The 72,089-nt window shown below is 41.7% G+C and overlaps 2 protein-coding genes across 2 annotated transcripts; both read right to left on the bottom strand.

Annotated features, from left to right (window-relative positions):
• Positions 1–5,965: 5,965 nt before the first annotated feature.
• Positions 5,966–29,361, bottom strand: LOC125300815 (5-hydroxytryptamine receptor 3A-like). Its single transcript, XM_048252945.1, has 9 exons — positions 29,278–29,361; positions 27,216–27,322; positions 17,533–17,702; positions 11,883–12,046; positions 10,870–11,080; positions 9,019–9,201; positions 8,610–8,824; positions 6,159–6,176; positions 5,966–5,974 (listed from the first exon to the last, which is right to left on the bottom strand). The coding sequence occupies exons 1-9, from the start codon at positions 29,359–29,361 to the stop codon at positions 5,966–5,968; spliced, it is 1,161 nt and encodes a 386-aa protein (XP_048108902.1).
• Positions 29,362–32,200: 2,839 nt separating this feature from the next.
• Positions 32,201–64,413, bottom strand: LOC125300814 (5-hydroxytryptamine receptor 3C-like). Its single transcript, XM_048252944.1, is given in 13 exon segments — positions 32,201–32,479; positions 33,924–34,121; positions 35,856–36,066; positions 37,230–37,387; positions 53,632–53,801; positions 54,306–54,412; positions 54,521–54,565; positions 54,606–54,859; positions 54,941–54,955; positions 55,074–55,088; positions 55,144–55,158; positions 55,240–55,254; positions 64,305–64,413. Coding segments are annotated over 13 exon segments (1,572 nt in total). The 3' UTR covers positions 32,201–32,219.
• Between the last annotated feature and the right edge of the window lie 7,676 nt (positions 64,414–72,089).

The following is a 72,089-nucleotide window of genomic DNA, read 5'->3' as shown; positions in this document are numbered from 1 at the left end:
CAAAGGAAACTTAGATCATCCAATTCTAATCTTTTAATCGTACCCAAAGTGTTCCACAAACAAAGTGGAGAAGCTGCTTTTATCCATTATGCCCCCAAACTATGGAACACCCTGCCTCTGTACATCAAGCAGGCGAGTTCAGTAAATATTTTTAAAAAAGATCTGAAAACATACCTGTACAGGAAAGCTTTTAGTTAACTCATCTTATCCTGTAGACTACTTTTTTTCAGATTATTCTACATCTGCTACTATTGGAGGGCGCAGCCAGCCAGAAGCAGATGGGCTCCCCCTATTAAGTCAGGTTCTGCTCAAGGTTTCTTCCTGGAATATGGGAGTTTTTCCTTGCCACAGTTGCCATATGGCGTGCTTGTGGGGAGTAAGAGGGTTAAGGCTGCCAGTCTTATGACGTCATTTTCTATATTTTTGATATGTTGCTGAGTAGATCATAAACAGCCCCAGCAATGAAGAAAAGTGATTGATAATGACTGACTGACTATTATTGTGTTACATGCTTCAAATGTAAAGCACTTTGAGCTGCATTCTGTGTATGAAAGGTGCTATACAAATAAAGCTTATTATTATTATTATTATTACTAGGTTTCAGTATTACACTTGATGTACACTTCATGACGCACTCTACTCAGCTCTACTACAAGCAGCCTACTGTGCATGCTCTGTTAAACTCATAGCTATTCAGCTGAACTGGTAGTAACTAAATAATTACTTGTTCATATCATTACATCCACCATGTCCCCCTCCACACACACACACACAACCTTCACTGCAGCAATCCCCTTTCCCAAGGTAAGTAAAGTTGCCAACTTTAAAGTGGCCATGCAATTTCCTATTGTCAACGCAATCAAGTAGGCTTTCCAACTGGTTAACTATGCTAACAAATTAACAACTATTTTTGTCAAATTAACTTCATAACTACATAACATCCCACCATCCATATTTACAATCTCTCCAACTTTCCTCCACGCTTCATTTCTCATTAAGTTGTCCCTGTAGGATTCTAGCCACACATCATATAAACAGGGAAATGTAGATACTGTTTATTAATTTTTCATCTGCCATGTTTCTGTAGCCCACGTTGGCGGTAACCACACTACCGGAAAATTAGGTTTTGTTTAAGCTACGTGATGATGGACTTCCCCTGCGTATTGCTCTGCTATTGGATACTCGCCTCGCGATGGATGGATTCATTTGCATAAAGTTGGGGATTGCTGAACTTTTCGACGCGCCTCAACCACAGCACTCGTCACACCGCATACCCAGAATCCTATGCGGGTGCGGAATTCGCTTCTCATGGAAATTAATAGGGATACTGTGTCGTGGAGTTCGTATCGCGTGCTAGTGGATCACCGGCGTTGTGCGTTGATGCGTAGCAAAATGTGTCATCCCAGTTTTTGATACGCGACGCACCGACGCATGCAATACTACAGTATGTGTTGTTGGTGGGGGCGACACTGCAAGTATTGTACATTATGTCAAGTATATGTTATATTTACAGAAGAAGGTTTGAATACAATGGCCAGTGAACAGGAAAAATTATGCAAGCTTATCTTTCTTTTACGGTCTATGGAGCTCCGCATTGTAGGTTACATGCTATTCATTGTGTATAACATGATTGTCACTTGGAGGAGACTTCGGACTTGTAGATAACTTACGTTAGTATGGTTAGCTAACCGCTGCTAACATGCTAGCATCGTCACATCAGAAAACCATGAGGCTGTGCACAGTTTGTCACCCAACAAAGCTAGATATTACTTTTTATACGTGTCTCCATGTCATACTGGAGTCTTTTTGAGAATTCTAAATTAAATCTGATCCGTGGCTCTCCAAAAGAGCCTCTTGGGATGTAACTTTTACAGACAGAATATCACTCAGAATGTCAGTCACCAGTGACTGCTACCCCCTGTTGCGTGAGCAATGTATTCATTCATTCATTCAACCTTTATTTATTCTCGGAGGGTCATTGAGGGAAGCCCTCATTTTCAATGAAGCCGAGATTACAGAAACAATGAAGTAACAAGATGTAAAAAGAGAGAGAGAGAAAAAGTATAGGTATAGGTCTAGGTCTATACATAAAATAAAACAAAGTAAAATAAATAAATAATAAGATAACATACATTACATTATAGAGGAGGGAGGGGAAAAATACACAAAATCGCGCTCCACAAACAAGACACATAACAAAAAGACAAAAGATGCCGGACGGAGCGGCGTAGTCGCCAGCGTTACGGTGACATCAAAACAAACAAACAAATTTACAACATAACAATTGACACACAAAACAAAAGTTGCCTGATGGAGCGGCGTAATCGCCAGCGTACCCGAGACACCTAACGGTAGACATACAAGACAGACAACAAACAAAAATGAACAAGTAATAAAGAAAAGTCCGTGTTAGCTTAGTCCAACTCAGTCCAACGACATGGCGCACAGCTGCGTCTTCAGACCAACCCGGAGGATCCAACGTTACAACATAGGCCTTTTGGAAGTGACGTTATAGGCCTACTTCAGTCTAGAGATCACTAGAAGCATAGAAGCTAACCGTCTGAAGTCATTGGCGATCCTGCAGATCAGCAACTCGGTGGACCCCCGACAGACAGCCTGATGCTCCGAGAGACTGCAGAGCTCCCCAATGTCAACGGTAGTTACGAACATTAGTAGCTGCTAGCTAGAAGCTAGTCTGCTCAATCCAGACACAGTTAACGTTAGTCTGCACCAAAAACTTTGGTCTGCACAGTCCAGACTCCAGGCAAGGCAGATGGCAGCTCAGAGGTCAGCAGCAGCTCGGCGGCCACGGCAGATCCCTTGCAGAGTAGGCCCAGGTCCAGCTGTCCCGATAAAGCTCCTCGACCAGACAGTGAAGTGCAGCACCGCTCACGGATGGATGGATGGAAGGATGTCCAGGGCAAAGGTTCTAGCCATAGCAAGCTCCCAATGCACCAACGACATCAGCAGACTTGGAAGCAGTAAAAGGGACTAAGAATAACACTATTGAAACTAACATAAATGAAGAGATAATATATTTAACTAGACAAAATGCCTGACGGAGCGGCGTGTCTCACCAGCGTCCCCGTAACCTAGCAACTTGTATTGCATTTCACCTATCGGCCGCGTTGCTTGTGTCCACCGTGTAGACTATGAAAGAGAGCACGTCGCTTGCGTCGCTAGCGTCGCTTGCTCGCGTTGACTCTGTAAGAGCCCTAACACTCCTATTTTACAACGCAAATAGGCAACACTAGTAGTGCTATTTTATAACTGTGTGGTGTTAAAATAACACCAACACTCTTTATTCAACACCGTCCCTGACATGTATTATAAAAAGTATTCAGTCCGATACACTCAAAAAACACTTACTGAGTAATGTGCTGTATATCATTTATATACCCTATCATGTATACGTAAGGGATAACGTATGCAACTCTGGTCATTATCAGAAAATAAGTCCCAACAGGGCAAACTGGACCACGACGCGCCGGCGGAGGTCAAGTCAAGTCAAGTCAAGTAAAGTCAAGTCAAGTTTATTTATATAGCACATTTCATAGACAGAGGTCATTCAATGTGCTTTACATAAACAAAACCAAACAATAATAACAAATAAAATCATAGAAGGGCAATATAGTCAAAGAATAGTTAAAAGGTAAAGATCATAATAAAAAGAAAACATAAAACACAAGGTAAAAATCATTTAAAAATAAAGAATAATTAGTAAGCAAAAACAAAGGCAAAAGTAGTAAAAAAAAAGTAATAAAAGACAAAGTAGAATAATTATCGAGGCAGATTCAGAATTTGTAACTCGGTACAGTTAGCAGAAAGCATCTGAGAACAGTTTGGTCTTAAGTCTAGATTTAAAACTGGCTACAGTTGGGGCCTTTTTAATGTCATCCGAAAGTTGGTTCCACAGCTGAGCCGCATAGCAGCTAAAAGCTGCTTCACCATGTTTAGTTCTAACTGTAGGTTTTACTAGCAGGTTTTTCACCTGGGACCTGAGAGGACGAGAAGGTGTGTACTGCTGAAGCATGTCTGACAAGTATTAAGGTCCTGCTCCATTTACTGATTTATAAACAAGCAATAGTGCTTTAAAGTCAATTCTGTGACTTACTGGAAGCCAGTGCAAGGACTTAAGAATTGGAGTAATGTGGTCAGTTCTTTTAGTTTTGTTAGAGTCCTAGCTGCTGCATTTTGTATCACCTGAAGCTGTTTAATAGTCTTTTGAGGAAGGCCTGTGAACAGTCCATTGCAGTAATCAACCCTGCTGGAGATAAATGCATGAATGAGTTTTTCTAAGTCATGTTTTGACATCAGCCCTCTGAGTTTGACAATATTTTGAGGTGGTAAAAAGCTGATTTAGTTATCGCCATGTGTGGCTGTTGAAATTTAGATCACTGTCAATTAATACACCAAGATTTTTAACAGTATCCTTTGCCTTCAACCCTTTTGTGTCAATGAGAGTGGGCAACCCTAAGTCTTTCCTCATTTTTACCAAATATAATTACTTCAGTTTTTTTCTTTGTTCAGCTGAAGAAAATTTTGAGACATCCAGGTGTTGATTTGTTCTATACACTGACACATAGATTCAAGAGGACCATAGTCGTTTGGTGATAGAGCTAAGTAAATTTGTGTGTCATCTGCATAGCTATGATATGAAATCAAATTATTTTGAATGATTTGTCCAAGTGGGAGCATATAGAGGTTGAATAATAGTGGCCCCAAGATCGACCCCTGGGAAACACCACAGGTCAAGGACGTTGGTGTTGAGGTACAGTTTCCGATGGCAACAAAGAAGCTCCTTTCTTGTAGATATGATTTTAGCCAGCTGATAACTATGCCTGTAAATCCAACCCAGTGTTCTAGTCTGTGTAGTAAAATATTGAGATCAACAGTGTCAAATGCTGCACTAAGGTCCAGTAGCACTAGGACTGATGTTTTACCTGAATCTGTGTTGAGGCGTATGTCATTGGAAACTTTAATGAGAGCTGTTTCAGTGCTGTGATTTGCCCGAAAACCAGACTGAAAGTAATCAAAATACCCATTTGATGTTAGGAAGGTGGCATATTTCAGAGTTATATGTACGGAGCATCTCTTTATGGATTTCATAGTGGATCTGAAGTTTGTATTTACGCCATTTTCTTTCAGTCTTCTTACACTCTCTTTTTAGAAGTTTGTGGCGGTAGTGGGGTAGCTTAACGGTTGGGCGCCAGGTGGATTTATCCACCACCACTCAGACAGAGTGAAGATAAACTAAAGTTAAGAAATAATAACTAAATGGCTTTATAAAGCACCACAAAACATTAAATGATTTTAACTCTAACTAAAAGACTTCAAGAAATGCAAACAAGTGTGTTCAAAAATGGAATATATTGTTCAGGACACACATGAACACCACACAAGCAAACAAATCACCACAACAGCAGTAGCAGTCCATTGAGCCTATTTTTAGGTCCGGCCACTAGGAGGCGGTAGGCGGTAGCCTCGACAAAAATGCAAAAAGGCAAGACGCAAAAAGGTCCAAAAAAAAGAAAAGTATCTTCGGTCAAAAGACCTCTTCGCCTAAGGCCACAATAAATTCGAACAGGTTAAACAAATTATGCTGCTTTTACAAGCTACTCAAGTGCAACACAAACAAGACCTTTTAGTTAGGCTATAACTAATTGGCTACTATAACATAGCCGACTGCTTCAAAGCTCCCAGTGTGGATAAACCAATAAACAAAATAACATTAAATAGCAAAATCACTTAACAAAAAGAAGAGCTCTCCAAAACTAGAGCACAAACGTGATTGCTTTCAGTTTACAGTTTAGATTAGATTACAATAAAAAGGCAGGCCGGCCCGGAGGAAAGGAAAAATGTAGAAATAAAAATATCCCCAAAAGACAAAAATAATAATCCCCAGGAAAACCCCCAAGGAAACCCTCCCCAGTAGCCTATGTAATCTATATTCAACTTAAAGTCGCTACCACGACTAAAACAACAAGAGCTTTTAAAGAGCACAGGACAACACAGAGAAGTGGGCCAGCTGCTACAACCTCGCATTGTCGCGTGTCTCCTGCAAACAATGGTAAAACAGTTCTAATGCAAGGAGATCACGGAGCCAAATGGAGTGCACACCAAAGGGCCAAACAACTCGCGACAAAAAACTAGCTTACCCACGCTTGGCGCGACTCCTGCAAACAATGATAAGACAGTTACAGCGCAAGGAGATCACGGAACTAATGGGGCAAGACAGGCCGACAGGCCAGGAACAACAACTTTGCTGCCGCGGATCGCTTGCTGAACAATGATAAAACAGTTCGCTATTGCAAAGTGATCACGGAGCCTCGGTTTGACTAGACCAAACACGACAAAACTCTGAACAACTCGGTGGAGTTATCAACCCGCCGAACAATGGAAAGACAGTTCTTTGAGGCTAGGCAATACTCACGGAGCGTCCGAGACAAGGACCAAACCAGGCCGCTCTCACAAGGCAAGACACTCTACCTATCGTCCACGCTCAGCCTACGCAGGGCAACACCCAGCGAACCAAACACACAGCAGACAAAACACCGTAGAGGGAAACGAGAGGCGGAGACAGCTACCTGGGCTGTTATTTATAGACGCTGACCATCTTCCGTATGTAGCCGCCATGTTTTCATTAAATTACTTTATTATAGGGGTCAGGGTTTGATCGCCACAAGTTTAACTGCTGGATTTTGCCTCCATGGTGCTTTCTGTTTGTCCTTAACTTTCTTGAATTGTAATGGAGCAATGTCATCCATAATGTTTGGCATTTTGCATTAAAGTGATCAAATAAGTCTTCAGAGTCTGACAGTTGACTTGACTTTAGTGAAAGTGCTTGCTCAAAGAGAGCACTTGTCTGATCATTTATGATTCTCCTTTTACCATCATAGCTGTGTTTTGAGTGTGGGGACATGGACACATCAAAGAACACGCAAAAATGATCAGATAAGGCCAGGGTCTTTAACAGCTGTAGAGACATCGAGACCCTTTGTGATAACAAGGTCGAGGGTATGGCCGAGAGAGTGTGTTGGCCCCGTACATGCTGTGTTAGGGAGAAAGTATCGATTAGTGCAATGAATTCCTTGGCATAATTGTTTTCAGGATTATCCACATGCAAGTTTAGATCCCCTGATATAATAAGACAGTCAAACTCTATGCAAACAACTGATAGCAGTTCACCTAGCTCTTCAAGAAAAACTTTAGCTGAATGTTTTGGAGGCCTGTAAATTGTCAGTAATAAAATCTGAGGAGAAGACTTAATGCATGCACACAGATATTCAAATGAAGTAAAGTCACCGAATGATGACTGATTGCACTGAAAAGACGCCTTGAAAATTGTGGCTATCCCCCACCTCTTTATTTGCTCTGGTAGCACTCAAGAAACTGAAGTTTGGGGAGCTGATTCGATGAGAGTAGCAGCACTGTTTGCTTTGATCTAACCATGTCTCAGTTAAAAGTAAAAAATCAAGGTTGTGTGTGCAAATTAGATCATAAATTAAGAATGATTTGTTTGAAAGAGATCTGATATTTAGGAGTGCTAGTTTTGCTGTAAGTGTTGGGGAAATATGATCCATGGGGGAAATCTGAGGTTGATGTGGTACGGGTAGGAGATTGGACTGGTTTACCCTATAAGCTCGATGCATTTGTGTTCTATTTCTTGTCAATACAGGAATAGAGAATGTCATGGGCTTTCTCCTGAAGGGACTTATTTTCCCGATAATGACGGTGTTCTATACATTATCCTGCTTATTATACTTATTACGCTTATGATTCTCACTGCAAGGCATTTGTTACTCAATTTGGCCATTGAGACAAATACAAATAATAACAGAAGGTGAAACAGAGGAGCTCTTACTGTGATTACCAAACACTTATGGCTTAATTTTTAAATGTTTTCTGTGAAGACAGGATTACATGTGAGTGAAATACTCTAGCTTTTATTTTTCCTTCATGCACATAGCACACATAAAACGTTCATTAGGCACTTGACCTATGATGTCAAGACAATTAATAGTCACAATGAACAAGTGATTTGTGGTATTATCTGTGTGGATACAATTATCATTGAAATTACAAAAACTACAGTTGCATGTTATCATCATGACTTGATATCTTGGATCATTAGCCTGGTAAACCAGAGCCTGGAATCTTTCAGATGAAGGGTCTGGCCACGAGTAATGAAAATGGCCCAATTCAAGGGGCGGCACCAAGCATGCATTTGAAACTCTCACTGCACGCAGTTGGATAACGCTACGACCAATCACAACAATTCATCAGTGTCAGTCATCAGTGTAGTTCGCCTTTGTCCCGCCTACACCGATTTGATTGGTCCCTCTCGCTCGAGAGATAGAAGAAATTTGGATCATTGCTCGTGGCCAGAGTATCTTGCGGGCACAATTCAAATTGTGCTCTCGCGAGAACTCTGGATTTCCAGGGTATTGGATCATAACATTATAACATCATATGGGCTAGGCTAGAGCCCCCTCACTGACAGATTAAACTCAGTGCCCCTCAACATGGCCGACAGAGTAGAAGGAAATCCATATAACCAATATACCAATGGAACTGCAGAAGAAAAAGATGAAATAGATGCCAAATACGATGCGGTCTATGACCAGCCCAATGTAAAACCAGTCCTCTTCGGTTTGGTTTGTTGTGTCGGATTTCTCCAGCTGTCTTTGAATGGCTCGTAGGTCGTCTCTCAGGCGCTTTAGCTCCAGCAGGCTGGCGTCTGTAGTCTGGGGCTCTTTAGCCTCTCCTGTCCCCTGCTGTTTCTCCCCCTCATAAGGCACAAAAGGGTTCCCACCGCGGCCTGCTGCTGACACAGTTGGTAAAGCTTATGAAACATTACAGATGTACAAATGCGTGAAGCTATGAAATATCATAGTTAGTGAAGCTTATGAAATATTACAGTATTACTTCATAAACCCCACACCCCAGAAATAATAGTAATAATAATAATTATAATAATAAACATTTCGTAACACCTCCATACGTAAATCAACATACTCTGATTTTCAACGCGTTTGCTCTTTCCCATGCAGACTAGTCGTGCGAGGTATTTGAGGAAAAGCACTCTTATCCAGTTGGGCATTGGGAGGTCACGGATGGAGCCACATAGCATGTTAGTGATGAGGATGGTCTCCAGCAGACTGCCCACCATCAGCGCGAGACACAAGGAGAACAACACATCTGGAGAGACACAAGGAGAAAAACACATCTGGAGAGACACAAGGAGAAAAACACATCTGTAGACACAAGGAGAAAAACACATCTGGAGAGACACATCTGGAGAGACACAAGGAGAAAAACACATCTGGAGAGACACATCTGTAGAGACACAAGGAGAAAAACACATCTGGAGAGACACAAGGAGAAAAACACATCTGGAAAGGGGAGGAGTCCAAGATTAGGACAGCGAAACAAAGGACAGTTATGGAATCAGGGGCGCAGCTACCCATTTTTGAGGGGTATGCAACAACAATAATGGCTACCAAAAAAAAAAAAAAAAAAACAAAACAACTAAAGCAAAACAAAATGCCAATAATTTACACTATTACTGTGCATTAGTGTCTATTGAATATGTTTTAAAAAAAATGCTGCCAATTTGATGTTTAACTTGATGTTATACTTGATAAGTATTGATAAATGGTGCATTGCCACTTTAAGAGAGTCTAAACGGTTTTCATAACGTCCTTTTGCCAGCTATTGCTCACAATGGATAAGGCTGATAGGCACTGTAGCCTTGTTTGTTTGCACCACATTGACAACACAATATTAAGTTATTACAAGGAGCCTTCATTGTTAGGATATGGAAACATGTAATGTGTTGCTGCTAGCATGACATTTCTGTTTGCAGTTGGCCATTAAAAGTGCAGTATGAGCATGGTAGCCACCTAGCTATCTGAATGGAATAGGCTATGTTTCAATCGGCATTATGCTTAACAAACGCTAGTTAGTCTGTTAACATTCATATTTGCAAGCCTCCAAGTACAGACGCCATCACTTTAAATCCTACCTGTTGCCTTTCAATCATTCCACTTTTATTTAACTGCTGTTGCATCCCTTGACATGCCATCTCCTTTTCCCTCTTTCTTTTTATTTGTAGTCGCCAACAGCTTTTTTTTGCTGTATCCATCTTTTTTTCCATAGACGGCAACTCACTACTGTAGGCCTATCTGTTCGCCTTCAGCCACGGCTCTTAATTCCTCTTCTATGTCAAAATTCTATGATGGAATCTTATGAGATAGGGCGCCTCTAGCCTGTTAGTCCTCTAAAATGTTATAGAACATTGAGAAAATGTTGAAATTATTCAGAAACGGACAGCAGTAGCTACATATAGAAAATACCAAATATACTATTTTAATTTTTTTACCATCGCTTTATGGAGTTGGGCGCTCTCATGTGTGATATAGATATAGCATACCCATTTTTTTAAGGCCACTGTATGGAATCTTTCCTCCAATGAGAGGATCATTCTGGAATTCAAGGACAAAAATGTTCTTGATTGTCTTTACATTTCAGGTGCAATTTTCCTCTAGTCAAAAGAGAACTGTTTTTAAAAAAGCATGTGCCATAGGCCAGGCACTGGTGGACCCTGTTGGTCTTACTGATGAGTGGAATGGTGTTTTATTACTGATTACACCGGTGTACCCTGTAGAGTCTTGCTAGAGACCCTGTTGATCTTACGGATGAGTGGAATGGTGTTTTATTACTGATTACACTGGTGGACCCTGTTGGTCTTACTGATGAGTGGAATGGTGTTTCATTACTGATTACACTGGTGGACCCTGTTGGTCTTACTGATGAGTGGAATGGTGTTTTATTACTGATTACACTGGTGGACCCTGTTGGTCTTACTGATGAGTGGAATGGAGTTTCCAGTGACGGGCAGCAGATCGTTCATGAGGAGCAGGAAGACGGTGTAGCCCAGAATGAGGGTCATCTTGAAGGCGGATCGGTCCACGCTCTGTGGGGGCAGGATGAAGCTGAACAGGTCCAGTGTGATGAGGAAACAGCTGGGGATGATCAGGTTCACCACATACATGGTTGGCTGCCGTCTGAGGGCAATCTGGAAAGAAGCAAACAAACAAAACAAATACGCTTGTATTTATTTAAGATACTATATGATACTATACTATATTATACTATACTATATACTATACTATATTATACTATACTATATACTATACTATATTATATACTATACTATATTATACTATACTATACTATATTATACTATACTATATTATATACTATATTATACTATACTATATACTATAATATACTATACTATATACTAAACTATATACTATACTATATACTATACACTATAGTATACTATACTATACTATACTATATTATACTATATACTATACTATATACTATATTATACTATACTATACTATATTATACTATACTATATACTATATTATACTATATACTATATTATACTATACTATATACTATATTATACTATACTATATATTATACTATACTATATACTATACTATATACTATACTATATACTATATTATACTATACTATATACTATATTATACTATACTATATACTATAAAATACTATATACTATACTATATTATACTATACTATATACTATACTATATTATACTATACTATATACTATATTATACTATACTATACTATATTATACTATACTATATACTATATTATACTATACTATATACTATATTATACTATACTATATACTATACTATATACTATATTATACTATACTATATTATACTATACTATATACTATATCTAACGAAACTAAATATTGAATGCATGTGTTTTAGTAGACAATAAGATACTATATCTAATGCATGTGTTTTAGTAGACAATGGGCTCACAAAGTAGGTGATCTGATCACGTGTGCTCTCATCAAAGTTGGTTAATGTATGCGTGTAGGCCGTCATGCCTAAGAATTCCCATTCCCCCTCTGTGGTCATGACTGCTTTGGACAGGTTGACCATTTCCTCCACCTGCTTTTCATATGATAACTGGATTTCATCAGCTACAAGCACACACAAACAAAATGAATCACAAGAGTTAAAATCATTTCATTTTCAGCCCCTCAAATCCAAATCACCCCCTTTATTTGCTATATTGCATATTGTTTCACTTGCAAATATACATTTGATCAATAAACTAAGTTTTGGCCTTTCAACCTTCATCAGATAATTGTCGGTGTGATGAAGGTCGATGGACTGAAACAGATGGAGTGAAACAGAGCAGTAGAAGGGGGTCACTTGCGCATTAGCCTGGTTGGTGCTCACGTAACAGGACGCAGAAGTCAAAAGAGGAGACCCAAGGTCTAACTAGGAGGGAGGTGGATGGGAGCACACAAAGCTTTAAGGGTGAATCTCACCAAGCCTGTCAGACTGACATCAAAGTGACTAAATAGAATGTGAACTTTTATTTTCTGATTAAAGTATTATAGTGAAACAATGTAATATAACTTTATTTCAATGTTATGGTAGCATGATCCAGAATAATTCTCATTACCAATACTGGAAATGAAAAAATTGCAGATTTTTTTTTTCATTTACACAAATAAGTACATTAAATGAACAGTGCAGTGCATCAAAATTAATGTTTTAGATATTTTTAATTCCATTTTGAATGAATTAACTCTCATTACCGAAACACCACAGCTTATTGGTAATGACAGTCCACAGTGTAAGATTCTATGACATTAACACAAATACCATGATGTGAGAGAAGAGAAAACTGAACTTGATTCCATGTTAATGGAAACCTGTTAATGTTAAACCTTTTGTCCCGAGTGATGCTGCTTGTTAATTTAAAGGAACAGTGTAGATTTTATAGGCAGGCAAAGTCGCATTACGGTAATGAGGAACATTTGTTGTAACACAATAGTTTTACAATAAATGTAGGGTGACCACCTGCTAATAATCCCAAGGGGGGACAAGGGGTATGTTTCTGAGGGACAATGTGGGACATTGCCTGGCGCGGCGGTGCCCCCACCTCACGGACAGACTCACTGATAGTGGTTTACCCATTTCTAGCACATACCACCTTTACATGGTATATTAATAATGCCCTTCCCCTAAACATGTGTAATTGCTGATGCATCATGAATAGGCACAACCAATGTGTATTTTATTTTCTAAATAAAGATTCATAATACTTTGAACATTCAATGAATTGACAGATGCACTTCCACTTCCACTTACGATTTACTTTAGCTATTTCATTTTATTTATTTTTCATTATTTATTCACTTTAAATAAATTATAATGTAAAACTGTAGGATGAACAGGAATTGTAGTTGTGGAGTAACACGCTCTGAAAATTCACAATTTCGTCACCTTTTTTTTTTAACATAGTCCAGTGTACAGTATTTCTTTCGAAATTGAAATGAAGTTGTATGGACTGGACTATGTTTTTTTTTTTTTTTTTTAAAACGCGACGAAATTGTGAATTTCCAGAGCGTGTTACTCCACACTCAGCAATCAACTCCTACTGACTTTCCCCTGAAGATAGCAGCAAAGATGGCAACATTTCCGGAAAGGTACTGGCTTGATGTAATTCATTCTGGACTCTCTATCCGACCACATAAAGACCTCGGGATACTTCGGTTGAAATTAAAAATGAGGATAGGGGGGCTCACTCTTTATTACGACATCCCGTTATTACGATATGCCTCTATTTAGACATGCCCCTACTATTTTTTTTAGTACCGCTATTCCGACATTACCAATCCTCATTATCAATTTATCTCTGCAGTTCCTGTATCCTATCAAATTCCAACATCCTAGATGCATGGATGAGCTGTAGGCCTAGTCATGTCATCTGCACCTGCAGCTACATCAACAATCCACCCGCCATCCACTCCAAACAATGTTTTCCCCAATAGTTGATATCGGCACACATTTCAGTCAAAACCCTATAGGTGATTTTGAACTGGCCATGTGAATAAATGTTAGCCTACATTATGTAAAACACAGGTAGCTCTCCTCATTTTATTCTCTAAGCTCTCAGGGGAAAACAGTCGGAAACTCCATGCATCAAATTCTGTGCGTGCAGGCCATCTTTATTAATTAATTAATGGCCGTCAATCAATGGCCAATTGCGCAAAGATGGGCGGAATTCTTACGCTCCAGTAGCCTAAACCAGGGGTTCCCAAACTTTTCTACGACAAGGCCCCCCAAATACCACTAGGTTCTGGCCAAGGACCCCCTTGATGTGTTATTAAACCCATCGACAACACTACGGCAAAAACACATTAAGCTAATCCTAATAATTATTTTAGCCACAAGCACTTCGCAATGGAGCGTAAAGTCTGAAAAAACTGCATTTGGGGCTTTCTGCTATATGAGAGCTAGCCTGGTCCTTACCGCCTGTGACTACGTTTCTCTTCGTCATACAGTCTGGAACAAAGTAATAATAATCTGTCTCCGTAGTGGGCGGATGCTTATTTTGAGGTTTAAAATCATTGGAGTTCCCCTAACCAATCAGCAACGTTTGGTAATGACGTATGCTGTGCGCCGGAGTTCAGGCTCTTACGCTTCCCACTTCTGCTCTCAGTAGTAAACAGACCGCTGGCTAATGACCGCCAGGGCAGTCTCTTCGTAGTGGATATATCTGTAACTTGCGCCAGCCACAGACCGAGAGTTGTATACCAAAAGCGTCACGTTGCCGAGATTATATCAGCTCTTGTCACACGCCAGTTTCCCCCTCATATCTCTTCTCGCTGCTTATCAGACGATTTTTACAGTTTTACTAACAGTTCGGCATAAAACAACGCAGCCTACTTTGAGCTACGCTCAGTGACTGGCTAACGTTACTGTCCACAAGCACGGTAGCCTCGCCTGGAGCCCAGCTCGGCCACAGGCCAGGCTAATTGAAAACATGATAAGTAGTGATGCATGTAGTACGCGTTTAGGATTAGCTATCACCATCTGATAAATCAAACTTTTCCCAAAGCCAGTTGGAAGGAGAGTTATAAGACGTCCTTGCCATTAATAAAATTGACAAGACAAGCCTCTTGTTCCTGCTTTAATTGCGTGATGCTTCTAGCGTCTCTTCCTCCGTCGCCATTGTTGCTATGCTGTTGAACTACAAGCTTCGCTGGACTACAAGCAACTCGGCAGGCAAGTTCCGCGTCATCACTCAACTGTTCGCTGATTGGCGCGGTCGTACGCGAACCGCATACTGTGGGTTGGGCCAGACTACGTGCGAGGCTGAAATCAAATTTTGCCCGGAAGTACGTAGGATGGTAACACCAGGCTATATGAGAGCTATCACTCTACTATTATTCTCAGTCATTATCATGGAAAATATAATGTTCAGATATGCGAGACATTATTATAATAGCATTGTATAACAACCCTCATAGTAATATTTAAACAATTTCAAATGTATTTATTTGTTCCTTTTAATTTTCCTTCCAACTTGCTGAGGCCCCACTGGCACCCCCTCGCGGCCCCGGCCCCCACTTTGAAAACCACTGGCCTAAACCACTTCAGTGAACGTTCAAATAACCCCCAGAGTTCAGTGCCCATCAGGGTGTTCAAACTGGATGTGCGATATATTCAAGTTGCTTATATTGCATTTTAGAGGACAATGATAAAGCCATGTGCAACGCATTTTGGCTTGCCAGCAGGTTGGATAAACTCAATTTACTACACAATAATGTAGGCTAGGCCTATATCTTTTATATGTCATGCGTGCAGTTGTTGAATTGCACATAACATGTCTGCATATTTATTTAATCTTCTTTCTCTCGACTTTAGGCTAGCGCATGCATTATCATGGCCCTATAATTGTGCAAAGACAGGCGGGATATCCGACGCTCCTTTTACAGTAAACCACTTCACAACGAACGTTCACATAACAAAACATAACAGAAACATAATTGAAAAGTTCAAGCGTGAATTGGGTGTGTTTTGATTTTGAGAGAGACTGGAGAAGGCCCGTATGTCTCACAGCAACTGCGATAACCTTGTTTCTTAAAGGCTATCCTTATAAGGATATATACCTCCAAATATCCACATCTAATGAGGGTCGGCGACTATCCAATACCCAATACTATTTGCAAGACCCTCGATATACATATTGTTGGAAAGCTTAGTTGGCCGTTCGTGTGAGTAGGCTACAATAACTTAATTTTGTAAATTTTACCAAAACGACTGGTTTTGCCTTGCAGGGTCACATTTAATTTGTTGTCTTATCGTTTTTGTTTCAAAACAATTCATAGCTATCCATACTCAAGTCTAATTACCACCAGACACAAATAATCATCACCTACGGTAGGTTAAATCCTATCTCTCTCTCCAAAATCTCTTCCTCTGAGATGCACGCGCTAGGCTATAATTTAGGCTACCCGACATTTCAAATGTGACTCTCTAATCAACTTTTTTAGCTCTTAAACACGAAAGTGGGTCAGTGTTTATACTGGATCTGTGTTTGCATATTTAATACGTTTCATACACGTGTTTCAACACTGCATTTCGGTCGTTGCTTTTACCTTACCATTACCTTACGCAGGCCAGTTATGTATCCACCCTGCCTGCAGCCTACTTCCAAAGCTACTTGCTGTCAGATTTGGTTCCGAGGGCACAAGTTCAGTGTATCAACAACACTCAATAACAGTTTATGTGAGGTGTTAATCAATTAAATTCCCAACAATTTCACAACAGCTAGTTCTGGAGTAGGCCATTCAACTAGCCCGCTTGCTTACGACGAGACTCAGGCTGCGCAGTCGGCACCCGCTTCCTTAGTTGGGTTTTGGGTTGCCAGGTTTTAGCCTATGACAAAACGGTTGAAATTGAAACTAAGTGATTGTGTATGTGTAGGGTGTATTTCATACACAATCTGGCAACCTGAATGGATCAATGATTTTAAAATGAAGTTTGATGGCCATGCAAATTACGGGAGTTTTCCGGGAGTAATATCAAAACGGGAGGGTGCTGGGAGATGACCTTGAAATACGGGAGAAACCCGGGAAAAACGGGAGTGTTGACAGGTATGGTTGGAATGGCAGGACGTTTGAAAAAAAAGTAAAGTGTCGCTACTCTGACAATGGAAAAAAAATTGTCGCAGTAGTGGGATGCTTGAAAATTAATGTTAATGCCGCCACTTCGACAATTAGACGCCAATGTCTAAGTAGCGGCATGTCGGAATATCTGCATGTAGTCGAGGATAGGTCAAGTCGCAATAGCGGTACTAAAAAAAATCGGAGTAGGGGCATGTCTAAATAAAGGCATGTCGTAATAACGGTATGTTGTAATAGAGGGTTGTCGTAATAACGGGATGTCGTAATAACGGGTGAACCCCGGTTCTGCTCCTTGGTCCTAGTTAGACCTTGGGTGTCCTCTTTTTAGTTTATAAACCAAGCAAAACAGTGTGTGGGAGTCTTTAAGTTCCATTGAATATCATTGTTTGTGGCCAGGCCGATAGCTAAAACTACTGGTCTTCTCTCACCATTGTGTATCCAGGAGTCAGGCCGATAGCTAAAAATACTGGTCCTCTCACCATGGTGTATCCAGGAGTTGAAGGTGTAGGAGCAGTTCTGTATGTCGAAGGGGAACTTTAAGATGTCCAGATTGCAGGAACTGATGACTTCCACTGGCAAAGAATCCTGCACCTCCCCCGTGTGACTCACAGTCACATAGTATGTCTCCGGGGCGTTGTTCTCATCCACACTGAGGAGAAGGAGTCAGTGTGTGTGTTATCATTAACAGGAAAAGCCGCGATTTTAGATCGTTTTCGGGTCTAAATATTCAAACTTTTGATTTTAGAAACACAACTGACCCCTAGCACCAGGTCTTGTGAAGCTGTGTGCAAAAGTAGATCAATATAGAATTAAAAATGAGTACTTTAGACCATTATTTGCCAAGGTATACTCATGCGTTTTGTAATGCCATGTGGAAACTCCCCATAGGACTTTTGGTTACCCAAAATGCATACTGACAATAAAAGTATGCATTTCTGAGGTTTCTTGTAGACTTTTTTGGATTATATGTCAGGTTCTAATATAGAATGACTACACAAAATAGAATAATTACACAAAAGTCTCTATTTTTGCGTTTTCTTTGTTGGCTTCATGGGTGTGTATAAGATGGACTATACATCTGCACAACTAATATGGGATAAAACAACATGAATATTTAATTCCTATGGATTCCTGTGAATATTTCAAGACCAGGAATGTAGTGGTAAAATAAGAGGTGGGTGAACTATGAATTCTGTGATCATGAGGTGGACTGCTCTATGCGGTATCAGATTTTTAGAAAAGGCATTCAGAACATGTTTGATGATGGTGGAGGTTATTTATTGTCCAATGTTTATAACAAAAGTGGCATTAAGTGGTTCATAGAGTGTTGATGAGTGTACATATTGTTATTGTGGATAATACAGTGTGATTTTTAAATATTAACAGTTGTAATTGGTGAACAAACTTTTAAGAGGTGGATAAACTCTAATAATAGGTGGATAAATTATTTCTGAAATTTCAGAGGTGGGTAAACTGTGTTTAAGCCTACTTGCGTTTAGCCTCCACTACATCCCTGTTCAAGCCCCAATGCTGCATCTACTCATTGCTAAGGACAGCGGCGCTGGAGCGAGTTTGAAAGTGGGGGTGCAAAAAAAAAAAAGAAGCTGGTTTCGGCCTTTTGAAAATTCCCGAGGCCAACTATTCACGCACGTTTTCACGTGGGATATTACGATATAAGATAGTCTAATAATCATTTTTAAAAAGTCTAACAAAAAAACTGTTATTATGTTAGGAGCGTGGTTAGGTGCTGTGTAGTGGTTTCGGGTGGTTAGGAGCGTGGTTAGGTGCTGTGTAGTGGTTTCGGGTGGTTAGGAGCGTGGTTAGGTGCTTTGTAGTGGTTTCGGGTGGTTAGGAGCGTGGTTAGGTGCTGTGTAGTGGTTTCGGGTGGTTAGGAGCGTGGTTAGGTGCTGTGTAGTGGTTTCAGGTGGTTAGGAGCGTGGTTAGGTGCTGTGTAGTGGTTTCAGGTGGTTAGGAGCGTGGTTAGGTGCTGTGTAGTGATTTCGGGTGGTTAGGAGCGTGGTTAGGTGTTGTGTAGTGGTTTCGGGTGGTTAGGAGCGTGGTTAGGTGTTGTGTAGTGGTTTCGGGTGGTTAGGTGCGTGGTTAGGTGCTGTGTAGTGATTTCGGGTGGTTAGGTGTTGTGTAGTGGTTTCGGGTGGTTTCATTCAAGCTGATTGGACTGCAATAGCGTCTTTTTACGCACAGAGTGATTTAGTCTAGGCTACAAGTTCTAAATGAATAATCTGCTAAAATAAACTGTGCCTGATATTGACAGACACAGACACACCAGCATAACCGGAATTTCCATTCAAGGAATAAAGGAGGTAGTCTATAGCCTACATTAATAATGATCACAATCTCCATTTTCTGTCCCATGCACGCAGCCAAGGTCATTCCCATTCTCAACGCAGTGCCAAGATGCACCCGCATCTTTTGGCCTGTGGATCACTGACATACACGGACATGTATTATAATTTCATTGCATTTTACAAGAGCCCTATAATTTCGAAACAATTAAAAACATTGAAACAATCTTGTGCTTCACCGCATCCATAAACAGCAATAGAGCATCACAGTCCCGCCCCTCCTCCGAGAGAGCTTAGTTTCTGGAAGTAAGTTTCCCATTCATTTCTCCCATAGACGTTTTGGAAAAATCCGTAACTAAAGAGTTTTAGAGCATGTCTTTGGCTAACCAGCTACGGCATAACTCATAAGCATACACATACGCGGCTCTTAGTGAACTGTACCAGGCTGTCAGTGAACAACAGACAGCACACCCAGACGGTTTCACCATCTTCACTGGAGATTTTAACCATGCTGATCTCAAAACTGTACTTCCAAAGCTACACCAGCATGTTGATTTTCCAACAAGAGGAGATAACATCCTGGACCTGGTCTACACTGCACACAAAGGAGCATACAAAGCCACCCCCCTCCCCCACATTGGACTTTCAGACCATATCACTGTTATGCTAATGCCCGCATACAGACAAAGGGTAAAAAAGCCGAACAAACCGTTTGTAAGCAGGTAAAAGTGTGGCCTGAGGGAGCCTCCGATGCTCTTCAAGACTGCTTTGACACAACAGACTGGGAAATGTTTAAGCAGGCAGCCACTTACAACAACCCGGACAGACATAGAGGGAGTATACAGACACTGTAACCTCTTACATCACCAAGTGCATCGATGATGTGACCCACACAAAAGACATCATCACTTTCGGGCTAACTGGAAGCCATGGCTGACAGGGGATGTCCTCAGGCTGCTGAGGGCCAGAGACAAAGCCTACAGAGCTGGGGATGAAGCTGGCATGAAAACAGCGAGAGCCAACCTGTCCCGTGGCATCAAGGAAGCAAAAAAAGGAATACACTCACAAGATAACCACCCACTTCAAAGACAGCAGGAACGCACAAAGCCTATGGCAGGGCATTCAGGCCCTCACGGACTACAAGCCAGCCCACAGAGCTGTGAGAGCAACATCCCTCTGCTCAACAACCTGAACCGCTTCTTTGCTGCGCTTTGAAGCACAAAACAGCACCTGCCCACAGAAGACCCATCCCCTCTACATGAGCACCCTGTGCCTCTCTGCCGACAGCGTGAAGAGGACACTTGCTGCCATCAACACCCGTGAAGGCAACAGGTCCAGACAACATCCCAGGTCGTGCGCTGAAGGACTGTGCAGGGGGGAGCTTAAGGATGTCTTCACAGACATCTTTAACACTTCCCTGAAGCAAGCCATCGTCCCATCATGTTTCAAAGCTGCCACCATCATACCTGTGCGAAGAAAACTGCTCCATCCTGCTTCAATGACTACCGCCCTGTGGCACTGACACCCATCATCATGAAGTGCTTTGAGCGGCTTGTCATGTCACATATCAAAGCCATTCTCCCCCCCACCCTGGACCCCTTCCAGTTTGCATACCGAGCCAAGCGGTCTACAGAGGATGCAATCTGCTCTGCCCTCCACCCAGCCCTCACCCACCTGGAAAAAAGAGACTCATATGTGAGATTGCTGTTTATAGACTTCAGTTCTGCATTCAACACCATAATACCACAACAACTCATCTGCAAACTTGACAAACTGGGACTCAGTACCTACCTCTGCAACTGGCTACTGGACTTCCTCTGTCAGAGGCCCCAAGTAGTATGTGTTGGCAACAATACCTCAAGCAGCATCACATTGAGCACAGGGGCCCCCCAAGGCTGCGTGCTCAGTCCGCTGCTCTTCACCCTGCTGACGCATGACTGCACTGCAACCTACAGCAACAATCACATAGTGAAATTTGCTGACGACACACAACTCTGGTGGGTCTCATCACCAAGGGCTTAATGAGACTCAATACAGGTTGGAGGTCGACCATCTGACCACGTGGTGCAGGGACAACAACCTCCTGCTGAACGTCAGCAAGACCAAAGAGATTGTTGTTGACTTCTGGAGAGGTCACACCCAACACCTGCCACTGACCATCGACGGTGCTGTGGTGGAGAGAGCGAGCAGCACCAAATTCCTGGGGGTGCACATCAGTGAAGACCTCTCCTGGACCACCAACACTGCATCACTGGCGAAGAGAGCTCAGCGCCGCCTGTACTTCCTGCGGAAACTCAGGCGAGCAAGTGCTCCACCAGCCATCATGACCACATTCTACCGAGGCACCATCGAGAGCATCCTCTCCAGCTGTATCGCTGTGTGGGGCGGAAGCTGCACTGAATACAACAGGAAAGCCCTGCAGCATAGTGAACACAGCTGGAAGGATTATTGGTGCTTCACTCCCCTCCCTGAAGGACATTTACACCACCCACCTCACCCGCAAGGCGACCAAAATTGTGAGTGATGCAAGTCACCCCGCTCACAATCTGTTTGATCTACTGCCCTCTGGGAAGAGGTACAGAAGCCTGCGCTCCCACACTACCAGACTCACCAACAGCTTCATACACCAAGCTGTAAGGATGCTGAACTCTCTCCCTCCTCTCCCCCTCCACCCCTCAGCTACATAACATCCTGGACATTGGACCCAAAAATGGCCGCCTGCACTACTCCACTTGCACACTTGCACACTTGTACACTTTACAACTGGTGTTGTTGTCCTGAAACACAACACTTCTGCTGCTCTTACATAACTTGCACCACTATGCCACTTTCTTCTTACTTAGGTCAAACAGAACTACCCAAGCCTTTTATTGGCCTGAATTTGCACTAGTATTTTTATTGACTGTCTATGCACAATTTCAACCACATTTTGCTGCTCTTATTTTTTCATTATTATATGTGCCCTCTTATTTACTTATTTACTTACTTTTTTGTTTACTTGAATGTTATGTTTGTCTGTGGACCTAAATTGGTAAAATATGTCTTGTCTTCACCGTGGGATAGTGAGAAACGTAATTTCGATCTCTTTGTATGTCTGGAACATGTGAAGAAATTGACAATAAAGCTGACTTTGACTTTGACTTGACTTTGACATATCATTTTGAGTGAAAAAACGAAGAGAAAGTCCAAAAAAAGTCAAAGGTACAAGACTGTGTACATATTTTCATTTCCAAGCGAAGGAACTACTCATCCCATAAACCACCGCGCCTCACTGAATAATATAGGCAAAACCGGCGCGATTTTGCCATTTAACTTCCAACCAACGACAGCACACAAACCTTTTCCTCCAAACAGTGGTTTTTATATAGTGAATGTGCAGTTAATAGCAGTTATTTCAGGAGTAATCATATAAATAATAGTGTTTTGGTATTGAATGTTATATTTACCATCGAGTATTTTATATTGTGTGTGTGAAAGCGGTTAACGTTAACAACATGGTGCAGTGCTTCGTATCTGACTGCCATCCCGATGCATGGACCGGTGCATGGTCTGCTCTTGGACCACCATATTCAGTTTATTAACTTGCTGTGAATTATTACACAAAATGTTCATTAAATGTACAAAGTATTTCTAGGTTAATGATTGGTGATACGACTCCTACAGTATGAAGGCTACAGTAGCCTAGCTAATGTTAACTAGCGTTACCAACCTCCCTAACTCACCACACAACTGTGTAGGTCTTGTCCCTCATGCTGACCCTTACAAAACCCATAAGCTGACCCTCGGACACACAGCAGTCAATAATGTGACCCGATTTAAAGTTTTCACCCCTTTGGACACTCTTGATTTCGTCCTTAAAACAGTGAAATATTCACGCGGGCATGGACGGTTTGCTAACCATTATACTGCAGCATCCAGCTTGGGCTATCAGTATCAGCTAGCTAGTTCAAAAGTTTAAGTACTTCATGAGGATATACAGGGCTCTTTATGGCTCGACTAAGCTGATGTTGCCTATAAACAACAATTCATGTTCATAGAAACAACAAGGTCACTAAAACATAATATATGTCATACCTGTGTTGCAGCATGTAGGCTAATGTTAGCAGCATTATAATGACATTCTAATGTCTGAAAGGCTAATGATTAGCATATCGGCTACCTGAAAAGTTTGTTTAAACTAGCATTTACAGTGTTCTATTTGATGGTGTATTGGCCCTGACTAAGTTCGTGTGATATATAAACCACAATCCTTGTTGATAGAAGTACCAATGTTTGTCTAGAAAGTTTTTATTCACATTAAGATTTTCGCCATAGGCAGTAAAAGACTCCGCCATCTTGGTCAGGGATTTTAGCTGAGAAAGTTTACACACTTTCAACCAATCAGAGGCATCACTGTGGGATTTTTCAGGATTATGGGTAATGAAGTACTTATCCAAGACATCGCGAATAAAAGACATTTATCTCAAAACAAGGTTGGTGCCCCTTGAATTTTCGCCCTCTATATGAGCATATACAATCGCTTAGTACAGCTGTAGCTGGTTTTAAGTCTACCATGTATGGTTACGTTTTTATGCCTTATACCCCAATTGTCAATGGAGAAATTGTATTGAATTCTTACTTCCGGAATCGGCTGTGGGCGGGACTGTGATGCTCTATAGATCTAGCATACTTCAAGGATGCTCATAGATAGAGGAGGCCAGCGGCTCATGAACTCTTGTTGACCTCCTCAGAAAAATAAAATAAAGCACGACTCACCTCAACATTGGTCTGACTGTATTTGGAACCTCACACCTGATAGCCTAATAAGAGATAGCCTATTAATAACATATAAGCACACAGTGATATGACAACATTGTTTTTATTAAATCGATTAAAAATTACATCTCATTCTCTCAAACTGTATATTCTAACATGTACCTTAGCTTGTCAGATCATTGTTTACACATTTGTCCAAGTAGAAGTTTTCTGTAGCCCTACGAACGCACCTAGCATTTAGATTGACAGCTATGGTAGCAACTGCTTTCCGCGTTGATCAACATTGACCGTCACCGTAGTGTAGCGATGTAAATGTATCCAAGATCTCTGTAGTCCTCCACACACAAGTTTCAAGAACAAATACAACTGAAGGTAGCGTAGAGCAGTAATGCTTAGACTAGAGCAGAAGTAATTAAAGCTAGAGCGCTGTAAATATATCTAGTTCATGCTCTAATCAATGCGATGCCGTGTCGGTGTTGTGGTCCCCCCCCACCCCGAAAAGTGCACCCCCTGCTCCGGTGCTTCCGGCGCGCCTGGCTAAGGATATAGGCTACACTGCAGCTAGAAGCTAGAGGAGAGGAGGAGGGCATTTTTGACTAAATTTAATTGAGACATACTACTACGTTAATGTTACTGCCATCAAGCTGCAATGATTTGCCGCAAATGAATCCCAAATCTGTCGAGTCATCTTAGGTGCGTCAAGTGCAACGTATATTCCCATCTGCTATTGATGACCATTATGAACTTTCGGGCCCCTGGGCCCAGATGTATTAAGGGCCCCCCACTAATTGTCGCATATGTGGGAGGGGGGGTTTGGGGGTCCTCCCGCAGAATTTGTAAAATTTGTTTGATGTGATTTCCTGTATTCTGGTGCATTTTGGGGATGGCCAATACTAAATTTAATCAGATTCATAGCCTACATCCTAATTTGTTGATATTGAGGCAATGATTCCATGCAAAACCTTGGGCTTCAGGGCCCCCTGACCCCATGGGCCCGGTAGGCCTGTGCAGTAATCCATCCCTGTTGATGACGCAAACAATAATAACGGTAACTCCACCGAAATTATTTGAAACTAAAGTAACGAGTCAGTTTTGTAAAATGTAAGTAGTGGAAAGTACTGATATTCGTGTTAAAATGTAAGGAGTAAAAGTATGTCTAAGTATAAGTATATATACTCTTTTGATCCCGTGAGAGAAATTTGGTCTCTGCATTTATCCCAATCCGTATTAGTGAAACACACTCAGCACACACAGTGAGGTGAAGCACACACTAATCCCGGCGCAGTGAGCTGCCTGCAACAACAGTGGCGCTCGGGGAGCAGTGAGGAGTTAGGTGCCTTGCTCAAGGGCACTTCAGCCGTTGCTACTGGTCGGGGTTCTCCAGTTACAAGTCCGAGGCGCTAACCAGTAGGCCACGGCCACCCCAAAAAAACTAAAAAAAGTAAAAAGTCACCACAAAAATAAATAGTAAAGTAAAGTAAAAATATCTGAAAAATACACTACACAAGTATTTGTACTTCGTTACTCGTTACTTCCCATCTCTGCTGCTCCCCGAGCGCCGCTGTTGTAGCAGGCAGCTCACTGCGCCGGGATTAGTGTGTGCTTCACCTCACTGTGTGTTCACTGTGTGCTGAGTGTGTTTCACTAATTCACGGATTGGGATAAATGCGACCAAATTTCCCTCACGGGATCAAAAGGGTATACATACTGAAGGTATGTTTTCGCAGTTGTTTTGCTGGTCACAAGCTGGTCAACCAGCAAACCATCTTTTTTTTTTATTTTAATTTTTTTTAAACCTTTTATTTTACCAGGAAGGTCCCATTGAGACACAATGTCTCTTCTGCCTGTTTTTTTTTTCAGCAGGGATGTTTAATGTCTAACCATGATGGTGGGATACTCTATATTACAAAAATGTATTTACTGACATACACAGTTTATATTAGAATACATTATAATTAATTCTCTCACAAACCATTTACCACAGCAACTTGGCGCTAATGTTATATTATTGGAAAGCTTAGATTTGATATGCTGTGTGATATCTGTGTAATGAGTACTCCAAGATTAGAGTAAAACTGGGCTAGTGACGCCCTTGCTAAGGTAGAACAAAATCCCGGTCGATTTTTAAATTCCGGCCGGGCACATTTTTTAGGGATGTCCGGCATAAAGAGGACGTCTGGTCACTAGATTTGAGGTGTGAGAGAGGGAGCTAGCGTTTTAGCTATTGGATTGTAGCTCATGCTTGAGGCTACTTTAGCAAGAAGCAAGTTCACTAGGATACATGTGTTAGCTATTGGATTGTAGCTCATGCTTGAGGCTACTTTAGCAAGAAGCAAGTTCACTAGGATACATGTGTTTTCGTCTTGGCAAGTAAGCTGTAACCTAGGTACTTTAGTGACCCATTCATCACTACTCACCTCCACACAAGCCAAGAAACACCACAATTGGGCTGGTCACTGAGAGGGTGTGCCTAACATGAAGCCGGCTATGACTGCATGCTCAGCATTGGACAAGAGAGATGGAGGGAGGGAGGTAGACAGGCCACCGAACGCAACAAGTCTAATCTTATATTTAGGGTTTTAGTTGAATCAATATTTTTGACAGGGAAGCTGTGTGCAAACAGGAATATGTAAAGTCACATTTTTTTAAGCACTCCACAAAAAAGGACAGGTGCTCAATCCCCCTTTGACGTCTATGTGTGCACATGCCTGGCTAGCAGTTTTAACGTTCTAACTCCAATGACCAATTCCCTCTGTTTATGTCCATAGTGAAAATGTAGACTCAAAAACAATCTAAAAATACGGCTTAGATTTCATATAAATCTGATCTGAATGCAATGCAGTATTTTCAAGTGCATTAAACTACTCTAATGTATATCTCATTTATAGCATGCCTATAACTTTCTTACGGCTAATATGATAACAGGCCTTAAAAACATAGTGTTTTACAGTGTGAGCGCTGAATGCACATTTCTGCAGTCTCTCAGGGATGCTGTCGTGCGTCTTACCTAAACCCAGTCTATGCCTAAACAACTATTGTCAATTTTAATGTTAAATATAACAATCTTTAGTATTTAATTCATATAAATAACAGCAAACACTCACAATTCATCAATGACGATATCAGGCACCCAGAACTTCGACCTTGGTAGGGTGATGAATGAGGTCCCACACTCGACTGGGTCCCAACTCAAAAACTCTATTTTCCATTTCTGCGTCATAAAAGGACAATTTAGCATTTAACACAGAGGAAACCCTCTACCAGATGGCACATTGTGGCTGATGTTATATGCAGTCATTAGCAGTCATGGTTGTGGATGTCCAGTGGTGTAATAATGTCATGGGTCAGTACTCCAGCGGTCATGATCGTGGATGTCCAGTGGTCTAATAATGTCATGTGTCAGTACTCCAGCGGTCATGGTCGTGGATGTCCAGTGGTGTAATAATGTCATGTGTCATTACTCCATAGCAACTCTCATTGTGTTTGTTGTCAGCGCTGGTCTATCTCATGATGGTTGTAATTGCCGGCTCTGTAACAACCATTGACAGTAAAAGATATGGACACAGCTATCAAGATGAGTGAAGCCGATTTGAACCCATTTCCTGTTGGTCGACTTCGGTTCTCACGCATCCTCAGTCCAGATGAGTGAGAAACGTGTGACGTTAAGCAACGGACTGAAACTCAGTAACTCGTCTGGCTGAAACACAGTAACGCGTCTGGCTGAAACACAGTAACGCGTCTGGCTGAAACACAGTAATTGATAATGTGCAGAGTGCTGCGAGTTTGAGAGCAGCTTTTGGTGGGGATTTGTTCTGACGTCGTGCCAACCCATCAAAACATCATTTCATTGTTTTTTCCCCCTTGCTTTCCTAAATATCTAACCCTGGACTTTCCCCCAGACTGCCTTTGAGATTCTTATCCAGAGAATATGGTTACTTCGCTCTTGTGCGACGCTAAGTCTCATGCTCATTACATCATGATAGCATTGTTTTCGGAATAAAATTTTATTACTCAGCCATAAAGTGAGTTACGAGGTTATGATGCCAGTCATACAACGTTGTATTTCTCCGAAAATAGAAAAGGTTCCTATAAAGGCTTAAAACGCTTCAGATGTAACGTTATTTGATGTCAAAGTGACGCCAAAATGAATGGGGGTCAATGGAATGCTAGCTCGAAGTGGTCGACTTCTAGCCTCAAAGCCGCCCATATTGTCTACACTTTCCGAACATTCGCCTACGCCCTTGATAACAACTCTCATGATGTTTGTTGCTATGGAAGCCGACTCTATGACAACTCTCATGATGTTTGTTGCTATGGCAGCTGACTCTAAAACAACTCTCATGACGTTTCTTGCCATGGCAGCCTATGTGAGAGTTGTATAGGCAGTCAGTGTCAAATATCATGAGCACCTCCAAAGAACAGCCCACAATAATTTAACATAATACATAGAAAACATGAATAAAAAATACGCAAATCACACTATGAAGTTTTGCATCCGCTTCAACATGTCTGCATTAGTTTTATTTCCTTCTGGATAAATAAAGTATCTCTATCTATCTATTTATCTATCTATCTATCTATTTGTCTCGTGTTGAGGCTTCAATAGTGATACCAAACTGGCAAATGACAATGGAAAGACCAATAAAATAGTAATAATACTAAAAAGACTAAGTGTTAGGGTTAGTGTTAGGGTTAGACTAAGTGGATACTGATGTTCATTCGTGTACATACTTAAGTATTTAGGTTGAACATGCACGCACCATATCAAACCAGATTAAACATGCACACACCATATCAAACCAGATTAAACATGCACGCACCATATCAAACTAGATCATATCAAACCAGATTAAACATGCACGCACCATATCAAACCATATTATATCAAACCAGATTAAAGTTTAAATTGAACATGCACACACCATATCAAACCAGATTAAACATGCACGCACCATATCAAACCAGATTAAAGTTTTCAGCATCTGCGCCTTTTCATCCTGAAAATACACACACATGTGCAAACAAGTGTGGAGTTAAACATCATTGGCTAACACAATGACGTTCTTAAGTCATAACCACCCCACATATATTTACACGGTTCACGAGGAGGTGAGAAAATCAGATTTTTTTTTCTAAAGTGGTATGAGAATGCGGCTGATGACCCACCACTCCTAGAATGCCGTAGAGAGTGAAGGAGATGCTGACATTAGTGGGGGTGTTCAGGTTGTTGACAGGACGCACAGGTGACATGTTGAATATGCTTGTATTGAATGCAACCAGAAGGGACTCAGTAGTTGGCTCAGAGCAGTTTAATGTCACCCCAGACTCAAAAAACAGAGCTGCAAGATATGAGACAAAGATTACTGATGCTGCGTTGAGTTTGATAGCATGTAGATTGTGAGAAGCTTACATAGGCCTATCTTATGCCTTACCTTGAATAACTAAGCCATAGACCACGACTTTGATAGAAATAGTTGTCCATTGCTTTTTGTCCTGTGATGTATAATTTAAACAAATATGCAACAATGTGGATTACATTATCATTAATTTTTCATATGGTGAATGTACAGTGTAAATTAAGTACATATGTGCATATGATTCAACATTGTCATATGGTGAATGTACACTGTAAATGAAGTATGTATGTACATTGATATACGTCATATGATTCAACATTTACTTCCTCACTTAAGGGAAGAGGAGAGATAGACTTCTCTGCATAGTCTGTCTGCCTCTTCACCCCCTCCATGTTTGGTACTGTCTGTCCACTAGCCACTTGTACCACTGTCTTTATGCCTCACTGTTTGCGTGCTATATTAGCACATTAGCACATATGCATAACCCCTCCATGCCACAGCCGAACTGTGGCCACACTTTTACATTACATACATTTTCTTAAATAGTTAAATATATAGATATATAGACTTTACTTTACTTTATCTCTGCATTGTTGCACTGTTGACTTACTCATTTGCACTATCACCATTGCACTACCACCATGACACTCATTCACACAAAGCAGTCCCTGCCTCAGTCATTGCAAGCGCCTCTGATTTATTAATCACCACTATGTGGATACTGTTTTTAGAATTTATTTAGATTAAGTGTTAGTATAATTTGTATTTTAGTATATTTTTATATATTGTATTAAGTGTTAGTATAATTTGTATTTTAGTATATTTAGCATATTCTTTATCTTCTACTGTCCTTACTGCTTAGTTGTGTTTTTATATTATATACTTTAATTACTCTTTCTGCTGTTAAAGAATGTGTTTGTGTTGTATGCATGCTGCTGCTGAGACCTTGAATTTCCCCTGGGGATCAATAAAGTATCTATCTATCTGTCTCTCTATCTATCTCTATCTCTCTATCTATCTATCTCTCTATCTACATTGCGATTGGAATGTATCTTACTTCTTTGCTGTGTAGATGAAATGCAGCCATTGGACCTCAGAGTGGTGGACACAGAGACCGTGTTATGAGAAAGTCGCCGGATTGACTATAAATACGATTTCCTATCTTTGCATAGACAAATCAGAGGCTCATTTGTTATGGTTTCTGGAAGGACCATGACATGTTGTCCATCACATTAGCCAAATGAGCCTTCATTTTTGAGACAATATTGTATTGCTGACACTTCTCTTATTATACATTATAAATTATATATACATTTTAAATCCATTGTCAAACATATATTATCAATAGGTCTATTATCAATAGGTATATTTTGATAGACCTTTGCCTCAACTTAAAGGTGCAGTCAGCGATCGTACACGATTCAAGCCCATAACATTGTTGTCACATTCAGCAATCATTTCCTCACAAATGCTAGCTGTCCATTCCGTGAGTACACTGTAAAAATATATAAAATGGAAATAAAGAAAGTGGGAGCAGCGTGTCCTCCAAACAAAAACGAAAGCCTGCATGGAATTTCTTTGGGAATACTGAAGGCCTGCATGGAATTTCTTTGGGAATGCTGAAGGAGGGGTGGAATTTCTTTGGGAATGCTGAAGGGAGGGCTGGAATGAAGGGAGGGGTGGAATTTCTTTGGGAATGCTGAAGGAGGGGTGGAATTTCTTTGGGAATGCTGAAGGGAGGGGTGAGTTATCTCCCTGTTGTGTCCCGTTTGGTTCTTGGATAAAATATAATAATGTTCGTTATTTTGGAAAAGCGTCTGCTGATACATTTAAATATAAACATAAATATAAACAAACATGCAATTCTGCACAGGTTATGTTCGATATTACAAGTTTTGAACTTCCATTTGCTATGTATGGCCTGCTGAACTCATAAAACTCTATTCTATTGGGAAAAGTTCCCGTAGAAGCAAAGAGGGGGAGAGGGTGTGTTACTGTGTGAATACGACCATATACACAAGCACACATACTATCCATCTGATCAACAAGTATGTGTCTGGACTTCTTCCATCATTGTTTTACTTAATATGCAATGATATGACAATATAAATGAATACAGAATATTAAACAGTATCCCATATGTCAAGGGCAGGGTGAAAAATGTACAGAACATTGCTTATTGTGAGTATGAAATTGCCTTTAATTTCTAAGTAGTTTGTTGTTCAATACATTCTTTTTCATAACGTAATCAGTGCATATTGTGATATTGTGATTCTGCAATTCTGATCTAACACAATCATCCTACTAAACACATTATAATATACCAACAGATAAAGATATATAATGAGATTCTGTGACATTTAAAAGCACACATTCTCATATTGTCACTATATGCTGATAAAAAATAGCATTGTAAAATTACAAAAGATCGAGAGATAGATAGATACTTTATTAGATCGAGAGATAGATATATACTTTATTAGATTGAGAGATAGATACTTTATTCATCCTGAAGGATTCTCTGCAGGGCCCAGAGGGTCCATGGTGTTGAATCTGCATATTGATTTTGCCTAGTTATTAAATTAGCTTTAGCTAGCATTTTAAATGAGCTTTAATCTGCATATTGATTTTGCCTAGTTATTAAATTAGCTTTAGTCTGCATATTGATTTTGCCAAGTTATTAAATTAGCTTTAGCTAGACAAATTAAGACTTTACACACTTTGTCCATCGTTCAGATCATGCTGCTGCTTTTAGAGCTTGTACCAGTGAGTCCATATGACTAAAATAGTAATGAAGCTGATGGTGATGAAGAGCATGTAGACACAGAATAAGAACCGATCGGCAACTCGGCCAATATGCATCCAGTCCTCTGTGTTCTGGTTAACTGCCACGTTCTTCTCCATCTGTTGTCGTATGGCTTGCAGCTCCTTCTCCACCTTTTGAAACATCTGCAGATGCAGGTGACTATCAGCTGCTTCATCTGCATCTGGACCCCGAGTCACAGTCCCCACTACAACAAGGACACAGAGTTTGGTTCCTAAAATTCTAGTTCCATGTAGAATGTTCAAAATTCATACCAAAAGTCATATTCATACCTTCACATACTGCACCTCTAAGGCTTCACATATAAGGCTTTACATACTGCACCTCTAAGGCTAGTGGTGGTCAGACTACTGAATGGGTGTTTGATACTTATAGTTTAGTCTTAGTTTTGAACTATGTACATGAAAGGAGAAAAGACATTGTTGTTCACTCATTAATTCAGTCAAAAAGAGGATTGTCTAGATATGCAAACAACATAACAAGACTAGATTGGAGTCGTTGATATGTGATGAGTGTGTGGGCCAGACTTTTGTTCATGCTTCACCACAGCAATCAGCATGTTGGAAGAGGACATGGTCTAGTCACTGACTTTGGGGAATTCCATGCAAAAGTACTGCTCCATGGATAGCTAGTTTGCATGTTGTGTAAGAGGCCCTGTCCATTCAAAGCAGGTGGTCCAGACACAGCAGACTTATTTTTCCATTTCTCTTAATACACTAGCCAGCATACAAAACCACCTCCAGTATGAAAGGCACTTCATTTACTTCATGTGTACTTATATGTATTTCCCATCATACAGTAAGAGCAGCATATAATGTAATATATTACAAGGATACAAGGAAGTTTATTGTCACATGCATATAGTTACTGGATGTAAGAAATGCAGTGAAATGGTGTCTGGTGTCAGCCTATTTGTGCATTTATGAGGGGGGTGCAGTAGAAGAGGGGTTTAGTAGATTAAGTGGCAAGGGCTGCATAAGAAAGGTGGGGGAGGATTGGGATTGGGGGGGCACCAACAAGGAGCACCCAAGAGCAACAGGGGCAAGGAAAAACTCCCTTACTAAGGAAGAAACCTTGGGCAGATCCACGGCTCAAGGGGCTAACCCAACTGCTAGGGGTCTTGGTGTGTGTGTTGGGGGGATGACAAGGGAGATGGGATGGTGTGCTGTATATGTGGGGAGAGGGCAGTGTGCAATATGTGTGTTGGAGAAGCTTCCTCATGAGACAATGTGCTGTGTATGTAGGGAGGGGGGGCAGTGTGCAGCAAGTATGTAGAGGAGGCTTACTGTAGCAAGCAGTGTGCTGTATGTATGTGAGGTGATGACAGTGATGATGTAAGTGTGTGTGTTTTGTGTGTGTGTGTTTGGGATAGGGGTGGGGGGGCAGAAAGGCTAGGCAATCAAGGACATGGGTAGATAGATGGAGGAGAAATATATATTATATGTAATATTATATACCTAATGTAATATCTTATATGTAATATTATATACCTAATGTAATATATTATATGTAAAATGATATACCTAATGTTTTCAAAACTTGTTTTACTGACAAATTTAGGGGCAAGGTTGTGCAGTCGACTGACTGCTCTTGTTTCAAGTGAAACACATAAGCAACACACACATACTAACTTTGATTCTGCATCACTACGACCTGGTCCTCTGCTTTCTTCTGGACCAGACAGACGAGGTGTGCCATGAACTCTAAGACGAGAGCTCGGAGCCAGCGAGGCACTGCTCTGTCCCTGGCGCTGTGGAGGATGTTGGTGATGATGATGGTCTCCAGGAGACTAGCCACCATCAGAGCCAGGCAAATAGAGAAAAACACGTCTATGGAAGAAGATGAATCATCAGCTATACACAATCTCAGTGTTACAGCCGCAAACGATTATTGAGATTCTGCATCCCCTGTGTTAATGGGGTACAGTGCAACCTCAGTCTTTAAAAAAGTCTAAAAACGTAATCATATAAGGCCTTAAAAAGTATTTAGAGTACATTAACATATTACATATTAGGATTTAGTTTTCCTTCATATTTTCTTGCCAGTATGGGCGTGGAATCGTCTTAAAGTTGGTCTTAAACAGTCTTAAAATGAAACTTGTTGAAATCTGCAAAAGCCCTGTAACAGTATGAGTGGTAACTGATACTTTTATTTATTTTTATTTGACCTTTATTTAACCAGGTGAAACTCATTGAGACCTTCAGCCTCTTTTACAAGGGAGCCTTGACATAGAGACATATAGACATATAGACATTGCACAAAAATAAGATAAAACATAGAGAATAAGCTCAGGAAAGACAGGTTCAACAAAAACATACATAACACTGGGAAGATTACATTGCAAGACAAGTACAGCAAAGCAAGACAGATAGCCCACAACACAAAATAACTGAATGGTTAGTTAGTGAAAGCATTTACAACTGTCAGATACAGTATAAGATGCTTGAGTAATTGTTTAAAATGGTTAAGAGGAATAACAACAGATAACTTAAGTTCTTTTTGAAGGGGATTCCAGCACCAGGGAGCCGCAAAGTTAAAAGATGTCTTACAGCTCAATCAGAGTTCCTAAAAGTATGTTATTTGAACGCAAACTATAAGATGAATGTATCGGGAACAATAGATTAGAAAGATATTGATACTGATATTATGGAGATATTTTGTGCCAGTGTGATGAGTGGTAACTGATATTGATATTACAGAGATATTTATTTGCAAATGTAGAGACTTACTGATAGATAGTATAGCATGTACTTAAATGTCCTCTCAGGTGAAGACAACCGTTGAATTTTGCTGTTGTCATGACCTTTGCTCATTAAGTTGTCATTACTAGTTACATTGGTGGACCCTGTTGGTGGATGATGTGTTTACTCCAGACTAGACCCTGTTGATGATGAGTGGAATGGTGTTTCATTACTGATTACACTGGTGCCCCTGTAGGGTTTTGCTGGAGACCCTGTTGGTCTTACTGATGAGTGGAATGGTGTTTCATTACTGATTACACTGGTGCCCCTGTAGGGTTTTGCTGGAGACCCTGTTGGTCTTACTGATGAGTGGAATGGTGTTTCATTACTGATTACACTGGTGCCCCTGTAGAGTCTTGCTGGAGACCCTGTTGGTCTTACTGATGAGTGGAATGGTGTTTCATTACTGATTACACTGGTGCCCCTGTAGGGTTTTGCTGGAGACCCTGTTGGTCTTACTGATGAGTGGAATGGTGTTTCATTACTGATTACACTGGTGCCCCTGTAGAGTCTTGCTGGAGACCCTGTTGGTCTTACTGATGAGTGGAATGGTGTTTCATTACTGATTACACTGGTGGACCCTGTTGGTCTTATTGATGAGTGGAATGGTGTTTTATTACTGATTACACTGGTGGACCCTGTTGGTCTTACTGATGAGTGGAATGGTGTTTTATTACTGATTACACTGGTGGACCCTGTTGGTCTTACTGATGAGTGGAATGGTGTTTTATTACTGATTACACTGGTGGACCCTGTTGGTCTTACTGATGAGTGGAATGGTGTTTTATTACTGATTACACTAGTGGACCCTGTTGGTCTTACTGATGAGTGGAATGGTGTTTCCAGTGACGGGCAGCAGCTCGTTCATGAGGAGCAGGAAGACGGTGTAGCCCAGAATGAGGGTCATCTTGAAGGCAGATCGGTCCACGCTCTGTGGGGGCAGGATGAAGCTGAACAGGTCCAGTGTGATGAGGAAACAGCTGGGGATGATCAGGTTCACCACGTAGAGGGTGGGCTGCCTCCTCAGGATCAACTTATGAAGAGACACAGAAAATATTCAAATGGTCCCACCCTCCCCATGAGCCCAGACATACCCGTCACCAAAACTGATACTAAGCATCAGGACTTATAGTAACACTAACCCACTCTATATCGCTCAAGCATCAGGACTTATAGTAACACTAACCCCCTCTATATCACTCAAGCATCAGGACTTATAGTAACACTAACCCCCTCTATATCACTCAAGCATCAGGACTTATAGTAACACTAACCCCCTCTATATCACTCTTTCCTCCCCCTTACCTCAATTGTGAAGTAAACCATTACCAGTCATCAGCCATCCTTGTATTTGGCCCTCATTGCACCTGAAGTCCCATCCCTATGACTGCCCTACCATCGCCTGCTGCTGTCCCCTTGTCCGGATTCCTGGCCTGCGCAGCCTAGCGACCCACTACTTGCCCTATGACAACTCCTAATCCCCATGGACAATTCATTTCCTACACTGGACTATTTGAACGTTCTGACACTAAATAGGATTCATACACGATCATGCTGGTAATGTAACCACCTTACCTCTTTGGGACATATACCTTCAGGTGGCTTTTAACACCATGTTCTATTCTCTACACCCAACTACCTATTCATTTATCATGTATACAAACCTTACTGCCCTGTAACTGACCCTAGGCATATGGGTCTGGCCCTTGAGTCGTGGATCTGCTTGAGGTTTCTTCCTATATGTATCTCCAATTCTAGGGAGTTTTTCCTTGCCCCTGTTACCGATGGGCTCTCTCTGAATGTTTAACACTCTGTAAAGCGCCATGAGACAGGTGAAATGTTTTGGCGCTCTATAAATGAAATTAAATTGACAATTTAAATTGAACAGGTTGCAGGTTTATAAAACATGTATTAATACATTTATACATCTATGAGCTTAATCTGTATTTGCCACAGCATTATGTTTTTGAGCTTTCCTGATTGCTAACTCCCTCTCTGAGTTATGATACTTAGTATCATTGGTTACCATGGTACTATGTGATTAACACTTAACTACAACTATAATGCACTTTGGATTCAAAGTAAGAAATAACATTAGTAAATTAATACCTACATTTCCATTATGTCACTTGTCATTCATACCACATTATGTTAACATACTGTGGTAACAAGTAACAAGTACTCTCACATACATACATGAACGTAGAGATAATCCCACATGGCAGGGTTGGTGATGTTGTGTTGGAATGACGTCATGTTGATCAGCTCCCACTCTCCCCTCATCTCCATGTGCATATTGGACAGCTCTAGGATGAACTCAGCAGGGGCCTCAAGATTCAGGCGAATCTCATCAGCTGGAAAACAAGAAACAAAAAATGTGAATGTCAACAGCGGCAAAACAACCCTGCTGAAAAAAACAGCCTGACCAGCTAAAGGTGGTTTGCTGGTTGACCAGCTTGTTAACCAGCTTGTTTGACCACTCTATGATGGTTGACCTGCTAGACCAGCAAAACTCTTACCTACCTTAAACATACCTTCAGCAGGTTTTCCCAGCTTATGATGGTAATTCAGCTGGTTTTGCCTGTCATACCACCTCAAGCTGATCATTTTAGCTGGTGTTGCTGGTCTATAGTGCTGGTTTAACTGGCCATGCCAGCTTATGTTGGTCATTCTAGCAAACCAGCATGACCAGCTTGACAGGCTGGTCACCAGCATGACCATCTTGCACCAGCTGTATCCCACAAGACAGGCTGGTCACACCAGCATGACCAGCTTCCTCAGATGGTCACGCCAGCATATCCAGCTGGTGGTACAACCAGCTACACCAGCAAAGACCAGCAAAAGCTGGAAGAAAACCCGCAATGACCAGCTAAAACCAGCTACCAGCATAAGCTGGTTTCTAGCTGTTTTTTCAGCAAAAAACACAAATCATGTGTTACAACATGAACACATGATCAAGAGCACTTTGTGTTTTAAGGGCCCTATCGTGCAAGGTGGTGCAAAGCAAATCGCGACGCAAGGCTTATTCTTATCTTACACTCCTCTTTTATTAAACGCAAGGCTTATTCTTATCTTACACTCCTCTTTTTCTTATCTTACACTCCTCTTTTATTAAACGCAAGGCTTATTCTTATCTTACACTCCTCTTTTATTAAACGCAAGTGTAAGAGCCATAAAGCAGAAGTGATACATAATACACAACATGCTTCATTTATGTTCATAATTTATATTTTGTGTAAAGCATAGTTTAACTGGGTGATTGATTGTTAATGTTTATAATTCATAACATGCACAAAATGCTCCCTTAGATTTAGGCCTACAGAGCATGTGCAGAGTCTGTGGAGTGAGAGCTGCGCTACACACGTGTGAGGATTGTAATTTGTGAAAATAACAAGTAAAGACTGAACAACTGAATTACATTTCATGCACGTCAAGAGTTACTGTGTCTACAGCTCATATGTGGTACATTTGGTAACAAGACAGAGTGCCATAACATTAGTAAGAGAACTGCTCACGCATGGACCAAGAGTGACTGAAATAAACATTTTTGGATGCTAACCAAACGAGCTAGCAAGCTATTTAAACTAGCAAGCTACCAGCTAACCTCTTTCGACCGGTGTATCAGATCAGATGAGAGCAACATCTTTGAGATGATTTTCTCAAAAACCGAGGTGGTAAGCTTTCTGAATGAATGTATGAAGATTGACAGTCACAGAAAAGGTAGGACGGATTGAATCACTAGGAAAGACTCTTGTTTCTGGATGGAAAGAAGCCACATGCTATGCTAGTTTGAGCCAAGAAGCTAACGCTAGTTAGCCTACTCAGTGACTTGCAGATCTATGCTAACTTGTTAACCGAAACCTAAGCCAGAAATCTCCGTGTGTTGGAAATTGTGAGGCGTCTGTTGGATGAAGAAAAGTGTTAGTGGAATGCTTTTTATTCATGTACACACAGTTTACGGACTGCTTTATTGAAAAGAAAAATGGCTGAGGGTGACGTTAAAACAGTTAGCATTGAGGAATCGGATTCCAAACGAACGGTCAAGCTAACTGAGAAGGCAATTGAGGAAAAACTGCACAGGCTACTTGGCACCAGGAGAGGAGTGTTAGCTCGAATCAAAACTATAAGTTGGTAGTTTGACCAGTTTAACTGGTAATTTGCCTACAGTGCAAGAGATCATGCAGGATGAGTTCAACCCCATTGTCCGTGACTTTATAGAGCTCAATAAGCAATTAGAAGGTCTTTTGCCTGAAGATGAGAAGGAGGCAGATAATATCAACTGGTTTGAGCCTAAGATGATAGTTATAAGACAGTTTATTGAAGAAACTAAAAAAAAAATGAAGATGGAGACTTTGAGCTTACAACAAACAAACCAAGAAAACAAAGTTGAGGTTGCAGAGATAGGCCCAGATGATAGTGTATCACAAGTGGGCGTTAATTTATATCAGCCTGTAAGCAAGAAGGGTTCATGTGCCGGACGCTCAACTGCCATGTCTAATCGTTCATCAGTTTGTGCTCTTGAGGAAGCCAAGGTCTCTGGTTTAGTGGAACGTGCAGCAGTTTTGCAGAAGAAGCAGGAGCTGGAAATGGAGGAAGCACGTATCAAAGCTGCAAAAGAGAAGCTGGAACTAGAAGCAGCTATTGCAGAAAAAAGAGCACAAGTTAGAGTACTGAAACAGTATGAGAAATCAGAGGATGGCATGAACAGCTATATCTGCTCTCAGCCAGCGGTTGGAGAAAGAGTGAAAGAAGAGGAAAGAACCACCTATCTCTCCAGGAGCAAGCCTGCTTCCAGAGGCAGGATGTCGTACAGGTTGTTGCAAGATACAGGACGTCAGGTTGCGACGGAAAACACTGCCAGGCAACAGCATGACGGAAGCATTGGTGGCCTTCTGCAAGTAATGGAAAACCAAAATGTGATAACAGAGATGCTTGTTAAGCAACAGAAGTATGCTCAGCTTCCTGTAAAAGAGGTTGCAGTGTTCAAAGGCGATCCACTTACCTACAGATCCTTCGTTAGAGCTTTCGAACAAGCCATTGAACAGAAAGCGGAGAGTGATCAAGACAAGTTGTACTACTTGCAACAGTACACCGCAGGAGAACCACAAGAGCTTGTGCGAAGCTGCGAACATATGCCATCACACCGAGGGTTCAATGAAGCAAAACGACTGTTACAGAAACATTATGGAGATGAGTTGGTGATTGCAAGTGCTTACATTGATAAAGCCTTAAAGTGGCCGCAAATCAAGTCTGAAGATGGAAAAGCACTCAAAGCCTATGCTATGTTCCTGACTGGCTGTCGTAACACGGTGCAAGATGTGGAGTTTATGGAGGAAATGGATAATCCTACAAACATGAGGATGGTGATATCCAAGTTGCCATACAAGATGAGAGAAAATTGGCGCAATGAAGCTTTCAAGATCAAGGAAAAAAGGGGAAACAGAGCAAGATTTGCTGACCTCGTCATTTTCATTGATCGTCAGTCTAAGGTAGCTTTGGATCCACTTTTTGGAGACCTCCAAGACAAAAACACATCTGCAGCAGGAAAAAGTAAGGAAAATGTTAAAGTGGTCAAAAGTGGAGCAAAGGGAAGCAGCTTTGCAACTAAGATGTCAGTGGAAAGGAAGAGTGCAGATGAACTCACCCAAAGCAGGAACTGCCTTTGGAACACCATGTTTATTCTGTCAAAGGAATCATACATTGGAATCTTGCAACAAGGTCAAAGAGGTAACAAACAAGGAACGTCTTGATTTTTTGAGGTCAAAGGGACTGTGTTTCGGGTGTTTAACACAAGGTCATATTAGCCAGACCTGCAAAAAGAAAATAGTGTGCAAACAGTGCTCACGGAAACACCCAGACATTCTTCATCAGGACAAGGAGGCTAAGAACAACATATCTGTGTCAAGTCAGGATAACACTCCGAATGAAACGATTTCTGAAGCTCCAAATCCTGTCAAGCAAGAGGTGTGTGGCTACACTGGGGCCGGAGAAACAGACTGCTTATTAGCCGTAGTCCCTGTTAAGGTGAAGTCCCGCAGTAGTGGAAGGTCCATAGAAACATACGCCTTTATGGACCCCAGGAGTACAGCCACCTTCTGTACGGAGGACCTCAGAAAGAAACTGAACGTGAAGGGAAAGCTGACTCAGATCTCCTTGAGTACAATGGGACAGAATGAAGCAGGGGAACAAAAGTTGATCAACAGTTACCTGCTCACAGACCTAGAGGTGTGTAGCCTTGAGGGTGAAGAATACCTTCGGCTACCCAAAGTCTTCACACACAGCCACATCCCTGTGCAGAGAGAAAATATCCCAAGTCAGCAACATCTGCAGAAGTGGTCCTATCTAAGTGAAGTGAACCTACCACACATCAACGCTAATGTAGGTCTTCTCATTGGAGTCAACAACTCCAAGACAATGGAACCGTGGCATATAATCAATAGTCAAGAGGAAGGGCCCTATGCTGTATGGATGGGATGGATGGTGTGTGGGCCTGTAAAGAATGAAAACATACTCCTTTGAGGAAAGACAGCTCATTACAGCATGAACCGAACCTCAGTGGTGGAACTGGAACGGTTACTAATGCAGCAGTACAACACAGATTTTCCGGAACGTCAATATGATGACAAAGAGGAAATGTCACAGGAGGAAAATGGTTCATGCAGTCAGTGCAAAAGACAACTAAGTTTGTAGATGGACATTACTGTGTAGGGCTCCCACTGAGAGACGAGATAGTGAAGATGCCTAACAACCGCTGTGTGGCTGAACAACGAGCTGCTGGTCTGAGGAGAAAGCTGATAAAGAACAAAGTGTTTCTTGAGGACTACAAAGGCTTCATGGAGAGTATTCTGAAGAAAGGCTACGCCATGGAAGTTCTTCAAGATCAGCTTGCCCATGATAACGACAGGGTTTGGTATGTCCCACACCACGGGGTGCACCACCCGACGAAAAAGGAAATACGTGTGGTGTTTGATTGCAGTTGATGCAGGGACCTGACCTCGTGTGGTGTTTGATTGCACTGCCACCTTTCAGGATGTGTCGCTGAATGGTCAGTTGATGCAGGGACCTGACCTCGTATGGTGTTTGATTGCACTGCCACCTTTCAGGATGTGTCGCTGAATGGTCAGTTGATGCAGGGACCTGACCTCACCAACACACTCATTGGTGCCTTAATGAGGTTTCGGGAAGAACCAATAGCGATGATGGCAGACATTGAGTCAATGTTTTATCAGGTGAGAGTTCCGGAAGCAGACGCTGACCTGTTGCGATTTCTGTGGTGGCCAGATGACCTTAGTGCACCTGTAAAAGAGTATAGGATGGTGGTACATCTTTTCGGAGCGACTTCATCTCCTAGTGTCGCTTCAAATGCGTTAAGAAGAACAGCAGAGGATAGAAGAGGCACCGCAGCCCCAGAAGCCGTGGAAACAGTTCTACGGAATTTCTATCTAGATGACTGTTTGAAATCTAAGACTACGGAAGAAGAAGCAGTTATCCTGGTGAAGAGCCTTCGTGACCTGTGTGCTGAGGGAGGTTTTACCCTCACAAAGTGGGTCAGCAACAGCAGGAGAGTCTTGTCATCCATCCCTGCAGAACACCGGGCCAGTGATCTGAAAGACCTTGATCTTGCACAGGATGCCCTGCCCACTGAACATGCTCTTGGTGTACAATGGTGTACAGAAGATGATACGTTCACTTACTGTATCAAGCAGCAGGACAAGCCTAAGACGAGAAGAGGTATCCTTTCTGTCGTAAACTCCACTTACGACCCTCTTGGTTTCCTGGCACCACTGATACTTCCCGCTAAGCTTCTCATGAGGGACTTGTGTAAAGAAAAGCTAGGATGGGATGAAGAAATTGGTGACTCACGAGCAGAACAATGGTGTAAGTGGCTGGAAGATCTCACTCTGCTCTCAGGCTTCAGTATCAGCAGATGTGTGAAACCCATGGACTTCGGAACCACAGTGGAGGCCCGGTTGCATCATTTTTCTGATGCGAGTGAGGTTGCCTATGGCACAGCATCTTATCTTGTCCTGGTGTGTGACCAAGGCAGGATCCACTGCTTCCTTGTGATGGGGAAGTCAAGAGTGTCCCCACTCAAGCAGATCACCGTTCCAAGGCTAGAGTTGACAGCAGCAGTGGTCGCAGTAAAAGTGGATAAGATGCTGCAAGAGGAAATGCAGATCCCACTCCAGCAGTCAATTTTCTGGACTGACAGTACGACGGTCCTGAAATACATAGACAGTGAGACCACTCACTACAAGACCTTTGTGGCAAACAGGATTACACTCATAAGAGAGGCCACAAAACCATCGCAGTGGAGGTATGTCAGAACGTTGCAGAACCCGGCTGACAAGGCCACCAGGGGCATGAAGGCTAAAAGCTTGATGGAAGATAAAGCCTGGATAAATGGACCGCAGTTCCTTTTACAGCCAGAAAATGAATGGCCACAGAGACCAAAAAAAACATGAATCAGAACATGCAGAATGATCCAGAGATTAAGAATGTCACAGTTAACACCATCACAGCTGAAGAAAAGCTTGACTCTGTGAACAAGTTACTTCAATACTATGACAGTTGGAACCGACTGAAGAGGGCGACTGCGTGGATTATGAGAGTCAAAAAGCTGCTGATCCACCTGAAAAACAAAAGGGAAGAGTTTCAAGGTAAGATCAGTCAAACTGAAAAGGATTCAGAGAAGCAGAAGATGCTCGTGCAACAGCACATAAAAAGGTACAGAGGTACCATGGAAAAGAAATCACTTACCTTTGAGCAGCTGATGACGGCAGAGACAGAAATCATCCGGTACAGTCAAGGTCAATGCTTTCCTGAAGAACTTAAGGCTCTCCGCAGTAATAAGCCTGTCAAGAAAAGCAGCCAGCTGTACAGGCTCGATCCCATGTTGCAAGATGGTATCTTGAGAGTAGGAGGACGGCTGGACAGGTCTGCCATGCCAGCAGACGCAAAACATCCTGCGATACTATCAAAACACTCCAGAGTCACAATTCTCATCCTGAGTGAAGTCCATGAGAAGATTAGTCATTGTGGGCGCAACTACATGTTATCGCAGTTGAGACAAAGGTTTTGGATCCCTCAAGTAACCTCAATCATCAGGAAACTCATATCTGAATGCATGTTGATGAAGACACAACCCAACATGCCACCAGGAATCTTCAACAAGGATGATTTATATACAAGAGGACGTTGGAGGCAAGTGCAATATCTTGCGGATCTATTCTGGCACAGATGGACTCGCGAATTACCCCTTCTCCAGGAACACCAGAAATGGACAAGACAGAAAAGGAACTTTGAACCTGGATATGGTGCTAGTAGTCGACAGTTCATCCCCACGGAACACGGGGATGATGGGAAGAATAACACAAACTTACTAACTAACTGACTCCAGTGGAACTGTACGTCGTGTAAAGTTGCAGACACAAAACAGCACCCTGGAGAGACCTGTGCATAAGCTATGCTTGCTGCAAGAAGCCATATAAAAGCGAGAGGACAATATGATAAAAACGAGGACTGATTTTAGTTCAAGATAATTATTTGCAGTGTGTTGATAGTTGGATTTGATGGCTCTTATTCTTTGAGAATTATTGATAATTGTTTAAATCTTACAGCTTACCCAATTAGGGGCCGGATATGTAAGAGCCATAAAGCAGAAATGATACATAATAGACAACATGCTTCATTTATGTTCATAATTTATATTTTGTGTAAAGCATAGTTTAACTGAGTGATTGATTGTTAATGTTTATAATTCATAATATGCACAAAATGTATGTTGAGGTACAGTGTACAGTGTATTAGTTGACGCTCCCTTAGATTTAGGCCTACAGAGCATGTGCAGAGTCTGTGGAGTGAGAGCTGCGCTAGACACGGGAGCATAAAGTTCTCTTACCGTGTGAGGATTGTCATTTGTGAAAATAACAAGTAAAGACTGAACAATGTGAGATTGCTGTTTATAGACTTCAGTTCTGCATTCAAAGTCAAAGTCAAAGTCAAAGTCAGCTTTATTGTCAATTTCTTCACATGTTCCAGACATACAAAGAGATCGAAATTACGTTTCTCACTATCCCACGGTGAAGACAAGACATATTTTACCAATTTTAAGTCCACAGACAAACATAACATTCAAGTAAACAAAAAAGTAAGTAAATAAGTAAATAAGAGGGCACATATAATAATGAAAAAATAAGAGCAGCAAAATTTTGTTGAAATTGTGCATAGACAGTCAATAAAAAACTAGTGCAAAGTCAGGCCAATAAGAGGCTTGGGTAGTTCTGTTTGACCTGAGTAATAAAGAAAGTGGCATAGTGGTGCAAGTTATGTAAGAGCAGCAGAAGTGTTGTGTTTTCAGGACAACAACACCAAGTTGTAAAGTGTACAAGTGTGCAAGTGTTCAAGTGTGCAAGTGGGAGTAGTGCAGGGCGGCCATTGTGGGTCCAATGTCCAGGATGTTATGTAGCTGAGGGTGGAGGGGGGAGAGGAGGGAGAGAGTTCAGCATCCTTACAGCTTGGTGTATGAAGCTGTTGGTGAGTCTGGTAGTGCGGGGCCGCGGGCTTCTGTACCTCTTCCCAGAGGGCAGTAGATCAAACAGATTGTGAGCGGGTGACTTGCATCACTCACAATTTTGGTCGCCTTTATGGGTGAGGTGGGTGGTGTAAATGTCCTTCAGGGAGGGGAGTGAAGCACCAATGATCCTTCCAGCTGTGTTCACTATGCGCTGCAGGGCTTTCCTGTTGTATTCAGTGCAGCTTCCGCCCCACACAGCGATACAGCTGGAGAGGATGCTCTCAATGGTGCCTCGGTAGAATGTGGTCATGATGGCTGGTGGAGCACTTGCTCGCCTGAGTTTCCGCGAGGAAGTACAGGCGGCGCTGAGCCTCTCTTAGCCAGTGATGCAGTGTTGGTGGTCCAGGAGAGGTCTTCACTGATGTGCACCCCAGGAATTTGGTGCTGCTGGCTCTCTCCACCACAGCACCGTCGATGGTCAGTGGCAGGTGTTGGGTGTGACCTCTCCCGAAGTCAACAACAATCTCTTTGGTCTTGCTGACGCTCAGCAGGAGGTTGTTGTCCCTGCACCACGTGGTCAGATGGTCGACCTCCAACCTGTATTGAGTCTCGCCGCCCTTGGTGATGAGACCCACCAGAGTTGTGTCGCCAGCAAATTTCACTATGTGATTGTTGCTGTAGGTTGCAGTGCAGTCATCGTCAGCAGGGTGAAGAGCAGCCTTGGACTGAGCACGGTATTGTTGCCAACATCGCATTTGGGGGGCCCCAGAGGAAGTCCAGTGCCAGTCAGTGTGATGCTGCTTTGAGGTGATTGTTGCCAACATAAACAGCAATACTTGGGGCCTCTGACAGAGGCAAGTCCAGTAGCCAGTTGCAGAGGTAGGTACTGAGTCCCAGTTTGTCGAAGTTTGCAGATGAGTTGTTGTGGTATTATGGTGTTGAGAAACATGATGGGACGATGGCTTGCTTCAGGGAAGTGTTAAAGATGTCTGTGAAGACATCCTTAAGCTCCCCCGCGCAGTCCTTCAGCAGCCGCACCTGGGATGTTGTCTGGACCTGTTGCCCATTATTGGTGTTGATAGCAGCAAGTGTCCTCCTCACGCTGTCGGCAGAGAGGCACAGGGGCTGCTCATGTAGAGGGGGATGGGTCTTCTGTGGGCAGGTGCTGTTTTGTGCTTCAAAGCGAGCAAAGAAGCGGTTCAGGTTGTTGAGCAGAGGATGTTGCTCTCACAGCTCTGTGGCCTGGGCTTGTAGTCCGTGAGGGCCTGGAATGCCCTGCCATAGGCTTTGTGAGTTCCTGCTGTCTTTGAAGTGGGTGGTTATCTTGTGAGTGTATTCCTTTTTGCTTCCTTGATGCCACGGGACAGGTTGGCTCTCGCTGTTTTCATGCCAGCTTCATCCCCAGCTCTGTAGGCTTTGTCTCTGGCCCTCAGCAGCCTGAGGACATCCCCCGTCAGCCATGGCTTCCAGTTAGCCCGAGTGATGATGTCTTTTGTGTGGGTCACATCATCGATGCACTTGGTGATGTAAGAGGTTACAGTGTCTGTATACTCCTCTATGTCTGTCCGTTGTTGTAGGTGGCTGCCTGCTTAAACATTTCCCAGTCTGTTGTGTCAAAGCAGTCTTGAAGAGCATCGAGGCCCTCAGGCCACACTTTTACCTGCTTACGAACCGGTTTGTTCGCTTTTACCCTTTGTCTGTATGCGGGCATTAGCATAACAGTGATATGGTCTGAAAGTCCAATGTGGGGAGGGGTGGCTTTGTATGCTCCTTTTGTGTGCAGTGTAGACCAGGTCCAGGATGTTATCTCCTCTTGTTGGAAAATCAACATGCTGGTGTAGCTTTGGAAGTACAGTTTTTAGATCAGCATGGTTAAAATCTCCAGTGAAGATGGTGAAACCGCCTGGGTGTGCCGCCTGTTGTTCACTGACAGCCTGGTACAGTTCACTAAGAGCCGCGTTCTTATCGCTGTTGTTGTTGGTAGGCGGGATGTATATTCAACACCATAATACCACAACAACTCATCTGCAAACTCGACAAACTGGGACTCAGTACCTACCTCTGCAACTGGCTACTGGACTTCCTCTGTCAGAGGCCCCAAGTAGTGCGATGTTGGCAACAATACCTCAAGCAGCATCACACTGAGCACAGGGGGCCCCAAGGCTGCGTGCTCAGTCCGCTGCTCTTCACCCTGCTGACGATGACTGCACTGCAACCTACAGCAACAATCACATAGTGAAATTTGCTGGCGACACAACTCTGGTGGGTCTCATCACCAAGGGCGGCCGAGACTCAATACAGGTTGGAGGTCGACCATCTGACCACGTGGTGCAGGGACAACAACCTCCTGCTGAACGTCAGCAAGACCAAAGAGATTGTTGTTGACTTCCCGAGAGGTCACACCCAACACCTGCCACTGACCATCGGCGGTGCTGTGGTGGAGAGAGCGAGCAGCACCAAATTCCTGGGGTGCACATCAGTGAAGACCTCTCCTGGACCACCAACACTGCATCACTGGCGAAGAGAGCTCAGCCGCCTCCTGTACTTCCTCGGAAACTCAGGCGAGCAAGTGCTCCACCAGCCATCATGACCACATTCTACCGAGGCACCATTGAGAGCATCCTCTCCAGCTGTATCGCTGTGTGGGCGGAAGCTGCACTGAATACAACAGGAAAGCCCTGCAGCGCATAGTGAACACAGCTGGAAGGATCATTGGTGCTTCACTCCCCTCCCTGAAGGACATTTACACCACCCACCTCACCCATGAGGCTACCAAAATTGTGAGTGATGCAAGTCACCCGCTCACAATCTGTTTGATCTACTGCCCTCTGGGAAGAGGTACAGAAGCCTGCGCTCCCGCACTACCAGACTCACCAACAGCTTCATACACCAAGCTGTAAGGATGCTGAACTCTCCCCTCCTCTCCCCCCACCCTCAGCTACATAACATCCTGGACATTGGACCCACAATGGCCGCCTGCACTACTCCACTTGCACACTTGAACACTTGCACACTTGTACACTTTACAACTTGGTGTTGTTGTCCTGAAAACACAACACTTCTGCTGCTCTTACATAACTTGCACCACTATGCCACTTTCTTTATTACTCAGGTCAAACAGAACTACCCAAGCCTCTTATTGGCCTGACTTTGCACTAGTTTTTTATTGACTGTCTATGCACAATTTCAACAAAATTTTGCTGCTCTTATTTTTTCATTATTATATGTGCCCTCTTATTTACTTATTTACTTACTTTTTTGTTTACTTGAATGTTATGTTTGTCTGTGGACTTAAAATTGGTAAAATATGTCTTGTCTTCACCGTGGGATAGTGAGAAACGTAATTTCGATCTCTTTGTATGTCTGGAACATGTGAAGAAATTGACAATAAAGCTGACTTTGACTTTGACAACTGAATTACATTTCATGCGCGTCAAGAGTTACTGTCTACAGCTCATATGTGGTACATTTGGTAACAAGACAGAGTGCCATAACAGCAAGGCTTATTCTTATCTTACACTCCTCTTTGATTACACTTTGCGCCCAGGGGTGTTGAGTTGTTTATGTATGAGGTCATGAATGACAGACTATGAACTTATATAAATTCCTGATGATTCTTGAGTAGGGTTGGGTATCGTTTGGGTTTTATCCGATACCGGTGCTAAATCGATACTTTTAAAACGGTGCCGGTGCACCAGTCAGCTAAGTTTAATTAGCGATAACGTAAGGAGATGGTTTCGTAGCCTCTTTGACAGCTCAGTGACATCAGGTATGTAACCTACATATGTATGTTTTTGCCAGCTAACTTTTAACATGATCTTCATATTCATTGTGATGCTATGGGCCTCATACACATGAAAGATTAATATCATGCCATTATGTTGTTTAACACACTGTGAAATAAAGTTTTCACCTTACAACTTTGCTGATAACATTTCAAACTAGAAAATGCAATTCCAGGGAATTACCATTGCATGTAAATGCAAAAAAGCTGCTGTGTATAACATTATATTACTTACAGTATGATTATTCAGATTACACAGTCTTACAGTATTCTTGAAAACCACTTACTTGGTTAGATGTTAGCTTAGAGTATATGACAGTCAGTAAAAATAAATGGTCAATTCAATATTGATCAACATTCTTTGTTTTAATACAGCAGAATGATGCTCAGAATACACTAATGAACACTTACCAATGTAAGCTTGAAGTAAAAATCACAGTTGTATATATATATATATATATATACAGAACTTGATAATGCCTATCATATTATCCTAAGACAGATCTATTTATCAGTGGTAACTCTGAACTGGCAGCAACAGCTAGAGGCCTCAGTTAATGGTGTTAGGTCAAATTTGATGGTGATATATACACTGAAGAATAAAAGAGTCAGCCCTTCAGATGATCAGTTTTAGACAGAACTTAGGTTAGAATCTTATTTTTCACCCAGCACAGCTCAAGTCTAAAAAGAGAGGTCTAACAGCACAGCTATGTTTCACAGATGTTACAGCACAGGAATGATTCAAAGGTATGAATGGTTGACAATATGATTCACAGGTATACATGTTCCATATAGTTAGTGAGTATAGTCCTCACACAACAATATAGTTCTCAGAATGTCTCAGTGTAGATCTCAGATAAGTCTCAGTATGGTTAAATGGTATGTGCACAGATATGGTTACATGTTTGTAAGAATGTATGTTAGTATGTTGCTAGCAACATTGTAAGAGATGTATGGTTGACAGGTGTGCACAGACAGGCACACACGTAATGTCATACATGGTCATCACCACTGGTCTGGTCTGGAACCTAAAAGACAAAAGCAAACAAGTTTAACAGTTATGCCAAAACAATACAAGGAATGTCTGCAATTGTCCTAACAGTAGCCTATCCATGGCTTTCATAAGGTCACTTTCCACATTATAATCAAGCACCAAATGCATTCATAATCTAGGTGCTTGATTGTATACACCTGTGGAAAGGGACCTGATGAAACCCATCAATAGACGAACTATGATAGCGTGATAGTGTTTACTTAGGCTACGTAAGAATCAGGAGCATAGAATGAAAACGTAGCCATGGCCTATTTGATACACAAACAAGCGGTAAACAACATTACAAATTTGGTAAAAATAAAAACAGGAGCATATTTCTTAGCTTTAACTAAAATGTGAACGGTGGAAGCTATAACGTTATGACCATCAACAATGATTCACGTTATTCATACCCTTCATGACACCCATGATGGGTTTCATCAGGTTCCTTCACACAGTATAATCAAGCACCAGTCTGCATTCATAATCTATTCTAGGTGCTTGATTCTATACACCCGTGTTTAGTGACCTGATGTCGAATAAAATCAGAGCCATAGTATCTGTAGGCCTACTTACTTCTCTGGTTTACGTTAACGTTCTAGTTAAAACGCTGCTGGTTAGTAGGCCTAATGAACAAATGTAACGTTAACGTTAGTGCATTAGGCCTACGTTTGATTGTCGTTATCTATCGAAACCTACAGCTAACCGGTCACTGTAACGTTGATGACATATTAACGTTGAGTAACAGTGGGTTTCCTTAATAATCAACGTAGCAAGGTGCTAATGTCCACTAGCCTATATTACTAATGTTAAAACGTTAACGTTACCTAACGTTATAATGTTAGTGTAGTTTATATGTTTCATACATTCATACATATGTAACGCGAACGTTACATAATGTTTGACGACATAAATGACTCAAATACCAAAAACCGGAACACTTACCTTGTCTGTAATTAGAGAAATGTGCCTCTGAATGAGAGTTTCACGAGCAAATAAAGTGACCACGGCACAGCAGCCGAAGACGTTCAGCAGATTCACAGCTCCAGGTAGCTCTGCTACTGTTGATTGTGTGGTGGATTTCTATGACTTAACGGATGCATGTATGGTTTTTATAAACTTTGATATTACTGCAATTATTATGAGACTTCAAGGCCTGTACACATCTTAAACAGACCAGACCAGCAGTCAAGGAGTGGGGTGAGGGAGTTCACAGTGATACCTGGCTGGATGGTCGAGGGGGTGAAGGAGTTTACAGTGACACCTGGCTAGATGGTCGAGGTGAAGGAGTTCACAGTGAACTAGATGGTCGAGAGCGAGAGGATGATGTAATTGGATGATGTAATGGTGGTAACAGCAAGGCCAAGTAACAGGTGGCAAGATAAGAAGCCCTGTTACAACTGGAAAAAAACAGAATCTGGGAAAAAACCCAGAAGGAGACAGTTTTGCATATAATTTATGCTTGATGAGACAATGGGTTCCACAATAGTTGTAACCTTGGTGGATGCTGATAGGCCAACAGGTGTCTTTCGAGGGTGGCGAGAGGGCCCAACCCCAAGGTTAAGGAGTATAAAAGATAGGTCGCAGCCACCTGTTAGTCAGATCTCATCGGGGGCGCCAGCTGATGACATCTCACATCACCCTATTGCTTGACACCTGGTCTGGACATGGTTTAGGCTAGACTATCACTGCAATACGGTGAATAAAGATCAACAGTCTTCAGAGATCTCCTGTCTGCATTGTCTCCTTCGGACGCTTTGTTCCAGAGTGCTAATTAGTAAGTAGTTAAGTGATAAAGTGTTCAGTGGATTCGGAAGTGGACCGGTTTTTTCCACGACAATTGCTTTCAGGTGGAGGTCACGTCATAATGCTAAAAGTTGCCGCCACGGCGGTCAATGTTAACTCTATGAGAATTTCTTGCTCTTTTATCATAAATATCTAAAAAAGTATAAAGTTCACAAATGTGAAAAAACATAGAACAAATCTCCGTTACAAGACCTTTGTAGGAGTGGTTGAATGACGTCGAACGGTTCAGTGGTTTTAGAGCCTTTGAACGTCAAATTTGGTCGGAAGAAGAATAATAATAATAAGAACAGCGATAATAGTCCATTTACATGCAATGCAATAAATGTCAGTTAGCGCATTAGCAAGGATATTGTGTAACGTATAGGCTAGCCTACTGTTGATGTTGTTTCATAGCCTTTTGCTTGTGTGTAGTTAGGCAGGCCCACTGCTAGTTTTTGACAGGAGCTCGCGATATCGCTTTAAAGTAAGCTACTTGGGCTCATGCAAGCTGTCAAACCCTGTCCTCTTGCCTACGTGGTGCACCCTCTGGCTTATACATCCAGTGTTTATCATAGCTGACTGTATCTGGATGTGTTGCTATCAGAGCAAGATGTTAGAGATGGCGCATGGCATGCAGTGATGCCTCGTATAAAAAAAAAATAATTAAAAAAACGCTATTTAAGCACCGAAATGAGGCACCGAAATCCACGTTGTTATTCGATGCAGTTACTACCGTTTGTGTCGGCACCGGTGCCATATTAGAACCTTGTTTCGGTGCCCAACCCTATTCTTGAGATATTAAGGAATGAAGTAATACGTAAATCATGAATTAATTCATGCATGAATTCATGATAATTCATGTACCCTTACTGTGTTACCAAAGGATGCTATGCCCAAAACACACACACCCATGACTGATTAAAATACACACCCATGACTGATTAAGAAACACACCCATGACTGATTAGGAAACATGAGAATATATACTATATATATAATATATATATATAAACATGAGAATATATACTATATATATATAAACAGGAGAATATATACTATATATTTATAAACAGGAGAATATATACTATAACAGGAGAACAACCTTATTTCGCCATGCGCCCAGGTTTGATGACACAATCATGCCATTAAATTAGTGAATGTGGACTGGCCACGCCTTTAATGTCTATGAACTTTGCGCCTCTGACCATCCCTTTCTGATGGCCAAGATAGGGCCCACACAGACACACACCACGCACACACACACACACTGATGGCCAAGATGGGGCCTTAAGTGTGTTTCGCTGTGTACATATCACACAGTTTCACAAGAGCTTAATGGCAATGGAGAGCTTCACAGTTCAACTCTGACCTCTTGTGTCTGCAATTACCTGCATGCAGGTAGGAGTTGAAGCTGTAGGTGCATTTACCTGCATGCAGGTAGGAGTTGAAGGTGTAGATGTGAAGGTGTAGATGCATTTACCTGCATGCAGGTAGGAGTTGAAGGTGTAGATGCAATCCTGAATGTCAAAGGGGAAAGTGTAGATGTCCAGATTGCAGGAACTGACCACCCTCACGGGGGCCATGTCAACCACTGTGCCATCGCTGAACACATACACGTAGGAAGTGTCCGGTCCAGTGTTGGCCTCCATGCTGACGAACACACACACACACACACACACACACACACACATACACATACACACACACACACACAAGTACACGCACACACAAACACACACGCACACACACATACGCACACACACATATGCACACACACACATACGCACCACACACACGCGCGTACATGCACAAACACACACACACACACATGCGTACATGCACACACATACGCACACACACGCAAACATACACACACACACAAAAAGGATAGCAGAGGATGAGACTTTTAAGCATTTTACGGATATCTCCTCCTTAGCAAAACACTTAGTAATTTCGATCTCTTTGTATGTCTGGAACATGTGAAGAAATTGACAATAAAGCTGACTTTGACTTTGAAAATCGTATGTGCAGAACATGGCATTAATCAATATTGTTGCTAAACGCATATTAATAGTATGTTAGTTAGTTAGTTCCAATGTCAATTCAAAGTGTTTGATACTGCATTTAGACAGCAATGCAGCAGTTCACACTCACAATTCACTGATGACGATATCTGGTGTCCAGAGGTTCACTCTGGGCAGAGAGATTTTATCCACACCACACTCCTCCACATCCCAGCTCACAAACTCATTTTGCCAGCTCTTTGTAAATGAAACACAGATCTACTAGTTTACAGGAAACAAACACTTCCCCACATCATTCTCAACAAATACAGATTACAAACAGTGCAGTTGCATACACATGCTCACCAAACTGAGCCAAATGAAGGTTGTCAACAGCTGTGCCTTTTCATCCTAGAGATAAATAATCAATTAATAATATGACATTTATGACTATAATATGACAATATGACTTTAATATGACTTTGCCATTTCATGGATTACATTATTTAGCAAACTGTAAAGGTTGACTTACTACATCCAAGATGCCATAGACTGTGAAAAATATCCCGACCACAGTAGGACTGGTCAGGTGCTGGACAGGACGGACTGCGCTCAGGTTAAAAACACTCTGTCCGAAAGCAGCCAGCAGTGACTCTGTGTTCGGCTGGGTGCAGTTCAGACCCACAGCAGCCTGAAAGACCACACCTGAGAGAGACAAGAGTAAGAGCACACCTGAGAGAGACAAGAGTAAGAGCACACCTGAGAGAGACGAGAGTAAGAGCACACCTGAGAGAGACACACCTGAGAGAGACAAGAGTAAGAGCACACCTGAGACCACACCTGAGAGACAAGAGTAAGAGCACATCTGAGAAAGACAAGAGTAAGAGCACACCAGAGAGAGACAAGAGTAAGAGCACACCTGACAGAGACACACCTGAGAGAGACAAGAGTAAGAGCACACCTGAGAGAGACACACCTGAGAGACACACCTGAGAGAGACACACCTGAGAGAGACAAGAGTAAGAGCACACCTGAGAGAGACAAGAGTAAGAGCAAACCTGAGATAGACAAGAGTAAGACCACACCTGAGAGAGACACACCTGAGAGAGTCAAGAGTAAGAGCACACCTGAGAGAGACACACACCTGAGAGCCAGTTCGAACCCCGACCAGTAGGCACGGCACTGAGCAAGGCACCTAACCCCTCACTGCTCCCCGAGCGCCGCTGTTTTCGCAGGCAGCTCACTGCGCCGGGATTAGTGTGTGCTTCACCTCACTGTGTGCTGAGTGTGTTTCACTAATTCATGGATTGGGATAAATGCATAGACCAAATTTCCCTCACAGGATTAAAAGAATATACTTATACTTAGAGTGGGCATCGCTTTCAAATGACCACTTCAGTCACGCATTACAAGGCGTGAAGCTGCGTGAAGCTTTAGTACCACTTTCAGCCACTGTGCGTCGCTCTGCCACTGTACATCGCTCTGCCTGCCACCCCTTCTGAAAAATAAGGAGGCTACCATTAAACATAATTGTTGCCGAGAGTAATCCCAGCCTACGAACTCAATAACAAAATAAATCATGCATAATTAAACATTACCTCGATTTAGGCTACTTGGGTATGGCTTAAGGCTTGACTACACGGTGGTAACGAAAATCGAAATCGAAATTTGCTGACTACATTATTGTCAGTGTTGGGGTTAATACAACTACGCAAATCAAAACAGTGTCTTGTGTGATAATTGAGCCAGTAGAGAAATAACTGTTCAGAATTAATCTGTAGCCTTGGGTAGGCTTCTGCAGAAAACAATGTTGTTGCCGATTTAATACTATCTGGCGACATTTTTAATAGGCTACACAATAGAGGCTTAGACAACTATGACCCACGTTTTGGTTTAAGTAGAATTAATTTGCCCTACTTCTTGACTGCAATGTAGTCAATTGACTGCTTGACATGTCATTTTAATTTTTCTGTACAATAAACAAATACATCTGCTTTATGCCGCAGAATACATTCATATTTGGCTGACTTCTGCATACGCGCAAAAAAACACTGCCAGGCCATCCTTCATCGTTTGCCGTAACCCGACCGACCCTGTCAATTTAGAACCGACCCAAATATTTATTTTTTTCCCCTTTTAGTCCGACCGACTTGCCGGTTGTATACTTGCGTTAAGAACGACCGATTTTTTTTTTACTCTAAACAACCAATACAAATAAAATACTATTTATTTTAGTAGGCCTAAGTATTGTTAATATAAATTGCCTACATACAAACGTATTGCATTTCGTTAGATGTCCGAGTCACGCATAATGTTTGAAAACCACTGGCTCGTAATCACAATAATTTAACACACAACAGTTGGATACTTCATCATGTTCCCATGCCTACATTTTTGGTGAGTAGCATAGAGATCGTTAAAACAATAAAGTATGGCTTTTGGGACATCGAAAACTTATATTTTTAATAGGGTAGACTACCGTCGGAGATGATGACTTGCAAAGGCCTCAGGATAACACGTTATCTCCACTATCATCAGTCAATGCCCCCTTGATCAAAGTGGGGAATGAAAGAAAAAGTTTGAGAACCACTGGCTTAACAAGTTACCTGCAGTCCAGAATACACAGAATATTGCAACAGAAAGTTGCCTTTATAATCAACTACTATTTGTTCCAACAGCATTCAAACAAAGCCTTTATAAAAGTGAAAAAAAAAAACAATATTCCATAAGAAGTAAATTAAAATATAGCCGCAAGCGGCAATGGCGGGCCCGAGCACCTGCGGGCCGCAACCCGTGACATGTCGGAATCCAACAAAGCACCAACGTGGTGCGTTTGTGAAATGTACATATTTGATGTGTGTGCTATTTGTTTTTGTATTTTATTTTCTGCCACATTTACTTGCTTGGCCAGGTGGGGGCGCAATGCAAGGCAGGCCCATTGGGTGTCATCATAATCATAATATATATTAACCTGAGAAATTTCATATCATTCATTTTAAGCAAAGAACATTTCTGATACACTTTTTGGTTGGCCAGATGGTGGCACTATGCTAGGCTTGTGAATAACGAATGTGAATATCATCACAATAATGATATCCAATATTTTATAAAGTTTCAGATCAATCACTTAAGGCATTGTCCATTTCTGGCACATTTCCTGCTTGGCCAGGTGGTGGCGCTATGCCAGGTCAAGTCACAGTGACGTAAGGGGGCGCTATGGAGTTCCTGGGAAACGCTCGGTGCCAAGGCTTTTCTCCTGTATATTCACGGTACCTCTTGACCTGTGTGCCAAATTTCATGCTTTTTCACCGATGGGAAGCACCTCTTTTGGCATCACAATTCATCACATTTTATTCTGCAAAAAATCCCAAATACCTCACTTCCTGTTGGGCGTGGCTAATGCATTGTACATACGAAAGTTGTTCATCTTGGGGAGATACACACACCTACCAAATTTGGTGTGTCTAGCTGAAAGTATGTGCCAACCACTGGATCAATCACCTAAGGGGGCGCTACTGAGTCCCTGGGCCACGCCGGGGTCAAGCCTTTATGCCTGTGTAGCCATTGTGATACCAGATGTGTGTGCCAAATTCCAAGACTTTTCATCCATGTTAAAAACCTCAAAAATAGCAAAAAGGTGAACAAATAATAATAATAATAATAATAATAATAATAATAAATAATCTTTCCAAAAACAATAGGGCTTCACACCTCTCGCGCACCGCCGGTGCTCGGGCCCTAAATACTGTTACTGGAGTAACTGTATCCCAAGCTTCAGCTCCCCACATCTGTGACAGGCAGACGTGACACCGCTAAATTCTCAGCTTGTTTATACCCCACACTGAACGCGTAAGACTGCTAGGTCCATCACTGTGAAAGAAAATGGCGTAAATTCAAACTTCAGATCCATTATGAAATCCATAAAGAGATGTTCCGCACATATAACTCTGAAATATACAAAGCAAGACAGTCCTTTTTTCAGTTCAAATAACACTCGTATTCTATTTTCAACTGTTGATAAGTTAACAAATCCCCCCTCACAATTAGCGCCTGAACTTCTCTCAACTACTAAATGCAATGAGTTTTCATCTTTTTTTAAAGGTAAAATTGACAAAATCAGACTCAACATATCTGCTCAACTACAAATTCAACAACCTGAACTTCCAGCAACAAACAGAGGGAAACTAAACTTGATGTCAGAGTTCAGCTTGATAGACTACGAAACACTTGAAAAAACGGTACAGAATCTTAGCTCTTCCACATGTGTCTTAGACACTCTGCCTACCAATTTCTTCAAAACCGTTTTTCACCTCATAGCGGCGGATGTCCTTCAAATTGTAAATGTATCACTGCTGTTTGGCACTTTTCCTAAGTCACTGAAAACAGCTGTTGTAAAGCCACTTCTCAAGAAGAATAACCTGGATGATTATTGGCAAAATTATTGAAAAGATAGTCTTTGATCAATTAACCACCTTCCTAACATCAAATGGGTATTTTGATTACTTTCAGTCTGGTTTTCGGGCAAATCACAGCACTGAAACTCTCATTAAAGTTCCCAATGACATACGCCTCAACACAGATTCAGGTAAAACATCAGTCCTAGTGCTACTGGACCTGCAGCATTTGACACTGTTGATCACAATATTTTACTACACAGACTAGAACACTGGGTTGGATTTACAGGCATAGTTATCAGCTGGCTAAAATCATATCTACAAGAAAGGAGCTTCTTTGTTGCCATCGGAAACTGTACCTCAACACCAACGTCCTTGACCTGTGGTGTTCCCCAGGGGTCGATCTTGGGGCCACTATTATTCAACCTCTATATGCTCCCACTTGGACAAATCATCCAAAATAATTTGATTTCATATCATAGCTATGCAGATGACACACAAATTTACTTAGCTCTTTCACCAAACGACTATGGTCCTCTTGAGTCTATGTGTCAGTGTATAGAACAAATCAACACCTGGATGTCTCTTTCTTCAGCTGAACAAAAAAAAAACTGAAGTAATTATATTTGGTAAAAAGGAGGAAAGACTTAGGGTTGCCACTCTCCTTGACACAAAAGGGTTGAAGGCAAAGGATACAGTTAAAAATCTTGGTGTATTAATTGACAGTGATCTAAATTTCAACAGCCACATGAAAGTGATAACTAAATCAGCTTTTTACCACCTCAAAAATATTGCCAAACTCAGAGGGCTGATGTCAAAACATGACTTAGAAAAACTCATCTCCAGCAGGGTTGATTACTGCAATGGACTGTTCACAGGCCTTCCTAAAAAGACTATTAAACAGCTTCAGGTGATACAAAATGCAGCAGCTAGGACTCTAACAAAAACTAAAAGAACTGACCACATTACTCCAATTCTTAAGGCCTTGCACTGGCTTCCAGTAAGTCACAGAATTGACTTTAAAGCACTATTGCTTGTTTATAAATCAGTAAATGGAGCAGGACCTAAATACCTGTCAGACATGTTTCAGCAGTACACACCTTCTCGTCCTCTCAGGTCCCAGGTGAAAAACCTGCTAGTAAAACCTACTGTTAGAACTAAACATGGTGAAGCAGCTTTTAGCTGCTATCTTGTTCAACTGTGGAACCAACTTTAGGATGACATCAAAAAGACCCCAACTGTAGCCAGTTTTAAATCTAGACTTAAGACCAAACTGTTCTCAGATGCTTTCTGCTAACTGTGCCGAGTTACAAATTCTGAATCTGCCTTGATAATTATTCTACCTTGTCTTTTATTACTTTTTTTACAACTTTTGCCTTTGTTTTTGCTTAATAATTATTCTTTATTTTTAAATTATTCTACATTGTGTTTTATGTTTTCTTTTTATTATGATATTTACCTTTTAACTATTCCATAAAGCTATTTTAAGTTAGAATAAAAAACGTAGAATGCAGTGCCTATTTTAAAGATGGTTTTATTGTAGGTCTGAACTAGGCTTTGCTTAGGCCTATTACTTAGCAAACATAACCGATTGGCCAAAGTAGCCTGAGCTATTAATACTTGGGAAAATACCCTTTGAACAGACATCAGGAACCACGATCAGTGAAGAACAGGAGTTACCTCCACTTACTTTACTCCTAATTTGCTGTGCAAACAGTCATTTTAGGGTCTCAGATGACGCATCCATAATGCGCGCTGGCTGCGTTTTGAGGCTAGTGCAAGACGGCGGGGCTTGGATTTAAACATGTAAACAATTTCATCATAGATTGCTTTCAGGAGCTTCTGGGAAATGGAGTTGCTTTAATTTATTTAGAGAGTGAACAAACTTATGAAACAGAGAAGTATCGTCATGTAATCCATTGATTTCAACAATGTAACTGTATTCTAAATACTAACTATTTAACTTGTAACTGTATCGGAATACAGTTACTCATAATTTGTATTCTGAAAACATAACGCCGGTACATGTATTCCGTTACTCCCCAACACTGCATACAGACAACCAACACTGGTTAATAGGTAGCCTAGAAATCTAGACGCGCCCCTAGCGGCAGCAAATTAATTTGCTGCCAGGGCTAGTCTAGCAACTCTCCGTTGGCTTGTGAGCTCCAGAAATCGAAACTTAATCAGGCCAATGAAATCGTGTATAGAGTCGTGTATAAAGGTGGGCTTAACATAATGATTGATGGCAGAGTTGCAATGGTTTGGCTTGAATTCCCTGCTACTTGAAAACAAATTAGATGGATGTTGCTGCTGGCGAACAGTGTGACACAAGTTAAGCTTTTATTATGTTGGCAAACATTTGAACTAGCCAACTAGCTCTTCACCCCCTCCATGTTTGGTACTGTTTGTCCACTAGCCACTTGCACCACTGTCTTTATGCCTCACTGTTTGCGTGCTATATTAGCACATATGCATAACCCCCTCCATGCCACAGCCGAACTGTGGCCACACTTATACATTTTCTTAAATAGTTAAATATATAGATATATAGACTTTACTTTATTTCTGCATTGTTGCACTGTTGACTTACTCATTTGCACTATCACCATGACCACTATCACCATTGCACTACCACCATGACACTCATTCACACAGAGCACCTTACCATACCTTACTATGCACAGAGAATCACAGGCTCAGTCCCTGCCTCAGTCATTGCAAGCGCCTCTGATTTATTAATCACCACTATGTGGATACTGTTTTTAGAATTGATTTAGATTAAGTGTTAGTTAGTATAATTTGTATTTTTGTCATTTATATTTTAGTATATTTTATATATTGTATTAAGTGTTAGTATAATTTGTATTTTAGTATATTTAGCATATTCTTTATCTTCTACTGTCCTTACTGCTTAGTTGTGTTTTTATATTATATACTTTAATTACTCTTTCTGCTGTTAAAGAATGTGTTTGTGTTGTATGTATGCTGCTGAGACCTTGAATTTCCCCTGGGGATCAATAAAGTATCTATCTATCTATCTATCTATCTATCTAACGCATGGGACTCATAGCGCTGCCGCTGTCCTATTGCGTGCAGAGGGAATTTGAAAGACAACTGATTATCCCGCCCCTCGGACTGAGCACTGCGAACGGTGAGTTCCCAGACCCTACATTTTAATGTGGGTCTGGCTCACCAGGCTAGTTAATAGGCCTATATCGTGAAGATTTTTCTTGCCATCTAAGGCACGAGCACATCTGTGAGGCCAAGCCTCACGAAGTAGCCCGTTTGTTTACAACTAACATTACATTTAATTAAACTGCTTATAGGCTATGCCGAAATAGTTTTCAACATTTTTGAATATTAGTGTCGGGTGAATTAGGAAATGTTCTCAAAGTAGCCTTATGGCTGACAGCTGCTTGGGATCCCCCCTGTCAAGCAATATAACCATACAAATGCGCGCACTCATTGTTTCAAACGTTGTAATTTCGACTTTGTCAGAACTGAAGAGCTGTGGAGGACACGGCATGGCATGCCCAATTGAAAATAAATGAACGCAACGCAACACAACACAGACCCTGCTTCTCTCGTGTCAGTCACTGACATGAACGAAACACAGAACCCGCTTCTCTCACGGCAGTCACTGACAGTAGCCTAGAATAAATGCATGGGGAAAAAATGACAAAGACATCGTAAAACACTGAAAGTTAATATTTTGTCGCTATAACATACATCTGTCCTTTGTCAAATGTGTTATGTTCCAAGTAGCCTAGTGCGTAATTCTGCTTCATGAAGTTGAACAAATACATTTGCTTATTTCACAGAAAAATATAAATAGCCAGTTAGGGTCTACAGTGCAGAGTTGGTAAGTTATGGTAGGCCAACTTGGAGTGAACATACAAACAGGGGAAATTGTTTCTCTTGTAGCTGAGTAGCCTTAGGTGCGCACGTAGACATAAGGCCGAACATGCAAGTGCCAATGAATCGTGCTCTCATGACAATCACGTCGTTAAACTTAAATAGGTTAACATCACTCTAAGTTCGCCTTCAAGCAAGGACTGTTTCGTTGGAAGGGCAAGGGGTAGCAACAGGGCAACACAGAGACAGGCCCGATGGCAGGGCTGTTATGAGAGTATTAAAATATGGGATAGTCTCACGGAAAACATTAAAGCGGCAAGACAGCCGGGGAAGTTAAAATCGTGATAAACATGGAAAAAGTTGGCATGCATTGTTTTAGGTCCCGTGCACAGGGATTATTTGTCATATTATTAATCACATATGATTATTTGTGAAATTGTCCAAACAGGCGCAACACATTTGAAAAGGAAGGACTGGTAGCATGCAAGCTCACGGGAAAGATTGATTTAAGAACGTTATCACAGTGTGTGGCTGTGGCGCAAAGCAGCGCAGGCGGAAAACAGCGACAATTGGCAGGGGAGGGTCATGTCTTTTAATTTCAATTTCTAGCAGTCAAGGGAGGGTCAGGCAACTTTTGACTGAAGCACTCAAAATTCCTCCGGTGGCCCCCAGTCCCTAGATTGCTGCTGGGCTATATGTCTTGGTTCATGTCTGTTAACAACTCATTGCCGTCAAACGCGTAGCCTATCTCGCGGTTGCATCCATTACAAACAAACATGCAATGTGAATGTCTGGGATTGGGAAGAGCACTAAATGCTCTTTTAATAAGCACGAAGTCAAACCTTTAAATAAAAAAAACTCTTTAATAATCAAAAAAATAAACCGCTAATGAAGTAAACTTGTGACCATCAAAAATGATGAAAATTATGGCCTGTAACTCCGTGATAACAGGACGTAACAGGAAGGGATTTGGCTGAGCAACTGAGGTTAATATGCTCTATATTTTGTCAAAATGATGTCTGTCTATCATCGTTGCACTTGGAGAAAACCAGAATGTTTAATTTGTCCTGCGTTTCTTGTACGGCTGCAGACGGGATTCACTCGCAGTTAACCAAATATTTCTTTATTAGGGCAGGCATATTTCTGGCTATTAAATTATTTCTAAACCAGTCTGCTAAAGTCTGTAGTGAAGTCTGTGTAGGGTTTTCCAGGCTCCATTACGAGACGCCCTGCTCACTTGAGACATCTACCGGTTGTTTGGGTTGTTGCAGCGTCGTTGCAGCGTCACTGGAAAAATACAAATTAAAGTCGCGTGATACCGCGTGGACCGCAAGTGAAGCTGGCCAAGTCGAAGCACTGCCCACTGTATACTATACTTATACTGAATATTGATGTGCATTGAAGTGGATATATAGTGCATGTGTGAAATAAGTACATTTTGTAATTATTTTATAGTTTTTCAAGTTCATATTTTGCATTTTAGTGTACAGTTCCTACTTTGCAGGAGTAAACAGAGGAGAGCAGGGGTCCGTTGGCCATGCGCACTCCATCGCAGCACCTGTCACATTCATGAACGATGTCAGTTCATTTTCATTAGTCTAGTCATTTATGCGTCCAAGATGCATGTTGACTTTCACTGCATAATATCTACATTAGATTTGCTTACCTTCAGAGTGGCTTCACCATCTCGGTCCATTGAAATTCGGTCCCCTGAATGACAGTCCAATGTGACAGAGAAGCATTTATCTCTGTCAGTTTTGCATCAGTATACTTGTGTCAACCTCGCTTGAGACTGCCCATAAAAACCCATCGCCAGTTTTGCATATGTAGGTCTCATGGAAACGTGTCATCTACCCATGAATGTGACATGTGGTGGTGTATGAGGCACGTTTGTTTACCAGGGGCCTCTCTCAACTGTGTACTGGGTGCCCAAATCCTCCGCAGCTGATGAGAAGGGTCATGCTCCTGCCCTGTGACAGTGACGTAGTGCAATAGCTGGCATTCCATGATGTTGTGTAGTCATTCTATATCAGAACCCCTGACATACAATCCAAATAGTCTACAAGAAACTTTCATCTGAGACCAGGATTATGCTTCTACACCAAGGGCTCATCATATGCAGTAAGCCTTTCATTGTCAGTATGCATTTTGAGTTACCAAAAGTTCTTACTGTATGTGGAGTCTCCATAGGACGTTGAGCTAAACACATGGGCATACTTTTACAAATCATTGTATAGAATACTCTTTTATAATACATCTTTTATTCTATATTGATCTACTTTTACACACAGCTTCCACAGACCTGGGACTCAGTTATGTTTCTTAGACACATCAAGTGACCTAGAGGGATAAAATGTGGTCAGTTAAGAGATGTTTGTAATCCAGGAGAAAGAAAGAAAAACAATATTCTAGCCTCTGTAAGTACTTCCTAAGAAACTACAGGGTCTGAGCTTTCTGAGGAGCTCAAGCATTTGATTAGATAGATAGATAGATAGATAGATAGATAGATAGAAAGATAGATACTTTATTGATCCCCAAGGGGAAATTCAAGATTATAGGCCAAAACAGGTGGGAACAGTGCCCTCTGAAGTAGGCGCAGTGCAATTTTGGGCAAAAGATAGACCTTTGCTAGGCATAAGGTAAACCTACACGCACACACACCCACCCACACACACACACACACACGTACACGTACACGCACACACACACAAACACACACCCACACACCCACACAAACACACACCCACACTAGCCCTGGGCCAGATTCACCCTGATGCCCAACTCTGCGTAGAGCTTATACAGTTTTAGAACCCTTTACCAGTGATGCCCAACTCTGCGTAGAGCTGATACAGTTTTAGAACCCTTTACCAGTGCTCTCCTGTCTATTCATAGTTATTCAAAAGCATGATGGAAGAATTGATATTTGTGTCCCTTACTGTCAATATTCAACGGCATTTAGTGCTAGGATGATGCCCAGTTCAAACACTGACTAAATGGGTCATGATTCTACCAGATAAGCAAACCTTATATCATGCACTATCAAGCAATATCAAGTCAGTGTAGCATGAAAGTGAGTTAGTTTAAGCTAAAGTACTGCATTGTGTTGCTTTAAACCAGTGGTCCCCAAACTACGGCCCGCCAACTCATTTTGGGTGGCCCCCCAAAACATGTCCGTGGTATATAGCATCTGGCCCGTACGGGAGTACGACATCGTCAAACTATAACCTCCGTAATTTCCCCATTCATTCTCTATGGCGAGTCTTAACAGTACACATGTAATACTCCTTTTGTCCACTGGTGGTTATTTTGGCGCTGTTTCCCGTTTGCCATCGAAAACGGAATGAAATGTAGGCCTATCTGCAAACAATGTAAGAGTCCTATGCTGACTGCATCAGTGCTCAAAGTATTCTAAATGTTTATCAATTATTTGTTAATAACTAACTAACTTCTATTCAAGTCATATTTCTGGGACTTTCTGGGATAATTATTTCTATTTTTTATTCACACCTTCAAATGTTCAGAGTTCAAAGTTCTCATCAGGTGAGTGAAAGTTAGAACGGTGGTCATTTCAGATGTGTTTGCCAGCGCTTCATAAAACTTTCATAGTTTGATAACATTATTATTTGTAGGATATTGCTTGTTCACAACTTGAGCTATGTATGCAAAGAAACAGAGTTCAGAGTCTTTTTATTAGTATTATTTCATTTGAGCTACATTTTACACTGATATGGCATGGTGGCAACATAAACACAGCTAGCAATGGTATTAAATTGCAGTAGCCTATGATTAAATGTAATGGAATATTCAACTAAGGTAGACTGCTGTTGTTCACAGCACTAAGCTATTTATGGTTGATAGTCTCTGGCCCTCTCTTAGAGCCAGGCATAGTGAGCTGGCCCTCAGAGGAAAAGTTTGGGGACCACTGCTTTAAACTAAAATCTTCTGAAATCCAACTCAAACATTTGTCCACTTGATGCATTGGTTATCACCACAAACCTACAGTCATACACCAAAAGATGTATTGGTTATGTAAGGGATAATGTATAGAACGCCGGTCATTATGGGGAAAATAAGTCCCGACAGGGCGAACCGGACCCGGCGTGCTAGCGGAGGGGTCTTGTTTAACCCTGAAGGGACTTATTTTCCCATGATGACCGGGCGTTCTATATTCCTTTATTTATATGGCTACTCGCCAAAACGAAAAAATTAACTCCATGATATGTCTCTTTACACTTATTTGTTACCGTTTCGTCATGGCCTTTGCTGAGAAACAAATAGTTCGCAACACACGCTGAACTTGAATTCTGCTTTCACTTTTGAATGAAGTTCCAAGCACAAACTCCGTTGCCATTGACAGCGGTCATTCTTGTTTTCAGAGGTCCTTTCCCAAGAAATAATGACCGCTAGAACTTTCGGAAATCCCATTCAAGTCAATGGAGCATTCTACTTGCATTGTGAAGAGCCGTATAATAACGCCAGTTAATCAATACTTCCTGCAGTTATCGTCTAAGGTCATTCAGGAAATTACCTGGTGTCCATGTGCTGAAAGCATTGTTATTTTACTACATAGCAACAAGTACAGAAGGTGTTGGAAATAGCAGTGTATCATTACAATGTTTCTTAGCGACATTTTCAGGAAGTGCACAATATGACTTATTTTGAAAGAGTGTATAGTGGAGCAGCAGGCCAGGATCCGTTAGGGAGCAGCAGGCCAGGACCTGTTAGGAATCCCTGGACAGCTGGCCAGACCGTTGAGCTTGCATGAGTGGACTCATGGATGTTGAGCTTGCATGAGTGGACTCATGGATGTTGAGCTTGCATGAGTGGACTCATGGATGTTGAGCTTGCATGAGTTGACTCATGGATGTTGAGCTTGCATGACTGGACTCATGGATGTTGAGTTTGCATGAGTGGACTCATGGATGGCCGGCCAGACCGTTGAGCATGAGTAGACTCACTAGACAACATACTTAATCCGACTGTCTGCAGATGCCTTTCTTGCAGGCCTCACAGTGAGAAGACTCGTGCGGATCCCCTTACCACTGGTGAGGTCGAAACTGCCTGCTGTTCTCGCCCAGGTTGTCCCGGTAACACCTGATGCAAATCTTCTCCCCCAGCTTCTCCAGCATCACGTCAATGTTTTCCTGCTCAAACTGGGGCTCCTCCATCTCTGCACCAAAGCACTCTCTGCATTCCTGTCGGAAGCGACGCACTTTGACCCCTTAGCATAGAAGCTTTCCAATTGTGTAGCGGGGATGATAGCGGGGACAATAGGGCATCGGTAGGTATAAGTATATAGTATAAGTATACATCACAAGGTACATCCCTATTCCTGAGATGAAACCGCTCTGATCTTTCCTTACACTTCTTCTGTGTCAAGACTAATACGCACATACAGGTGCCCTCTAGTGGCTGATACGAAAACTGCGAAAAGACAGCAGTTGAGATCAAGGTAAAACCCTACGGGTAAAACGCTATTGGTAAAACCCTGCGGGTAAAACTCTGTAGCCGATTAAACCAGAGGTGCTGATGACACAGCACTGGGCAGTAAGAAGTCACGTGACATATTCGTCTTAACGCCAGTTTAAAACAACTATAAAAAGCGGCTAAGCTAGTGATGGAGCAATTGTCCCCATATTAGCAATGTATATGATATAATAATAATAATAATAATAATAATAATAATAATAACAAGATAATGTCTTACCTCGCAAAAGCCCCCCTAATGTACTGAAACCAGTGCTGAGCTGTGTTGTCTGGCACTATGGAATCATCAAATTCAATACTCAATGAATAATTGCTGTGTTGAACGGTTGAATGAATGAATCAAATTCAATGGTGGTGACCATGAAGCTTTACAGCCTTCTTTGCAAAAATACCCTGCCACTCCTGAAGGGACATCGTTGTCTTTAGGGACCTTTCAAACAAGGAATAGCTCTAAAAGAGAATCACCTCCAATCATATGATAATCTACCCATGATTAAAGCTTAGAAGGCCACACGCTGGGGCAGTGCATCAGAAAGGAAACTTAAGCACATGACACTTGCAAGACTGGTATGTCTACATTTGAATTTCCTGCTCTGCACTGGTGTGGCCATCAGTTTAATATCCATAGAGCAACACATGGGAGCTTCAAATGGCTATTTAGCCACTTAATCACACAAATGCAATGGGCATTTACTGCACAGCTATCCCAATGCAATGGGCATCTACTTTATGCATGACATACATTTATGAATTATAAGTGCTTTAAAATACAATAATACTCTCCCATATCTGAAGGGACATTGTTCCAGTGGCCTTTGAAAGGAGTAGTTGTAGAGGAGTTTTTCACTCTGAGCCTTTAACCAAATGAAATCAATCCAGGAGTAAAGGTTTTGTGGCCAATCACACCACTGGGGAATCTATTGGAACTAAAATGTGAAGAAATGAAACCTGTCCGTGTCTGTATTTTACAAGACTTCGTGCTGGTGTTCTTGTAAATCATATTTTTACAGCTAGCTTGTAATGTTGCTGGAAAATCCACAATTCTGACTACACCTGATGCAGATCTTCTTTCACACAGGCTACTGTATTGCTACATATTGTAGCAACTGTTTGTCAATCAGCTATGTATAACCCGGGGCACGCTGATGGTTGTTGGCAGCCTGGTGAGAAGAGGCGGACCCCTGGGGATATACAGTATTGATTGGGTTGAGGAAGCTCAGTCTCTTTTGAGTTCTGGGCCAGACACGGCCCGCTGTGTTCTATGCCTGCACGTTGTGCTTTTGTTAATAAACCAGTTAACTGAACTCTGACCTGTTGCACGAGTCATTACAATATTGTTTACTGGCACCTGGTCCAAACTGGCATCCTTACTGCTGCTGCTGTGGCTGCTTGAGTTGTGGTTGAGCTGAGCAAGTAAAGGGTGTGTCGTCTTCATGCCATCAGTAAGATAACGTCCGATACATTCTGGGCATCGGCTCAGCTAATTAGTCATTACTGCCCATCACCTTAGCTCCCTGATAGCAAAGGTTCATGGGTAATTCCTCTGGACAGTGGGTTCATGGGTAATTCCTCTGGACCAGGCTTGGAATTTCACCATTCTGGGGGCAAGGCCACTTGGCCTTCAGTTGGGCATATTTGGTGGGGGGCACAAAGGCCACATGTCAGGGCACCAAGGCCAAAGTTAACTATAGCATATAAAAATGATCAAAGTTGTATTTAGCCTATTCACTGCAGTAGACCTGCATCACTGTATGAAAAACATGACAAAACACGAAAATGACATATTACATAGAACTGTAAATCTTCTGATCATCTAATAATTACAGATATCTAGGCTACATATAACAGTTATTTTATATTTGGCCTCTTGAAATCATGTATTGAACAATTTAAGCACAGCTCAGCTTTAAGAAACTCAAAAATAGCCTAGATGCATGCTTACCATTTTGTGATCATTAAGGCTACTTTCACAAACTGTTAGTCAGCTGTCCTCTGATTTACCAATATCTAGGGCGATATTTGTAACATTTATTTTGTATTTGGCCCATTATGAAATCATGTGGAACAATTTAAACACATTGTAAAACTTAAAGCCCAAATTTGGAGACATCCATGCATGCCTTAAATTTACTGCAAATTCGAAACTGGATTATCTGAAACAGCTAACTGTACAGGGGACTGTTTTACACCTTTGTGTTCGTGTAAGGTCTGCTGTTTATTCTTATATATGGTTTGTCATGTGTTAAAAGAAGGGTTTGTGAAGTATTCCACCCATATGAATGGGTAGGGAGATCATGGACGCAAAACCTTCAGTAGAATGTATGATTAAATTAATTATATTATTTTACTTTTATCGCTCAACACAGCAATTATCGGCTAACATCGCTTAAAGCTGAGAAAAGCTCTTTCATGTGATACTTTGTGATGTCTGTGTGATGATGAGTAGGCTACTTAGCAAGTAGTTAAACTGAGAAGAATGGGTGAATTTGGACGCACTTTTCTTTCTTGCACTGTCACTTTTCTCCACTAAAACAAAAGACTAAATTATTTTTTTGCCAGTGAATGCTAAGATTATTTTGACAGGCCACAGGCTAAATAAAAAAATCGCTATTAGTAGGACGCAAAGCAGAATATTGAAAGAAGGGGGCACCAAGGCCACCGTGGGGCATCACGGCCAACGCAAGGGGATACGACGGCCATGGCTGTCGTGGCCGCCATGAAATTCCTACCCTGCTCTGGACAGTCAACATATTTCGTTACCGATACAGTCTTCACCACAGCAATATAATATCAGTATTTTAATTAGGACATCTTCACAAATTAATCACAAAATTGATCAAATTGATCATAAAAATATATGTTAAAAACTGAACTGGACATTCTTCATGATGGGGGCCGTGCCCATGGCTGTGCCAGCTGGTAGCATGCATGCAGATAGCATTAAATGTAGCTACTAATCGCAGTGCACTCCAACAGTGCATTCAACCTTCACATACACATCAGTGCATAGCCGTAGGTTTGCATGGGGACCATGGTGACTTGTCCCCACCAATATTTTGGGATGACAAAATTGTCTCTACCAAAATGTTAGTAAACTCATTTGTATTCTGTTTGTTGTGAAGACGTAGCCTCTTCATTTTGATATTCTCATCCTGTAGGCTTGTTTGGGGGGCTTGTATGGGGAGTGACTTGATATTGCATGGGGGAAACAGGATGAGGTTATTTGGGGGTTGTATGGGGGGGAGCTTATGTATTTAGGGTAGGGCAATTTGAGGGAGAACCTTGTATGGGGCAGAGCTTTGTATGTAGGAGACTTGTTTAAGGGGTAGGATGAAAGCCTGTAAAGCTTTATAAGAACTTAATGGGAGTAAAACTGGGGAGAAACAGGCTTAATAAGAACATGGGGGCTTGCATGGGGAGCTTAATGATGTTTTAAGGAACTTGTATGGGGGTTATAAATTGTATAGATGAAGCTTAATATGAGTGAAGCCTTAATTTAGATAAACTTGTTTAAGCCATGTAAATTAAGGTTATTTAAGGGGCTGTATGGGGAGCTTATAGAGGGTTAATATGGGGTAAACTTGTCTAGGGTAGGCTTGTTTAGGCTTATTATGGGGTGGAAGCTTGTTTGGGGGCTTCAACCTTAAATTGGCTTGTATGGGAGTAGGCTTGTATAGAGACTTATATAGGGTAGGCATATGGGGTAGGCTTATTTGGGGGCTTGTATAGGGGTAGAGCTTGTTTAGAGGCTATATGGGATAGGCTTGTTTTGGGAGAGCTTGTTTAAATTGAAGCTTCAGTACACAGGGGCTTGTATGGGGTAGGGTTAACCCATGGGAGTAGGAGTTGTTTTAGGGGAGACATGGGTAGGAAACATTTGGGAGAAAAGCATATGGGGTAGGGTTGAGGGTAGGGTTGTTTAGGAGGCTTGGGGGCTTGTATAGGAACAAATATTTGGGGGCTTGTATGGGAGTAAGGGTTGTAATGGGGTAGGGTTGTATGGGGTAGGCTTGTTTGGGGGGCTTGTATGGGGTAGGTTAATATGGGAGTAGGGTTAACTATAAGGTAAACTTATTTAGGGGAGCTTATTTAGAGAAACTTGTATGGGGTAAATTGGGGGTAGGCTTTTGTATGGGGGCGTTTAGGGGGAGCTTGTTTGAGAATATGCAGGGGGGGCTTGTATGGGGTAGGCTTGT

This window comes from Alosa alosa, chromosome 9, assembly GCF_017589495.1.
Source record: "Alosa alosa isolate M-15738 ecotype Scorff River chromosome 9, AALO_Geno_1.1, whole genome shotgun sequence".
Classification (NCBI taxonomy): domain Eukaryota; kingdom Metazoa; phylum Chordata; class Actinopteri; order Clupeiformes; family Clupeidae; genus Alosa; species Alosa alosa.
Note: the sequence above shows the minus strand (reverse complement) of the source record. Positions and strands in the feature narration are given on the sequence as shown.

Excerpts from the sequence above, each read along its gene's own strand:
- LOC125300815 (XM_048252945.1), bottom strand. The coding sequence starts at position 29,361 with ATGTCACCTGTGCGTCCTGTCAACAACCTGAACACCCCCACTAATGTC. Across the intron at positions 12,047-17,532 it reads CAACTCCTGGATACACCATG|CTGATGAAATCCAGTTATCA; the intron begins GTGAGAGGACCA and ends GTGTGCTTGTAG. Across the intron at positions 8,825-9,018 it reads CAAACGCGTTGAAAATCAGA|CAGGCCGCGGTGGGAACCCT; the intron begins GTATGTTGATTT and ends CTGTGTCAGCAG.